Source organism: Chenopodium album, chromosome 1 (assembly GCF_948465745.1).
Source record: "Chenopodium album chromosome 1, dcCheAlbu1.1, whole genome shotgun sequence".
Classification (NCBI taxonomy): Eukaryota; Viridiplantae; Streptophyta; class Magnoliopsida; order Caryophyllales; family Amaranthaceae; genus Chenopodium; species Chenopodium album.
This window is the reverse complement of record NC_137834.1, coordinates 28,507,667-28,579,755: the sequence shown is the minus strand read 5'-3', so window position 1 is coordinate 28,579,755 and position 72,089 is coordinate 28,507,667. Positions and strand designations below refer to the sequence as shown.

Genomic DNA, 72,089 nt, shown 5'->3' with positions numbered 1-72,089 from the left:
ATAGTCTTACATCATATAATACTAAGTATAGATGTGACCGCAAGATCGTGGTTCTTTAATTTTGGGGTATGCCGGAATGAACAAAATCGTCTAATGTTATATTGTATTGTTGTTTACAAGTTGAACTTTTTTTCCCCTTCTAATTTCATGCTATAATGGACTATGAAGAGCAAATTCTTGATAATGCAAATGAGAGAGGTAATGATATAATGGTTAATTATATTTCAAATCATATTAATTAAGTGTTTTGTTTCTTTTTAATATGAATATTTGTTTTTGCATATCTCGACAATGAAGACGAAACATCTCGTTGTATTAACAATCAAGCAGAAGGTAACAAAGACTCTCAACCTTCCCTAAAAAGAAAGAAATTAGAATCTAATAAAGAAGGCAAGCGTACTTCACCAGTTTGGAATCATTACAACTTCTTTAAAACGGAAGAAGGTTTATTTGTGCAATGCAAGTATTGCAAAATACAAACATATAAGTATGAGAGTCGTGTTGGTACCTCTAATGCTAAAAGGCACTACCTTGGTTGTGAATCTTATAAAAATTACTTGAAAGAAAATAGTAATGATGTTGGTGCCAAACGAGTTTATGATCATAAAGTCTTTTGTAAATTATTTGCTGAAGCTATACTAGGCCATGGATATGCATTGAGTATTGTTGAGCATGAAAGGCATAGAAAATTGCTTTCTTATCTAAACCCTGATGTAAAGACGGTTTCTAGAAACACCATGACCAAAATTTGCGTGTCAGAGTATGGTAGCTTAAAGAAACAATTATCTGACACATTAGGAGCATTGACCTCTAGAGTTTGCTTGACTTGTGATTTGTGGCAAGCATGTACGATAAATGCATATTTTACCCTTACTGCCCATTTCGTGGATAATACTTGGAAATTGCAATCAAAAGTTCTAAATTTTCGCCATTTTCCTCTGCCTCACAATGGCTATGACATTTCTGAGCTTGTGCAATCTTTGCTTAGAGAATGGGGTATTGACAAAAATATTTTTACAATCACAATCGATAATGCCAGTAGTATGAATGCTATGGTTAATAAGCTTCGGAATGATTTAGGTGCTCTTACTTCTTTGCCAATGGATGGTAAGTACTTTCATATTAGATGTTCGGCACACATTTTGAATTTAATTGTGAAAGAAGGTTTAAGTGTTATTGATGCATCTGTGATCAAACTTCGTGAGCTTGTGAAGTATATTTCATACTCTAAAGGAAGGAAAATTAAATTTCAACAATGTGTTGTAGCATCTAATTCTTTTTTTAAGTCAAAGTTAAGAACGGATACACCTACCAGATGGAATTTTACCTATTTAATGCTTCAAAGAGCGTTGTCAGCTAAAACCCCTTTGAGTTTGTTTGCTACCAGAGAGCATAATTTTGAGTTTGATATTTCATCAAGTGATTGGCAGTCCATACAATCAATAGCGACTTTCTTGAGCCGTTTTATGAGATTACTAAACTTTTTCTAGTTCAGATTACCCTACTGCTAACCATTATTTTGCCAATATCGTTAGTATTGAGAAGCTTTTAGTTGATGCACATATTCATGACAATCTTAAGATAAGGGAAATGGCAATGAAGTTGCACAAGAAATTTGAAAAGTATTGGTTTGATTATTCCATGATTTTGTCTTTTGCTGTAATGTTGGACCCTCGTCACAAGTTTGATTTTGTGAAGACCTTGTATGGTATATTATATGTTGATGATGGTATTGATGGGTCTGGAAGTAAGGCACAAGCAGTTTATTTGGAATTTGTTGCATTGTATAATTACTATGCTAAATTTGCTACTCCATGTTCGTCATCATCATCATCCTTACAAAGTACATCAACATCGCTTCTGCCTCTTGCATTTCGTGCACCATTTAAGATCAGCAATATTTATGAGGTATTTTTTTTATATTTTAAATTTTAAATTACATTATTACATTCCTTTAAAAATTAATTTTAATTATCTATTTTTATAGCATTTTGATGAAAATGTCGCTAAGCATAGAATCGGCGGTACTGCATCTGAAATTTATTCATACATGAATTTGCCACAAGGCCTCGAGTTCCAAAAGAAGATTTTGATATACTCAATTATTGGAAAGAACAATCAGTTTCCTTTCCCATCCTTGCCCGAATGGCAAGAGATATATTAGCCATTCCCATTACCTCGGTTGCTTCCGAATCATCTTTTAGTATGGGTGGTCGAATCTTGAATAAGTGGAGAAATTGTCTTTCAGAACCGCATGTTGAGGTTTTGATTACTTCTAAAAATTGGTTAGATGGTTATGATGAAGAAGAAGAGGCTGAAGGTAATGAAGTTAGTGTCAAAACTTTTTTCTTCCTAATTATGGTAAGTAAAGATTTCTATTTGTTTTAGCTAATTTTTTTAAATAATTTTTTTTTCTACATCTTGTTTTTCTTTAAATTTTTTTCATAAATAGGATCCGATGAACGGGTGATGGCATGTTGATCGAGGATGTCGTGCTTAACATTTAACGTTATTTGGACTTCTATGTTTTGATTGGTGATGTATTTCTAATAAGAGGGTGTTTTTTGGGTTGTTATTCCATATTTTACCAACATCGTGTTGATATTCATAATTATCTTGATACTTTTCTCCTTTTTGTTTAAATTTATCATATATATTGTTATGACTTCATTTATAAGAACAAACAAAATAAATGAGTATCCATTGACTTATAATAATGTTTTAAATTTGAGCATCAACGTTCAAATTCTATTTAATCGTACTGTATTATTAGAATTAAACTCTTTATTTGTTTTCGTTCATTGAAAATTGAACTAAAATTATTTACTTGTATTAATGTACACTTGCCCTTAATTAAAGATTTAAGATGATGTAATAGCGCTTCCAATTTAAGAGCAAAACTGTAATATCTAATCAAGTAGGGGTCACTAGATAACTATGATTTAGGTAAGTAGTAGATTATGTTAGGTGTTTATTATTTAAAACTTAATCAAGTTGAGTGTTATTTCGGCTTCAGATCATTGTTAGGTTGGGTTGTCAGGTCGGGCCAAATCGATTGTCGGTCAATATCCATTTGGGTTGGTAAAAAGTTATGACAGGTTGTAATCGATTTTAGATTCTAAACAAGTCGAGTACTAATCGGGTTCAGATCATATTCAAGTCGGGTCAAATCGGTTTTCGGTTAATATCAAGTTGATTACATGTTCGGGTTCAGGTCATACAGTATCAGGTCTATTCAGTTATCAATTAATTTTGGGTTTGTTCGGTTCAGGTTCCATATCACTGTTTTCACCTATTCTTCGAGTACGGGTCGGATACAAATCATTGTCGGTTCAGGTCGGTTTTTCGGGTCGGGTCAGATTTTGACATCTACAATAATTACTAGGTTTTATCTGGGAACTTGCTTTTATTTACCATGATCTAAAAAAGTTGAATACTTTCAATGTTAATGTAGACAACAAGTCATACAAAGTACTTACAATGTTTTTTTTTTTTTTTTTTTTTTTTTTTTTTTTTTTTTTTGTGTGTGTGTGTGTGTGTGTGTGTGTGCAGATTTTACTACCCCACCCTCAATCAACATGTTCCAATAAGGGTTGATTGGAGGAAGTTTGGTCTGAAGAATAACATACAGATTGAAAGTATGGTTTAACTTTTACTATGTATAAATTTATGAATTATATATTTTGATAAATAACTATATGTTGTATGTATTTATCTTATTTGTGTTAGTTTATTTGTGAAAGTTTTATTTAAGGAAAAATTATCTCAACACCTATGAATTTCAATTTTTTTGCAAACAACCCCATAAATGATTTTTAAAAAAATAAAATTACTACCTAAGGGCTTGTTTGGCATTGTTTTTTTTATTTTTAGTTTCCAATTTTTTTGAAAACCAAAAACAGGAATCAAGACAAAAGTGTTTTCACTTTTATTTTATCAGATTTCAAAATTATCATGATTTTAATAAGTTCCACTAATTTTTTATTCATTATATGATATATATCATATGATTTTAAAAAACAAAAAACCACAGTGATATCAAACGAACCCTAAACTTTCCATTTTTCTTATAAATTTCCACCACTTAACAGTTTTCGTAATAAAAAGTCATTACGTTGGGCCCACATCTCATTATGTGCCAAATTAAACAAGTAATTAGATATAATTAGATGTAGTTAGATGTTTTAAACTCAACTAGTTAGTGACCTGGGCGATGCCCCGGTGTAGACACTCATTTGTATCTCCCCAAAACCAAACCCAGTGATGAATACCTTTCACGTCATTTGATTATCAAACATAGCGAAAGTGTGAAAAGTCTAGTGATGAGGATGTTTTTTTTAAAATATCTCTTCCTTCTGTTCTTGAAAATATTTCTTTTCTTACCCAATTTATGAAAAAACGTGCATTCCAGTTTATTTTGGTCCATAATATGGGTCCAATAATGTTTTAGTTGGATGGGGTTTGAAAAGACCTTTCCAACGATATATTATAAGCCCAATTCCGATGAATAATGAGGAAGTTATGGCCAAAATACTAAAATGGACCCGGTTTGGTTCTTACATACAGCCCAATGATCTAGAGGAGGGCCTATTCTTAATTATCATTCCTAAAGCTATTAGGATTGATTATAGTCTTTAAGAATACTCTAGAAGGTTCTTTTGAATCCTAATGAAGTTAGGATTGATAATTATGTTTCAAAGAGTTTGAAATTGAATAAAACTACTCCTTTTGAGAATCCTTGTTTTGTATGAGATGGAATATATTCATATTTTATTTTTGTGCCTCCTAATCTTTATCAAAATCTTATATTTTTTGATAGATCTTGAAATTATCTTTCCAATGGTATATTATAATATTAATTCCGAGCTATAACGAAAAAGATATTAATGAGATACGAAACTCTATCCAAAACTGACACCCTTCCACTATTTCGGCCATATATTTTTATATACAAAAGATTTTAATCTGATTCTAATTGGGTTGTAAATTATACTTCAAGATCTTTCCAACAACATATTATATGCCTTATTTGGACTTCTGGATCAAAAGATATGATAAAAACAAAATCCGCAAAAACTGTCTAACAACGCCGGACGACAGGCTTGTCGCGCGGCGACAAAGGCTGTTGTGGCGACATCGACGTGTTTTATTCCTTTTCAAACTCCGATTCTTTTTTAATCAAATCCGGACTGTTTTCATTGTAAATAGCGTCCTTAGACCTTCACCAATTCTCATCAACTCTCAACTAGAATTCTCTAATTCTCTTCTCTCTCTCTAAGCTAAAGCTTATTCTTTCTCTCTCTCTCTAGCTTAGCCTTTTACAAACAAAATTTCTCATAAATTAGCATTAGACACACCTAGAAAAATTCGAAGTTTCCTTTTCCCTAGACGTGAAAGGTTTGATAATTCTGAGGGTTTGGTCCTAAATCTCTCTTTCAATTATTTAATTTTATTATTTTCCTTGAAGTTACTAACGTGTGTAAATTGTTATTAGAAAGAGATACGAGGCATCCAAGTAAGTAATTTAATTACTTTATTGATATTTTGTTATAAAATTCATGCTTTAGATTATTTTATTGATTCCTAATTGTAGACACCCATTTGTGTCTCCCCAAAACCAAACCCAGTGATGAGTACCTTTCACGTCGAATCATAATCGAATGAAGTGAAAGTGTGGAAAGTCTAGTGTTGCGGATAATTTTTATTTCTTTTCTTTCTCTTTGTTTTTGAAAACCTATTTTAAGAAAACAACCAATCCAGTTTAGTTTGGTCCATGGCAAGGGTCCAATAATGGTGTAGTTGGTTCGGGTTCGAAAAGAGCTTTCCAACGTTATATTATAAGCCCAATTTCGATGAATAATGAGGAAGTTATGGCCAAATTACTAAACTGGGCCCGGTTTGATATTTATATGCGGCCCAATGATCTAGGGGAGGGCCTAATATTGATTTATCATTCCTAATGCAATTAGAATTTATTATAGTCTTCTAGATTCTTCTAGAAGGTTCATTTGAATCCTAATTTAAGTAGCATTGATAAATTGACTTTAGTTGACTCTTTAGAGTTTTAATCAGAATAAAAGAAGTGTTTTAAGGAAAATACGATTTTCCCTCTCGTACGGCTAAATTTTATCAAATTAAGAAAATGCATGGAAATTTATTTCCAGCGCCTGGCGCCATACCTGGCGTCTGGCGCTGCACTCAGCGTTTGGTGACACGCGCGTGTTTGGCGCTGTAGTCGTGTTTTATTCTTTTTGAAACTCTGATTCGTTTTTTTTTTATCATATTCGGCTGATTTTCATCATAAATAGCGTCCTTAGACCTCCGTTTTCAATCATCAATTTCTATCATCAACAACTCTCTAATTCTCTTCTCTCTATAAGCTAAAGCTTATTCTCTCTCCCTCTTTCTAGCCTAGCCTTTTACAAACACAATTCCACATACATTAGCACTAGACACACCTAGTCAAATTCGAATTTGCCTTCTCCCTAGACGTTAAAGGTTTTAATTTTTGAGGGTTTGGTCCCAAATCTAGTCTAAATTTTCTTTAGAATCTCTCTTTCAATTAACTAATTTAATTGTTTGTTTATTATTTTCCTTGAATTTACTAACGTGTGTATTTTGTTATTAGAAAGAGATACGAGGCATCCAAGTAAGTGCTTTAATTGATTTATTGATATTATGATATAGTAATTTTGATTAACATTATTGTAATATGCATAAAAAAGGTTCTCATTGGAAAGACCATCATTAATGAGTCAAAAACATAGGATTTTTACACGTAGGAAATTTGAGAAATATCTTTCACAACTAGAATCGAAATAATACTGCAAAAACTGAAAAATTCTAAGAACATAGAAAGTTGTTTAGGCATGTAGGAACTAGCGTCTAGAAAAATTAGTCCGTCGTCTGAAAAATGGCTGTAACACCCTAGAAATTCCTTTATTTTAAAATACCTGTTTTGCGCTGTATAAAACTTTAAATAGGAATATCTAATACATTAGCGCCCCCGTGAAAACGGTTAAGGCAAATACCAAAGATACACAGCGGAAGACTTAAAAACCAAAGCTATTTAAATAACACAATTTAAAAACCAAACCAACGAAAATAAAGTTGAAAATCAACAAAACCAAAGTCAAATAAAACCCACCACAACTTGGAACCATTTAAGGCCCTTATTCAAAACCGAAACAACCAAACTTTTTGTGTTAGTCCACAAAGTAATATAATAAAATATTCAATGCATAAAACAAATCATATCCTAATGGAAATTAGCATGATGACTTTACGTTATTTACATATTATTAGACTTGGTGATGACTCTCAAAGCATAATAAATCAATCAACCATAATTATTCAATCTAGCAAACATACCAATTTAATTCTTGAATAATTAGTGACCACATATTATTTAATGTTGAACCCCTTTTTAATTCTACCTCAGTGTCAAAGACACCTTAAACACATAATGCGCCATAAATCCTATCCCTCGGTGTTAAACACACCTTAAGTGCACAAAGGCACCGATATACAATTTATTCCTTGTGTACATAGACACTTATATAGCTCCTTCCTCATGCTTAAAGCATCAATAAAAATTATATGAACCATAATAAAATTTCTTTTCAATATTCCAAACATAATTAAACAATTAGTTTAATTAAACATGCTCTCTATCATGCCATAAATAAATATGTAGTCCATATAATCATGCCAAAAATATAATTTTTCAATCCATAATCCATCACAAATAATTCATGCTTCACAATTCAATCACCAACACCAATAATTCACGATTCAATACATAAACCTTAGCATGATACTACTTGTAATTGATTGAAATTAAACCTAGCATGATTCTACATCATCAAAATATGCTAAGTACGCGAACGTACCTTGAATACGATCTTAAAATCGTCACGACTAGTAAAAATTGCTCACTTCGAAGTCTCCTACACATTAAAATTATAATAGAACATTAAAACCCACTCTAAACAAATTTCCAGCAATATATACTATCCTAAAACCCCTCTTAAAATAATTAGAATAAGCTGAAATTATATTTAAAACACTCTAATTAAGTCCCACTTAATGGGTAATTTAAATTTCCTTCAAAAACATAATATTAAGTGCTCTACATAAAATTCTAGCACTTTATTTCTAATTAAAACTTGCTGTAATTTAGTCTTAAAACACTTAAATTGAAGATCTAAACATTAATACCTCATATGCTTTCATAATTTTCATAAATCAAGGACCAAGGGTTTCAAAAATTGGGGCTTTTTAATTAAAAACCAAATCTGAAAATTAATTCATACAATTACAATTATCAAACATCAAAATTAAACCCCCAAACTCATAATTTATATTTAGATCCAAGAATAGATTCAATTAAAACAAGAAAGCTTCAATTTTTTTTTTTATATATAAGGTTCGAAAAAGAGAAGGGGAAAAAGAGGAAGGAGGGCGGCAACCACCACCAGCTGCCGGCTGCTGGCGGCGGCGGCTGCCTGCTGGCAGCGGTGGTGAGGGAGGGCAGCCGAAAATTTAAGGGGAAGGGGGAAAAAGAAAAAGGAAAAAAAATTAAGGAAGAGAGAGAGAGAAGTTTACCTTGGGTTTTCTCCACTCTGGGCAAAGTTTGATTTGCCTCATAACTGGGATATTTATACCCCTTCTCTACTAACCCTCTCCCAGGTTTTCCTAATCCCTTTCCTACTAAACTTGTTGAAAAATCAAACTTTCCTAAAATAAAACCCCAACCTTTAAATAAAATAATTAAATAAACTTTCCTTTAATAATATTAATAAAAATACTTTAATTAAAATAATTACAACTATTTAAATACTTTATAAAATACATACTTTAAATAAAATACGTATAAAAATACGGGGTATTACAGTCTATCCCCCTTAAAAAAAGTTTCGTCCCGAAACTTGGGGAACGGAATTCAAACCTTTTTCCTTAATATGTATAGTATTGCTGTACTTTTTGTCACTTCGTTACTGTTTTATGTCTCTTTGAGAGCATAAATACTCGAAATACTTGCTTAAATTCGTGCAAAAGCACAAAAGTAATTGAAATATAGGGAAAACGCGCGAAATTCTACCGCATTCTACCCCCCTTAAAGAAAACGAGTTACGCCCCCGTAACTCTATATACCTGAAACAACTCTGGGTATTTCTTTTTCATTTCATCCTCTGCTTCCCAAGTGGCTTCCTCATAATCTTGGTTAGACCAAAGTACCTTTACAATCTTAACGTTCTTGTTGCGTGTACTACGCACTTTACTGTCTAGAATCTTGACAGGTCTCTCTTCATAGGTTAAACTTTGATCTAACTTGATGGTTTCTGGTTGTAGCACATGGGATTTATCGGGGATGTACCTTCTCAATTGGGACACATGAAATACGTCATGTACTTTACTAAGCTCCATAGGTAAGGCTAACCTATAAGCTACTTTGCCTATTCTTTGTAGTATTTCATATGGACCGATGAACTTTGGACTGAGCTTTCCTTTCTTCCCAAATCTCATCACTCCTTTCATCGGTGAAACTTTTAGTAACACCTTATCGCCAATTTCAAATTCTTCTTCTCTTCGCTTTAAGTCTGCATAACTCTTTTGGCGATCTTGAGCTGCTTGGATTTTAGATTGGATTTCCCTTACTTGCTTGACTGTGTCCTCAATCAATTGAGGCCCAAGAATCATAGTTTCACTAATGTCGTTCCAAAAAATTGGACTTCTACATTTTCTCCCATATAAAGCCTCGAATGGTGCCATTCTTATGCTTGCGTGGTAACTATTATTATAGGAAAACTCAATTAAATCCAAACTGTCTTCCCAACTTCCCTGGAAGTCTATTACACAAGCTCTCAACATGTCCTCCAAGGTTTGAATGGTTCTTTCGGTTTTCCCATCTGTGGCAGGGTGAAATGTTGTACTCATCTTAAGTATGGTACCAAAATTTTCCTGAACACTTTTCCAGAATTTTGAGAGAAACCTGGAATCCCTGTCAGAAACAATATCTTTTGGAACTCCATGTAACCTTACTACATTCTTGATGTAAGCCTTTGCAAGTTGCTCCATCTTCCAAGTTTCTTTCATTGGTATAAACACTGCCGATTTCGTAAGTCTGTCCACCACTACCCAAATGGTGTCATTTCCACTCCTTGACTTAGGTAAGCCAGTCACGAAATCCATTGAAATGCAATCCCACTTCCATCCTGGGATTTCTAATGACTGTACAGTCCCTTAAGGCCTCTTGTGCTCTATTTTCACCTTCTGACATGTTAAACACTTTGCCACAAATTCAGCAACCTCCTTTTTCATTCTAGGCCACCAAAACATCTTCTTCAAATCCTTATATAACTTGTCTCTTCCCGGGTGTACTGAGTAAGGTGTGTTGTGTCCTTCTTCCATCAACTTTTTCTTCACTTCCTCACATTTCTGTGGTACACACCATCGACCTTTATACCTCAAGCTCCCATCTTCATGAAGTTTGAAGTCTATAGCTTTTCCTTGCTTAATTTTCTCACAAATCCTATCCAACTTTACATACCCTTCTTGGTTCTGTCGAATCACGTCGAATATTGTTGGTTGGATACTCAGATTCGCAAAAATACCTGCTGGTACTCCCCATTCCACGACTTCTAAATTCAATTTCACCATTTCTCTACATAACTCATTAGCTACTACTAACGAGTTTAGTCCATGACTAGTTTTACGACTTAGAGCATCCGCAACCACATTTGCCTTCCCTTCGTGGTATTGTATGTCTAGATCGTAATCCTTCGTATACTCTAGCCATCTCCTTTAACGAGAGTTCAAATCCTTTTGGGTGAAAATGTACTTTAAGCTCTTGTGGTCTGTGTAAATTCTACATTTCACTCCATACAAATAATGGCGCCAAATTTTCAGTGCAAAAATGATGGCGGCTAATTCCAAATCATGAGTTGGATAGTTTATCTCGTGTGTTTTTAGCTGCCTTGATGCGTATGCAATCACCTTTCCATTTTGCATAAGCACACACCCCAAGCCATTCTTTGATGCATCACTATATACATCATACAGTCCACTATCATCTGGAAGTGTAAGCACTGGTGCTGTAACTAATTTGTGTTTTAAGAGTTGGAACGCCTCTTCACACTTTTCATCCCATTCAAATTTCTTGTCCTTCTTCATTAGAGTACTCATAGGTTTAGCAATCTTGGAAAAATCCTTAACAAAACGCCTATAATACCCTGCTAAACCTAAGAAACTTCTCACATCAGATACTGTTTTGGGTGTCGGCCAGCTCTTAACAGCTTCTATTTTGGCTGGGTCTACCTCTACCCCGTCCTTGGACACAAAGTGTCCTAAGAATGCTACCTTCTCCAACCAAAACTCACACTTAGAGAACTTTGCATAAAGATGGTTTTCTCTCAATGTTTGCATAATTGTCCTTAGATGTTCTGCATGCTCTTCTTTGTTCTTTGAGTATACAAAAATGTCATCTATGAACACCACTACAAACTTATCCATAAATTTATGAAACACTATATTCATCAAATCCATAAAGATTGCTGGAGCATTCGTCAATCCGAAAGGCATAACTGTAAATTCGTAGTGTCCATATCTTGTCCTAAATGTCGTCTTAGGAATGTCCTCATCGGCAATTCTCAATTGGTGATATCCATACCTTAAGTCAACTTTCGAAAACACTGTGGCACCCTTTAGTTGGTCAAACAGATCATCTATCCTTGGTAAGGGGTACTTATTCTTTATGGTCACTTTATTTAATTCCCTGTAATCAATGCACAGTCTCATGCTTCCATCCTTTTTCTTCACAAATAGAACAGGTGCTCCCCAAGGGGAAGCACTTGGTCTAATGTACCCTTTGTCCATTAAATCTTGTAACTGATCCTTTAGTTCACTCATTTCTGCAGGTGCCATTCTATATGGTGCCTTGGATATTAGGGCTGTTCCGGGTACCAAGTCTATGGTAAAATCGATCGCCCTTTTAGGTGGCATCCCAGGGATCTCTTCCGGAAACACATCCAGAAATTCGTTGACCACTTCTATGTTTTCTGGATTTGCCACCTGTTCATGGTTCATATCCCTTACGCTGCAGAAATATACTGGATGTCCCTTCTTCATGTACTTTGCTAGTTTTAACACTGATATTACCCTTGGACACTTTGTTTTACCATCCATCCAGTAAGTCACTGATTCATTTCTATTTGTGATCATCTTCACTTTCTGTGATCTACAACTAATCTCAGCATTATACTTACTTAGCCAGTCCATCCCTAAGATAAGGTCAAAGTCGCTCAGCCCAAACTCAATAAGATCAGACGGAAATATCTTTCCCTCTATTTCTAAAGGCACGTTTCTAAAAGTTTTGGTACAATTCACTACCCCACCTGTCGGGATGGTTATAGGTAAATCTACTGCCTCTACTATTTTTAAGCAGTCCCTAAGTTTTGAAACAATACCCTTAGAAACAAAAGAAAAAGTTGCACCAGAATCAAACAATACTTTAACAGGAATAGAGTTAATAGAAAAAGTACTAGTGATAACATCTTTCGTGGCCTCTGCCTCGTGCCTACTCAAAACATTCAGTTTCCCTGCAGTTCCTCCCTTTTGTTGGCTGTTACCATTGTTGGTGTTACTGTTTCTCACCCCATTCTGTTGCACTCCCTTATTCCCAGAAAAATTGTTGTTGTTCCCCTGGAAATTCTTCTGGTTTCCTCCTGAGTTATAGTTGTTCTGTTTATTCCCATTAGCATTCTTGGAGTAACACTTGTACTCCCTATGCCCCAATTTGTTGCAAGCGCGACAAGCAACCAAATTGCCTTCACAATCCTTCCCAGGGTGATTGTTCCTACACCTCTTGCAGTAGTAAGACCTTCCATTCTTATTATTCCCCTGGTTATTGTTTCTAGTACCTCCATTGTTGCTACGTCCCCCTTGGCGATTATTATTCTGGAAATTATTATTGGGGAAATTATTGTTATGGTGGTACTTTTGCTTCTTAAAACCATTCTGGTTTCCCTGTTGGTTTCCAGAAACTTGTCCTACTTCCTTCCTTTTCTCTCTTCCTTCTATTTCAGCTAACTCTTTCTTCTTTTTTTCCTCCAGAGCATAAAGGTGTGCGGCCCTTCCATAGACTTCATCTAGGGTCTCAAATACCTGCCCGCACAGCTTCAACTACAGATCAGTAGTTAACCCACTCTCAAACTTCCTAGCTTTTGCTTTCTCCGTGGAGACGGATCCTTCAGCAAAACGGGACAACTCAATAAACTTGGTGTAATATTCCGTAACTGTCATCTTATCCATCCTAAGGTTTGAAAATTCCTCAGCCTTCTGCTTCTGCAAAAATCTAGGATAGAACTTGTCTCTCACTTTTTCTTGGAATTTGGTCCAGTTGAACCCAGGTAACGCTCTAATGGTAGCCTCGTTTTGTTGCCACCAAAGGTCAGCTTCACCCCTCAGATAGTAGGTAGCACAACCTACTTTGGAGTTTTCAGGGCACCCCACAGCTCCAAACAGTTTCTCAAATTCCCTTAACCAGTTTTCCAACACCACAGGATCAGGCTCGCCCTGATAGGTTGGTGGCTTGCTTTGCGCCACCTTTTTAAAGAGCTCCCCTTGAGCATCCCAGTTACCAGTTGACTTCCTTGCCAATTGTTGGGCAACCGCTGCCAATTGTCTCACTACATCATTCAAATCATTTCCATCACTACCTGAACTTCATCCCCCTGCCATTTGGTTTCTCCTGAATATAGGACAAGGATAACTATTAGAATTGGCTAGGTTTAGCTCTCAATACGAACACCCTTATATATTTTAACAACTCTTTTGAACATTTACAGTAAAATGTGAAGCTAACAATTTGGGATAGCGATTGCTAAAATTTCCCTTAATGTAGCTTTATCAATTAATATTGATTGCTAACCAACCATCAATTAATAAAGCATCACAATAAATATAAAAATAATTCCCATGGACGTTTGCGGTTTATAAATGTTTGTTGGAGATAAGTTGCTTGGAATGGTGATTAGCATTTCAATAATTGCCTGGAATCAAAAACTGCTCAAAAATCGTATTTAGAGGCTGAATTTGGCCACGAGAGGGTAGTGCTCACTACCAAAGGTAATGAATCTTTTTTAAAACGTTGTTTCCACTCGAAAAACACTACTTTTTCATCAAAATCGGAGGAGTTTAGAACCTGATCGGGATTAAAACGAGATTAATATTAACGAACGGAAACCTAATTATTTGCGTGTTCAAATAGTGGTGTGAAATGGAATATTTGTAAAACAAAAGAATTTATAAATAAAAATTTATCAAGAAATAAATAAGGTTTATTAATTAAAATAGACTGAAGACATTAAAATAAAAAGTGTGTTCCAAAAACGGATGTGGTCATGCCACTTATTTGCTAAAATTGAAATAACAAATAAAATTTTTTTAAAATAAAGAATATGAACTCTTTGCGAGGAAAGTCATAAGATTTAATCGTTTCGAACGTTGTCCCTTTTGTCGGTGGATTTCTTGTAGCTTGAAGGATCGAAGTTAGAATCATTTGACTCCTCCATTGGTTCAGGTGATTCAGGTTCAGGTTCTACTGGAATAAACTCCCCTTCTTCTTCCTCATCCGATGAGATATCTATAATTATTGGAGTTGGAGGTGGGTTTGGATGAGAAATGTCCATAAGTGAACTATTACCCTCTTGTTGTTCTCCATTCTCTGCTGGATTTCCCCCCGACGAAGAAGAAGAAGAAGCGGAATTTTCTGGTTGTTGATTTGGAGGAGGATTGTTCTCTGCTGGATTATCAAAGTAGTAGTCAGGGTAGGGAAGGTTTAAGCGCTGGCAATAAACTTTCTCCACCCTTACGAGATATTTGGTTAAGAAAATATAGTCTGGATACCACTGGCCATAATAGTCTCTGTATTTATGGTAATTTGGGATGTCTCCTAGAAGATAAAAATCAGAGAATCTTTGTTTGACAGCAAGGTAAGGGGGCTCCTCTGGAAGACAATGTACAATCATTGCCGAAATACGATCAGGGGTGTCATAAACTCTCTCCCGTAGGACATTGCTCATGTAGGAACAAAAGTATCTGATCTTTTCTACAAAGTCATAGGGGTGTTCATTATTTTTCTTTACGAGAGATCCCATTTGGGTAAACTTGCTAGGAAAAATTGGCATCCTGTAGAGAAAAGGTTTAGAAAAGATTTCCCTCCCCTAAAGGAATAATTAAAATTAAATAAATAATACAAGTTCAGTGTTCAATCATACAATCTGAAGAATCACATAAAATAATCCATATATTGCATGCTTTCATCACAACATTTAGTCATACAACATGCTTGAATATTCTAAAATGAAATTTATGCACACATGGAAGAAATTAAATTCTAGCCTATATGCCCTTTTCTTTCCTACCCAAGCTCACCAATATATTAATAAAAGCTTTTAACACATAATTCTTACCTCAATCCTTGCTCCCTGCAAAATTAACAAACTAAAAATATTTTACCCTGCTAAAAAATTTTTTTTTTTTTGAAATTATATGGAAGGGGCCAAATTTTCGCCCTTCACAAAAAAAAAATAAAAAAATAATAATTTTCGGACAATAAAAATTTTTTTCGAGTGTCCCCCTAAAAAAAAATTTCGGACCAAACTAAAATAAAATGACATAAAAAAAAAATTTCGGCCTTCTTAATAAAATAAATTAAAATAAAATAAAATCGGAATGAAATTGACATTGCAAAATTAAATTAGCACTTGGCCAAGTTTAAATCATAATAAAAACGTTTTCGTGTTAGTGGTAATTTAAAATCTCAACCTAAGCTCCCAGATACCACTTTGTAACACCCTAGAAATTCCTTTATTTTAAAATACCTGTTTTGCTCTGTATAAAACTTTAAATAGGAATATCTAAGACATTACCGCCACCGTGAAAACGGTTAAGGTAAATACCAAAGATACACAGCGGAAGACTTAAAAACCAAAGCTATTTAAATAACACAATTTAAAAACCAAACCAACGAAAATAAAGTTGAAAATCAACAAAACAAAAGTCAAATAAAACCCACCACAACTTGGAACCATTTAAGGCCCTTATTCAAAACCGAAACAACCAAACTTTTTGTGTTAGTCCACAAAGTAATATAATAAAATATTCAATGCATAAAACAAATCATATCCTAATGGAAATTAGCATGATTCCCTCTTCACTCATGCCCCGTCATGAACATGCTTCAATACCTGAAAGAGTATCTCTACTTGCCCCCACTACTCTCCATTAAAATGGATCATCGTAGGGCCAAGATAAAGACATGGCCAGACACAAACAACACACACAATCAGCAAAGCTGAGTACATAAGCGTAACTAACACACTAACATGCATTCTCCTATCATCACACACACTTACCTCATTGTACCTGTTTACAAGCACACCCAACAATCAACAAGACACAAAGATTAGACAACAATTAATTCATTTTGCATTGATTTCGCATCGAACGGGTTTCCACCTATTAACCTCCCCCAAATAAATTTGAGGTTAACTGGCACGGGAGCTAACCGTGCCAGCGACAAACCACACAAAGGTGGCGGAATTCCTGCGCATAATAAATAATAAAAAGGAATATACAGCGTCCTGTACTCCATTGGAAGTTATGGTTAAATATAAAACCCCATAACCCCCCCCATTGTTCATACTCAAGGTATATACGTTCCAAGAGTTTTGGTGCGTAATCTCTTTCACTTTACGTTATTTACATATTATTAGACTTGGTGATGACTCTCAAAGCATAATAAATCAATCAACCATAATTATTCAATCCAGCAAACATACCAATTTAATTCTTGAATAATTGGTGACCACATATTATTTAATGTTGAACCCCTTTTTAATTCTACCTCAGTGTCAAAGACACCTTAAACGCATAATGCGCCACAAATCCTATATCTCGGTGTTAAACACACCTTAAGTGCACAAAGGCACCGACATACAATTTATTTCTTGTGTACATAGACACTTATATAGCTCCTTCCTCATGCTTAAAGCATCAATAAAAATTATATGAACCATAATAAAATTTCTTTTCAATATTCCAAACATAATTAAACAATTAGTTTAATTAAACATGCTCTCTATCATGCCATAAATAAATATGTAGTCCATATAATCATGCCAAAAATATAATTTTTCAATCCATAAACCATCACAAATAATTCATGCTTCACAATTCAATCACCAACACCAATAATTCACGATTCAATACATAAACCTTAGCATGATACTACTTGTAATGGATTGAAATTAAACCTAGCATGATTCTACATCATCAAAATATGCTAAGTACGCGAACGTACCTTGAATACGATCTTAAAATCGCCACGACTAGTAAAAATTGCTCACTTCGAAGTCTCCTACACATTAAAATTATAATAGAGCATTAAAACCCACTCTAAACAAATTTCCAGCAATATATACTATCCTAAAACCCCTCTTAAAATAATTAGAATAAGCTGAAATTATATTTAAAACACTCTAATTAAGTCCCACTTAATGGGTAATTTAAATTTCCTTCAAAAACATAATATTAAGTGCTCTACATAAAATTCTAGCACTTTATTTCTAATTAAAACTTGCTGTAATTTAGTCTTAAAACACTTAAATTGAAGATCTAAACATTAATACCTCATATGCTTTCATAATTTTCATAAATCAAGGACCTAGGGTTTCAAAAATTGGGGCTTTTTAATTAAAAACCAAATCTGAAAATTAATTCATACAATTACAATTATCAAACATCAAAATTAAACCTCCAAACTCATAATTTATATTTAGATCCAAGAATAGATTCAATTAAAACAAGAAAGCTTCAATTTTTTTTTTATATATATAAGGTTCGAAAAAGAGAAGGGGAAAAAGGGGAAGGAGGGCGGCAACCACCACCGGCTGCCGGCTGCTGGCGGCGGCGGCTGCCTGCTGCCGGCGGCTTGCGCCTACTGGCAGCGGCGGCCACCAGCCTGCCGGTGGCTGGCAGCGGTGGTGAGGGAGGGCAGCCGAAAATTTAAGGGGAAGGGGGAAAAAGAAAAAGGAAAAAAATTAAGGAAGAGAGAGAGAGAAGTTTACCTTGGGTTTTCTCCACTCTGGGCAAAGTTTGATTTGCCTCATAACTGGGATATTTATACCCCTTCTCTACTAACCCTCTCCCAGGTTTTCCTAATCCCTTTCCTACTAAACTTGTTGAAAAATCAAACTTTCCTAAAATAAAACCCCAACCTTTAAATAAAATAATTAAATAAACTTTCCTTTAATAATATTAATAAAAATACTTTAATTAAAATAATTACAACTATTTAAATACTTTATAAAATACATACTTTAAATAAAATACGTATAAAAATACGGGGTATTACAATGGCCTTGTCGCATGGCGACAGAGCCATTTTCTGGCGACAGTCTTTGTTTTCTAGCGCCGTGTTCTTCCAATACCGAGCAAGATATCTTCCTTCTTGTTTCGACTAGTTCTAGCACTGTTGGCTCGATTCTACTTCTTGATTGAGTTTTTCACTCTTTTCTGAAACCCATATGTGTTCTACATATGGACATAACCCTTTGGGAATTCATGCTCCATCTACCCGATTGAACGCTCTGAGCAACAAAGGGTACATCCGAGAATGTTGAATTCACCAAACCATAGAAGCGAGTTTAACTCGCGGGGTCCCATTCACAAGCGCCAACCCTTCCAAAGGTAAGGCTTCCGCGCAATGCATTTGGACTCATAACCATGGACCCTCTTTGACTAACCCATATCCCGAACTTTAGAGAACTAGAGTCATGGTTAAGTTGCAAACTCATTGCATCATGTTGTGACTACTTGACTACTTGTGCATCTCTTACTTGTGCATACTTATTATGTGACTAAACTAACTGTAGGGAATATTTCAAGCATTATCCCAAAATTGACCCCCACTGTGATCATACACTAAAGTACGGTGGCGTCCAAAGGGAAGGAAGCTAGAGAAAAAGAGTCGCCAACAAGTTTTAGGAACTTGTAAACCGTTCACGAAGTGAAGATTACACCCCTTAATGATCCAGGAGATCGTCAACTCCAATAGGTCTAGAACCATTACTGGTAGTTCGGGGATGAAGGTACAAATCCAACCTAAAAGAGATTGAACCTACCCTAATAATAGGCCTCTACTTTATTCTGATCGTATTCATGTGCGCTTTCTGACTAACATGCAATCAATAGGTTTACCCTAAACCTGTTTAATCTATGTTGGTTGAATATTAATGCACAAATAAACTATTATTGGCAATCACTTGAATTATAATCATATTAACCCTAAACAAGATTATTAATTATTTTATTAAGCATGATTACAAGTACAAATTCCCTTTAAACATGCATAACAGGCGTGATCAAGCAATAACAATAAATATCAAGCAACATAATAATAATCATAACAATAATTATAATAAAAATAATCATAATAATAATAATCATAATAATAATAATAATAATAATAATAATAATAATAATAATAATAATAATAATAATAATAATAATAATAATAATAATAATAATAATAATAATAATAATAATAATAATCATGTTAAAGCATAATAATAGCAAGATCCTAGGCATGATACTAACAAGATTAATAACAAACCCTAGCATGTCACTAAACAATAAAAATCAAAGTTTTAGCCCTAACATGATACTATTAGGAATATTAGGAAAGAAAATAGGAAACATCGCAGGAATCACAATTGTCATATTTGATATTAGAAATTATAGTTATTACCCTAAACATGATACTAGGAAGATCAAAACGCCCTAACATGACACTAGGAATCATAATAATAACCTAAGCATGATTTCTATATCATAATATCAATAAAACCATTAAAGCACTTACTTGGATGTCTCGTACCTCTTTCTAATAACAAAATACACGCATTAGTAACTTCAAGGAAAATATAAAATCAAACAATTAAATTAAATAATTGAAATAAGGAATTAAAGAAAGTTTAGACTAGATTTGGGACCGAACCCTCATAAATCAAACTTTTCACGTCTAGGGCGAAGGCAACTTTGAATTATGCTAGGTGTGTCTAGTGCTAATGTATGAGGAATTGTGTTTGTAAAAAGCTAGGCTTAGAAAGAGAGAAAGAATAAAGAATTTCTTGATGAGAGTTGCTGATAGAGAGAATTAGAGATAATAATAATCGATGATTGAAAAAGGAGAGATAAGACCTCTATTTATTGAGAAAAAAGAGAGTCGAAAAATAAAGAAAAGAATCCGAATTCGAATTCGAATCGAAATAAAACTCGATGGATAGCAGTTTTTGCGGATTTTGTTTTTATCATATCTTTTGATCCAGAAGTCCAAATAAGACATATAATATGTATTTGGAAAGCTCTTGAAGTCTACTTTCCCACCCAATTAGAATAAAATTGAAATCTTTTGTAGATAAAAAGTTATGGCCGAAATAGTAGGACGGTGTCAGTTTTGGATAGAGTTTTGTATCTCATTCATATCTTTTTCGTTATAGCTCGGAATTAATATTATAATATATCATTGGAAAGATAATTTCAAGATCTATCCAACCATATAAAATTTGGATAAAGATTATGAGGCACGAAAATAATATCTGGCTGTCTTTGAACATCTTTAAATTCAAATAGAATTAGGATTTAAGAAAAGGAAAGTTTTTATTTAACTCAATTCTTTAATCTTATCTTTTCGAAAAGGATAATTAAGATCTTTTAGAAACTTATAGAAGCTTCTAATTAATCCTAATTAGTTTAGGAATAGGATTAAACCTTTGAAACTCCACATGATCATTGGGTCGTAGGTAAAATCAGGTTTGGGCCCAGTTTAGTATTTTGGCCATAACTTCCTCATTATTCATCGGAATTGGGCTTATAATATATCGTTGAAAAGGTCTTAATTATCCAAATTTTATTTTCATGCCTCATAATATTTGTCCAAATCTTATATGGTTGGATATATCTTGAAATTATCTTTCTAATGGTATATTATAATATTAATTCCGAGCTATAACGAAAAAGATATGAATGAGATACGAAACTCTATCCAAAACTGACACCCTTCCACTATTTTGGCCATATATTTTTATCTACAAAATATTTTAATTTGATTCCAATTGGGTTGGAAATTAGACTTCAAGAGCTTTCCAACGACATATATATGCCTTATAAGGACTTTTGGATCAAAAGATATGATAAAAACAAAATCCACAAAAACTTTCTTGCAGCGCCGGACGACAGGCTTGTTGCATGGCGATAAGCCCTGTCGCACGGCGACAAAGGCTGCTGTGGCGACAGCGACGTGTTTTATTCTTTTTCAAACTCCGATTCTTTTTTTATCAAATCTGGATTGTTTTCATTATAAATAGCGTCCTTAGACCTTCACCAATTCTCATCAACTCTCAACCAGAATTCTCTAATTCCCTTCTCTCTCTCTAAGCTAAAGGTTATTCTTTCTCTCTCTCTCTAGCCAAGCCTTTTACAAACAAAATTCCTCATACATTAGCACTAGACACACCTAGCCCTAGACATGAAAGGTTTGATAATTTTGAGGGTTTGGTCCCAAATCTCTCTTTCAATTATTTAATTTAATTGTTTAATTTTATTATTTTCCTTGAAGTTACTAACGTGTGTATTTTGTTATTAGAAAGAGAGATGAGACATCCAAGTAAGTAATTTAATTACTTTATTGATATTTTGATATAGAAATCATGCTTAGATTATTTTATTGATTCCTTATATCATGTTAGGGTGTTTTGATCTTCCTAGTATCATGTTTAGGATAATAACTAAAATTTTTAATATCAAGTATGATTAAAAGGATGTTTCCTATTTTCTTTTCTAATATCATGTTAGTATCATGTTAGGGCTAAACCTTTGATATTTAATGTTTAGTGACATGCTAGGGTTTGTTATTTACCTTGTTAGTATCATGCCTAGGATCTTGCTATTATTATGCTTTATTGTTAACATGATTATTTTTATGATTATTATTATTTTGAATATTATTATTATGTTGCTTGATAATTTCTATTGTTATTGCTTGATCACGCCTATTATGCATGTTTAAAGGGAATTGGTACTTGTAATCACGCTTAATAAGATAATTAATAATCTTGTTTAGGGTTAATATGATTATAATTCAAGTGATCGCCAATAATAGTTTTATATGTGCATTAATATTCAACAACATAGATTAAACAGGTTTAGGGTCAATCTATTGTTTGCATGTTAGTCAGAAAACGCACATGAATAGGAGAAGAATAAAGTAGATGCCTATTATTAGGGCAGGTTCTTTCTCTTTTAGATTGAATTTGTACCTTCATCCCCAAACTTCCAGTCTTGGTTCCAGATCTATTGGATTTAACGATCTCTTAGATCGTTAAGGGGTGTAACCTTCACCCTGTGAACGGTTTACAAGTTCCTAAAAACTTGTTGGCGACTCTTTTGCTCTAGCTTCCTTCCCTTTGGACGCCACCGTACTTTAGTGTATGATCACAGTGGGGTTTAAATTTGGAGTAATGCTTGAAATATTCCCTACACCCGGGTTTAATTTAATTTTTTTTTTTATGATTTTAGATATAGTGATATTTCAAACTTATGGTACTTATTAAATTATTACTCTGCATTACACAAATTTAGTTAATCAATTCTTGTGTATGACTATTAAATTTTATTCCACGATTTTGTGTTGGTAGAATTTTCTACCTAAAATTTGCAAGATTTTTTTTTTAGAATTTTACATAGCATTTATATTGAAATCAAAGAGCAATAATTAAATCTTGTAAATGCGTAAGTAATAATTAGAGAGAGTAATTATTAATACCTTTTTTTGCTTATCCTACTACACCTTGTTTTTTTTTTCTCCCCCTTTTTTTTGCTCACGGTCTCCCTACCTTACTTAACTGCTAATTTTGATGTTCATTAGAATATATTTTTTTATCAAGTAAATTATTTAAAGACTCCTATCTATGTCTCATTTTTTTCATCTTTTATGCATCTTCATTATCAGTTGGGAGTTGTTGTTCTTTTGCATCTTCTCTTTGCATAAGGTTATTTTCAGAGTTAAGAAGCTTCTTTTGTTCGGGTTCCCTGTACAAATTTATATTATGATATTAGTACAAATCTATATTATCATATCATCACTAATTTCCTTCCCAAAAGAAAAAAAATGTAACTTCCTTTATATAAACCATCAAATCAAAGTTTCACTTGCTTTAAAAAGTTGTAATCGTTTTTTTCCTCTCATTGTGAGTCAACCATCATGTCAATACAATTACATTAAAAATAAAAGTAGCTCATTTCATCAAGTCAAATGTAATGACATAAACAAAAGGGTGGTAATTAAGCTAGAATTTCACTTGATTAAAAGTGACAGGGAGAGATCGGCCAACTATACAAAGTAAAAGCAGCTTTAATCATAATAAATGGACACCTAAAAGGAAATATATGCATTGAATTTTAAAATTTTGATTTGCATAATAAGAAGAGAGTACCTTAGGCTATTGGATGGAATGAAGTATCAAGTGTCAACCACTAAAATTAGCCTAGAACAACTCTACAAATTCCAAAAAAAAAAAAAAAAAATAGAAAACCTTCATACCAAATTACCAATATTTATAAAGGTTAATATACAGAACAACTAACAAAAATCAATGAAATATGTAGACCTTTAGAACGACGTCACAACTTTGCTGCATAATATCGTTTGTTTTATAGTGAAAGGTTAAGTGTTAGTACTAGTGGCACGCATATTAATTCCGGCATCAATTCCACAAATTTAACTAGAAAATATATAGTTGTTACAAAATGAGGCAATTCAATAGTTTAGTTTTTTTTTTTTGGGCAATTCTAATTACTCTTTTTATGATTTGAATACTTTATTGAGTTAAAAATAATATTACGGTCACAATCTTCATAACGGTTACTTATTCAACTAATTTATAATCATCTAAATTATTCTATTTAATGATTTAATTACACAATCAAGACAATTAAATGATTTTATTTCACAATCAAGACAATTAAAACACAATTTCACTTAGGATACTTCTCAAAATCATAAATCGGTTACCTCTATTTGAGGGGTTGCAAACCGGCAATTGAAACACATGGACGACGCTGGGAACCGATGACCCATCTACATACCACCATGACGGACATGACCTTCCTGTCCTTTATTACGCTGACCACCAATGTCCGAATTTGTGGTTTGTGATATTTGTTTGAGTTTTTTTTGGGGGGAAAACCATGAAGATTCCATTTTATATTGATCCAAAAATTAAAAACTTTAGGACTTAGTTTGGATTGCTATTGTTTCGTGAGAAACCATGATTTCGCACTTTCACAGATTTTGCTAGGAAGAAGACAACATTTTTTAGTTTATTTAATTTCTTTTATAATTTTATTTTGTTTTATTTTATTTTTTTGGGAAAGCATGCAATCTTTTAGTAATATAAATAAAAAAAAATGTAGGTGATGGAAAAAGAAGTCATATACGAAGTGTGAATTAATTTGCAAACTTTAAACATAATTGTAGATCTTGGTCAAATCCTATAATGTATTTTTTTATAATGGGAGGGTAATGTAATTGGATATATGATTCATGGTTTTAATTATGACTTAGTGGTATTTTTTTAATATAGTCATTGCTATTTTAATATTAATAAGGTGGAAAGGCTAGATGATGTGGCAATTTGCTAATGTGGCTAAATTAGGGGAAAACAATGACACGTGGCGTATTTAAACTCCTTGCCTTTGAGTTTTAATAATAATATTGATAAGTTACCACTTTAACTCTCCAACCCATAAACCGTTAAGTGGTAGAAACTTATAGTAAGAAAATCAGGAAGTTTAGGTGTAATTAAAAAAAAAAAAAAAAAAAACATTAAGGTGATATTTCAAATAAAAATGAAAGTAGTAGGTGGTAAGATGTAATTAATCTTTTATTAAATGACATATAAAATTTTAATGCCTCATTGGATGCCGAAAGAATGTAATAGTTTTTTTTGGTGTTCCACCCGGTTCACCCCTTTGGGCTAATCCGAATTTGAGGATCAATTCAGGGTGGTTAGGTTCCAGTCCCCTCCAAATTGTTGCTGCGGGGGATCAAACACAGGTCGTCCCTACTAAGCGTAGTCCCAATCACCACTACACCAACATTTAATTGGTAATAGTAAGACTATATTGGAAATATTATGTGCATTAGATATGATCATTTGCGGGCTTTGACCGAGATTATTATTTTAAAACATTTATCCGGCGACGTCTAGCGATCCATGACCAAGCCCCTTTTTTTTTTTGTCTTTACCCTTTATCCATACCCACCCTAATAACAGGTTAGGTTTTCCCACTGGCTTACAAGTCTCTAATGCGTTGTTAAGCTATTAATATAATACACACCTAATAAAATTTAATTAACTATATGTTAATTGAAGTGTAGAAATTTAGATATACAAAATGCCAAATTCAATTACATAAATTGAAGAAAGTGTTATAAGAGATTGTTAATTTACTTTTAAAATGTTACTCACGTATTGCTTTCTCTATTTTTATTTCTTTTTTGTTTTTGTTTTGATAGACTTTTTCTAGTGGCCTCCCGGTGTTTGACTACTAAGTAAATGACTAAATGAGTAATTTTGGTTATTAATCTAGTATTCGAGTATGCACTCTACTTTCTATAGTTTTGCCTCTCGAATTTCTTAGTTTTGCTATAGAAATTTGATCGCTTTTGTTACAAGAATTCACATTACAATTTTTTTCGAATTTGGGATTTTATTATGGAACTTTGCGATTTTGATTGTCAAATTTCAGGTTTTTATTGTCAAATTTTGGGTTTTGCAATATTGAATTGTTAGTATATTGAATGTGAAGTTTTCTTTTAATGTTATGCGTATCTTAAAACATTGGCATATGGAAATCCTTTTGTGAGGAACAAAGCATTCAAATTTCTACCATTTTCTCAAACTTCACAATATTATTCAAATTGATAGCTCTTTCAACAGACTTTTATTGTTGGAGATGTTAGCATCAATATATGTGCTAATGAAGTAGCACATGTGCTTGGAATTCCTAATGAGGCAACCAAACTAGATGTTGAGCCCCGCCATTAGGACAAACCGAAGAGGCCAAAGGTTTCTTTTCAAGATTTCAACAATAACATGAAAGAGAAAAAAAAATGAAAGGAAAATATTCCTTCAAAGTATGAGGAGGATAAGAGCGAGGAAGAGGAGACGGAATAAAGAAGAGAACAAGAAAAGGAAGCAAAAAAGAAAGAAGAAAAAATGAAAGGAGAATAAAGGAAAGTATGAGGAAGAGGAGAATGAAGAAGAAATCAAGAATGAAAAAGAGAACTTGAAAAGGAAGCAAAAAGGATAGAAGAAAAGAGAAAAAGAGAAAGAAAGAAAGCATGAGGAAGAAGAGAGTGAGGAAGAGGAGAATGAAGAAGAGAACAAGATATGAAAATAAAAGGCAAATATTTCTATTAATAGACATACATTAGTAGAGATTCCATAGAATATTGGATGTATGTGGATGATGCTGAAAGTATAAGAGATTTCAAGAAGCTTTTCTATTACTTTCTTAACAAGGGCTTCCTACTTGTTTTATTGGTCAAAACTTATAGAGTAAAAAGCTACGAATATGTTCAAAATCTAAATCACTTCGAAAAAATTAATTGTTCAGCTACTTTGGACGACATTCGCTAAGGAGCAAAGAAAGTTGCCGTCAGTAACTTTATCTTAACAGGTTGTTCACCTGTTCTCAAGGTGTATAAATTGCATTCCTTTTGGACTCTTAGAAGATTTACCTTGATTGCTCAATGTGTTTTATTAATATATTATGTGTTGGATGCCACTTATCAGTTATCATTAATTATGTTTACACACGAGTTTTGTTACATGTCTCTTTTTCGTTCTCATGTTTTGAAGTCCATAAGAGCTTAGTACTGATCCAATTTGATATGTGGGTTCTTGCCTCATCATTACACTATTTGTTTGGATTAGGAGGCCACAAGTAAATGTCTACAAGGGGTGATCTGGAAATTGAATATACCCCTCAAAAAAGTGTATTTCACATTTAGAATGATTTGTAGCCAGCAACGTGAACTTATGGACCATATTTCCCACACTGCATCAATGCTTGACAAATATGGAACCTTTTTTATGTTAAACAATGGCTAGATCGCACCTACTCAACACCTTAAACAAAGTTTTTTTTAGCCTATCACTAAAAGCCCATAAAGATGAAATAATGAAGAAAATTCACATTCATGATTTGGAGTTTATGAGTGCTACTTACATATACAAGTATTTCGTAATGAAATTCTATGCTATGATAAAATCTATCGTAAAGCACAAATGAGTGACAATATTAACTCACAGACAATCCCTTCTTTCTATCGTATCTTTGCTTATAAGACACAATCACTTCTCTTCATCCTCCATCCCATCTTGATTGTTGGGATCCCCCCTCCTACCTTTTTAAAACTCAACTAACTTTGGTAACTCAAAAGCATCACCCGTCATTTTCTTGAACAACAATGGCAAGGTTATCATCACACATATGACCATTAATCCAAGTAATAACATAAGTGTTTTAAAGACTACAAATAATGGAATAATGAATATTGTATTTGTTTGATCAAAAGGAATATGCATGGTGTGACACGAGTTCGTCATTGACTTTGAAAATGAGTTCCGACGCAACCGGGGTGTACATTGTATTGTTGGTATTAGGAATAATGTTCAAATCCGGGTATCCGGATGTGCCGGTACCCACACTTTTGGGTAGGCAAATAACCAGCCCACGACCCGAAAAACTCCAGTACCCGGTTTTCGAATACCCGAATTTAGCGGGTCGGGTCATAGGCTACCCGAATTATAATGAGATAATCGAATTGTAAAGTAGTCTATTCCTAAAATGAGAAAAAGTGATAAATTTATGATAAATAATACAATAAAATATTTTTAAAAAACAAAAAAAAAATGAATTTGATTATTGGCTGAAGTTATATAATTAAAAATTTACAATTTAAAGAAGATAATAATACCACTAACATTTAAATTTGAAATTTACAAAAAAAAAAAAAAAGTGGATGCATTACAATTGTACAAATCATGCAGTGATATAACTCATCTAAGTCTTGTACTTTTTCCTTGCAACTCAAACAAATCATTCATCCAATAACCATTTGTCAAAGAAATTTAATCTTGCATAAAAATCATAAATTCCTATCTGGAAATTGTAAAGAGGAAAGTTGGGGAAGAAAAACCTTGAAATTTGATTGAGAAAAAAAGAATTAATACTTACCCTCTTCGAGGAGCGAGGAGTGAGAAAGTACATAGTATAGTAAAATAAACAACTGGTTAATGCTAGAGAGGAGAAATAAGAAGCTTGTTAGGGATAAGAACAAGGGGTGCAAAGAAACTAAGAGCGAGAAAATCTATTGAGTGGCGGCTGTGGGATTGAAAAAGAAGAAGAAAGTATTATTTACCTAGATAAGTGCAGAAATTTCCTGAAGAAAAAAAAAATTATCACGTAGTCGTGTACCCAAAAGTTGCATAGGCTAGCCCATGACCCGACCCGTAAACCTATGATTTTACTGGTCAGGTACTTGACCTGAAACTTTAGAAAAAAATTAGAAAATACTCGGCTGATTTGCTTTGAGTTAGCGGGTCAATAGGCCGGGTCAACTGGTGAAAATAATGGTATCCTTCGAACAACTGTATTATTCTGATAGAGGGTTAGGAATTATTAGGAAGCTAATTATTCAGTGAGGTCAAGTGATCAAAATGCCTAGTTGGAGGCCGCTTCAATCAGTAATATAAATGCATAATTAATATTACAGCTTAATCTTGATTAAACCCTTCGGGTCACACCTAATCATGTACCCAAACCAAAACGACAAATTAATTCGAAGGATTAAGTGAGTCAATAGAGATTTACGAACAAAGACGTCGGATTATGAGCTTAGAGCGTCGAAACCGAGTGTCATGCGTTGGGTCGATTCAATAAATCAAGAAGACGAGAAAATAAGTCAAACGACAAGTCAAGGTATATAGTCCTAGCTGAGCGAGGGCTAGGGTCAGTTTGATGTTGCCGCAAGCCTAGCATTCACTGGAAGCCTAGCAAGCCACATACGTGGGCTGGCTGGGGCTGCTGGTCGAGTGCATGATGCGCAAGCAAAAGACCAATAGCTAGCGCAAGAGTACAAGGCAGCTTTGAGGCCTAAAGCTTGGGGTGTGTGCCATGCACATGGGGTTGGTGGGTGTATGCTTTCTCTCCAAGGATGGGTTTGTGGTCCTTACCTTCTCCCTCCCTCATGTTGACACTTGTCATTTGACTATTGCATAACTAATTTAATTTAATTTTTCTCACTTTACCAACTACCCCACACTGAAAGATGATGTGAATTCTTGAGGAGATTTCCCTATAAATACCCATCATAGGGTATTGGGGTTTTCACTTGAGTTGGTGAACTTGAAGGGATCTCCAAAAGCGAGAATACCTTTTTTTCTAATACACTAAGTAATTTTGGTCTAGCCCCGACTTAGTTTCGGGGTAGGAGCCGGCTCGGTTCGGGTCGTGAGGGTGTGAGCCGTTGGAGGTTCGCGAATTTACGGGACTCTACGCTTTCAAGTCCGAGTTCTAAGTTAGAGCAAAGCATGCTACAAGGGTAATGATTATTTGTCTCTCTTCTTGTTAATCATGTGGTAATGTTTTTAATAGATGCTTAATCAATTTAATTTGTGTGCAGATTTTGGGCAGGTTTCCTTCCGCGTGGTGTTAGACATCACGAAACCCAACAACTGGGTCAAGTATTTTTGAACACCCCTAATCGGTATGTTCCCTAAGTGTAGGCGTCATTTGAAGCGTGCCTACGTAAGCATGTTATAAATATGCTTGACACTCATAGGAAATGGGAATTGACATTCTACGATTAGGGACAAGGAAAGTAAGGACAAAGAAAAGTAGGGAGCCGCCACCAAGATTTTAATGAACTTGTAAACCGTTCACGAATCATAAAAACGCAACCAGGCCATGATTAAGGGACAACGAAGGGGAACAATATTGACCCGTGAAGGTTACACCCCATTCATAATCCATGAGATTACTAACTCCATATAGTTCGGAACCACGTAAGGAGGATCGGAGATGATGGTACAAAGTGAGTCATGAAGTCACATTCGCCCGTATTGGCCTCTACTCGATTCTTATAGTGAAAAGTGATTCCTGCGACCTCAAAGGCACACAAACAAAGATTCAATTTGCTCCAATCTAAATTAAGCTAAATTGGTTGAATATTAATGCACATATAATTCTATAATATTAGTGATCACTTGATTAAACAACAAGATTAAAAAAGAACCTAAATCAATCTTCCAAAGTATCTTATTAGGCGTGATTTTCAACTACATATTCCCTTTAACATGAAATATCGTGATAAAAAATAAACAATAGAATAAACATCAACATTGGAAGCAATTTAACAATAATATCGTTAGTCAAATTAAATTATAATAATAACGATACTAGCAATAAAGAGTAAAAAAGAGTAATTAAATGAATTAACTACTCGCGTTCCATGTTTCGTTGAATTGCTACATCATGAATAAATTGTTTGTAACTTCAATAAATAATAAATCAAATTGAAAAATTAAATAAAAAAGTAGAGTTGATTTGGTCCAAACCCTCGGTTAATTCTACCTTTCACGCCTTGGTTAAAGTATAGAATTTTGGGTCAAGTATGGACTCCTTGGAGTGCTTAGGTGAAATATTGTGAGAGAATAGGGAGGCTAGTATTTAGGCGAAAGAAAGAGAAGAGAATGATTGTCAGTGCCCTGAAACTAAGGAAATCAGCCTCGTATTTATAGAGAAAATATGTGGGGTGAAGCACGGAACCCTAGAAGTGAAAAGACACCATATGAAAACACCGTGTCACGGTATGTGTGCCGCGACATGGCGCGGAGTATTGTGACACGGTGCAACATACCGTGCCCCAAGATAGGAGGTATCGACGTATATTCATCTCATTTGCTGGATATTGGCAAGGCATGAGCCTGCGACGATGGCCTTGAGTGAAGATGAACTGTGCCCCAAGATAGCAAGGTTGGTAAGAGACATCAGCAAAGCCACTACAACTTGCAGAGCTTTTCAGCCAATCCCAGGGGAATATGAGATTCATGAGGGTAAATCACAGTGCTCGCTTAGACCCTGTTTGGTTTAATGTAACACATTTTCAATTGAAAATTAAGTTTTATGGAAAATATATTTTCAAGGAAAAGCACAATTGCAAATTAGTTTTCCTTTGTTTGGTTGCATACAAGAAAAGTTCAAGAAAAATAAAAAATAGGAGTGGAAATGTAAGGATGAATGAGAGGGAAGTGAAAAAGGAGGTAAGGAGGAGAGAGGAAAATGTGGCTTCCCTTGTTTTTGGAAGGAAAATATTTTCCATCATTAAGGATGGAATTTTTCACCCTTAGGCCCCGCCTAGATTGAAGAGAATAGGTAGGGGGTTAATGATTAGGAGGGGATTTGTTAAGGGGTAGTAAGTTTAGAGGGGAAACTATTAAGGGGACTAGTTTACAGCAGGTTTGACATAAGGTATTCTATTACTAGGGAAGTTTATTCTTGTGTTCGGTATTATTCCTAATTTCACAATCATTTTTTTTCTTAAAAATTATTAAAATATGATTAATCCTAATAAAATCTCGAAAGCTAAATCTAATTACCAAACATGAAATTTATCCCAAATTATAAACTCAGTCAACACAAACATCCAACATTTTTATTTTCACCCATTTATCAACAAATCACATGAAAATACTTTTTGAAAACTTAGATGATTGAATATATACTACATTATAATCTTAAAATTCACCGTATAATTCTAGTCAAAAGAAAAGAGAGAGAGAGAGAGAACGCATTAATCGGGGGCCATGGATATATATATAAAAAAAAAAAAAAAAAAAAAAAAAAAAAAAAAAAAGAAGAAGAAGAAGAAGAGAAAGTTGAAATTCGAAATTGAAAAAAAATAGAAAAAACGAAAGGTAAAAATTGCAATAAAAAAATTAAATAATTTATAACCGTAAATTAACATAAAAATTGCAATAAATATATAATAACAGAAATCGAAATCAACAAATTATTGAAGAAAAAAAATATCATAATTCATACCAGATCTAAAAGCAAATTCGAATTTAGGTCGCAATTTCATGGCCATGGATGGAACTATGGAAGAAGAAAAAAAATCTGGGAAGAAGAGAGAGACAACATTTTTCTACAGGGTAATTGATAGTCTAGGAGGGGCCTGGGTAATATATTACCCTCATTGGAGGGGTAGTTTTCTCGGGCCCAATATAATAAACTTAATCCAGGCAAAGAATAAAAGCCCATAATTACTTACCCTTTAATTTTTACACTCCATTTCCCTCAATCCAGGCGGGGCCTTAGAAAATTTGTTTTCCACCCCATAACAAACCAAACAAAGGAAAATGGGAAAAAAAAATGGAAAATCATTTTTCATGAAAACCTTTTACATCAGATCAAACAAGGCCTTAGCCTAAATAATAAGATTTGCTCATATGGAGCTTGACAATTGTCCTAGCATACCTTGCAGACATGCTATTTGGGCAATGACTCATGCTAAAGTTGACCTTCACAAATATGACAGTTCTTGGTATTATGCATAAACCTACAAAAAAGTATATAGTAATTGTAACACACATATCCCTGATCTTAGTCAATGGGCTGAATCTGCTGCTGAGAACGCTCATCATGTTCACCCACCAAAGATGAAAAGGGGGGTTGGTAGACCTAGCAAAAACAGGAAAAGGGAAGAAGGAGAGGACTAGCTAGGCAAAAGATCAAGAATTGTGAGATGCTCTAGCTGTGGTGGTTTTGGACACAACAAAAAAACTTGCAAAGGAAGGCTGGCTGGAAAAGAGCTAAGGGCTAGACAAGCACTTGTGATACAAAACCCAAGAGTGAGAGATCAGACAAATGATGCAAAAGAAGCAAGAGCAAAATCAAAGGGTGAAGGGTCTGGTGCAATAGAGCTCACAACCTTAACACTATCAAGTTAGCCTCAAGATCTGTCACAATCCCAGAGCTGAGACAAAGATGTAATTCTGATAGATGCAGAAGTTTTTTAGTCATTTTTGAACAACATAAACCTAAGTTTAATGCTGTTGTAGGGAATATTTCAAGCATTATCCCAAACTTGAACCCCACTGTGATCATACACTTAAGTATGGTGGCGTCCAAATGGAAGGAATCTAGAGAAAAAGAGACGCCAACAAGTTTTAGGAACTTGTAACCCGTTCACAAGGTGAAGGTTACACCCCTTAACGATCCAGGAGATCGTTAACTCCAATAGGTCTGGAACCAAGATTGGAAGTTCGAGGATGAAGGTACAAATTCAATCTAAAAGAGAAAGAACCTGCCCTAATAATAGGCCTCTACTTTATTCTACTCGTATTCATGTGCGCTTTCTGACTAACATGCAATTAATAGGTTTACCCTAAACCTGTTTATCTATGTTGGTTGAATATTAATGCACAAATAAATCAATTATTGGCGATTGCTTGAATTATAATCAAATTAACCTAAAAAGGATTATTAATTATCTTATTAAGCGTGATTACAAGTACAAATTCCCTTTAAACATGCATAAAAGGCATGATCAAGCAATAACAATAAATATATATCAACATAATAATCATCATAATAACAATCATAATCAATAGTGGAAAAAAGGCCATCTGTAACGGGCAAAAACTGCCCATCCGTAACGGGCAGTGGCCGTTACGGATGGCTTATCTTATTCGTAACGGGCACCGTCCGTTAGGAATAATAGGTTATTTGTAACGGGCACCTGAAAAGCCCATTACGAATAACCCATTATTCGTAACGGGCAACATAAATGCCCGTTACGAATAACCCCGTTATTTGTAATGGCTTTTCAGGTGCCCGTTACAAATAATAAGGTTATTTGTAACGGACAACTTCTGCCCGTTACGAATACTGTGAGATCTAATTAAAAAAAAAACAGCTCATGCTGGAAAGCTAGCTGGCACAATTATTTTATCAATTAATATATATATATATATATATATATATATATATATATATATATATATATATATATATATATATATATATATTATACAAGTATAGTATACAGTAAATAGTTAACGAATAATTTTTTCAAAAAAAAAAACGAATAATATACAATCAGCAAAAGCTGCTTTAATTATTTCCTAATAACTAAAACTAAAACAAAGATTACATAATAACGGGAAAAAGGTTCTTGTGGCTTCCTCCGTCGCCACCAATCAAGGGAAATTGCAGGAGCTGCAAATAGTAAAGCGGCACCTGCAGCACCATCTCCAACAATAGCTCTAGTGGCACTATTGGCAACTGAAAAGGCATTTGGAAGATGCATCAAACACTGAATCATATACTGGACAACATATTCTAACAATAAATATAATCTAAAACATATTCTAAGTAGACTCGCAAAAAAAAGAACAATAGAAAACAAATTAACATACTCTAAGTAGACTCACAAAAAAAGAACAACAGAAAACAAATTAACATATATGCAAAATTAACCCAACAGGATCCATCAGTAATCTAAGTAACCCAACATAGCAGCACTCTTGTAATTACATAGAAAAAGGTGGGAAGATCATAAGAAATGCTCAAATGATAGTTAGTGCACCTTAGCCACCGATAGTGGAAGCAAAGCAGATCCACCCTCAAATATACAAGCAATTGGAACCTAATGTCTGCATAAGAAAGAGGCAAATTTTATAAACTACCATACAATTGTTCAAGATGGAGCTTCTCAATCATCAAAAAAGAATAAGTAGAGGAATTAATTATTACAATATTGCTTATATCTGTGAAAGGGATATCAAGAAGAGACAAAGAGCTCTGAGCATCGTCAAGGACTCCAATATATGATCTACCTTTCAACCTAAAACACAATACCAAGAACTAAAAGCATTATTTTTCAAAAAGACAAGATAGTCAAACCCAAAGACAATCATACAATTCTTGGTAAAAAGTGAAACACAACAATCAAACAAAGTTACAAAGGTTTAAAGAGTTTATTGCTTTTTACATTTGTTGCAAGAAAGTATACTCTAAATTTCCAACAGAACAATGTTGTTATAGAGGATAGACATGAATTAATGAGCATAGTCAAGCTACCACCGAGAGTTATAGCCTAAGCCCTTATTTATTTATCTTTGTAACCCTTTTGCTAGTTCAATAAAAAAGACTCAAGCTTCCTTATTTATTTTACAATCAGTTTACAAAATTCACAGCAGCAACATCAGTCTCACATCCAATTCTATCAATTAAATTAAGCTAACAATCAAGGAAAAAGACTTGTCATACTGTAACTCAAACAATATACAGATAGATCAATGGCTGAAAATCAATCTATAGACTTACTGCACTACATGGAATAGCAGCAACACTAACTCCATACTCACACATATAGCCACAAATAATCTTATATGTAAACACCAAACCTCATTCTAACAATCACTTCTAGCTGATTACTATGACTTGAGCAAGCAGACCTCGAAAGGATAAGAGAATGCATATAAAAAAATTGTTTAAACCCATTAACAGAAAAACTAAACAATAACAGGACAACATTAATTAATTGATAAAAAAATCAGCTAAAAAGTCACAGATTCAAGAAACTAGCAACTAAATTACCAAATTATAGAAAACAGCAAGTCCGCAAGAAAGTAAGTAATGAATTCAGAATATGAAATGAATAGAAAGAGAGAGAACCTTCCAGATTGTAGAGCGGATGGCGGGAGTATCAGGAAGACCCATGGATGCTAACCTTACTCAAATCATTGGTTACATACGAGCTTTAGATAACACCCTACACAGAAATGAGATAACACCCTTTAATCACACGAAAATTAATTGATAAAATTAGAAATAATAAATCTGAAGCAATCTTGATGAAGGTGTTTTGTTTATGTAACCTTGCTCAAATCATTGGTTACATACGAGCTTTAGATTCATTGCAATGGGTGAACCAGAGTATGTATTACCCAATATACAAAGCACTAGCATGATACCATATATATTCTCCCCTTCTATTTTCTTTTTCTGTCTTCACCTTCTCCTGTCACCTACTCTGACATAAACCTTATGGTGGCCTCCTCTCATTGATCTTGAAAGCACCACCATTACAACCAAGCAGTAAATGCAATTTTCTATCTTCCTGCACATTTGTTCAAGCCATAAATCTTAATATATGTAATGTCATTACTAATAAACACATGAGACAGACATATATAAAGCAATAAACATACATATATAAAGCAACAACAGTCACTGACCCAATGTAATATTTCAGCAGAATTTATATGCACAAACTGAAATTCAATCACTTTACATATTCCTAAAATTAATATTCGTTCAAAAATAAATTGATTGAATATTGTATCAGATAAAGAAGGTTTATAATTATTTGTGTATATTATGCATCAGATAAGACATTACCAAGGGTTTCAAAAAAAAGAAGACATCACTAAGGAATAAAGAATCTAATATTTAGATCCATATGACTCCAAAATCACGCAAGATTGAAGTGTAAGTTGAACCATTTGACAATTCAGCCATGAAACAATAGTATAGTATAATGAAACCAAGCCAATTCTTCTAATTTGTAATAAAATCCAGAAACGTGTAGTAGTAAAGTAATTAAAAGTAAATCATCCGACAAAAATAGTTGACAAATTGTAGTACAATTACACAAAATCTGTAAGCGAAAAAATCAAAACCACAATTAAGTAGATGCGATCTTGAGATAATAATAATAATGTATGATAAAATAACAATGAATTAATGGAACATAAAATGAAAAAATAAATTACATGGATCGGTGCAGCAAAAAAAATTACATAAGAAATTCTAGCAGCAAAATTGATTGTTATCATCTATAATAAATTGAGCAATATTCAATAATTCACCTCAAAATAACCCGAATTCGACCATAATGACTTGAAAAATTGATATTCAACGGTTAATATATGAAAAGAAAAAAGAATTTACCTCTGATTTTGTTTCAATAACGAGTTAAAGCTCAAAAGCTTCTACAATGGAGCTTCGACGGAGGTGAATTACTCAAGATTCAGCATCATGGATTTGAATCGGATTTCAGAGATTACCAAAGAAATCATACTCGAAACGTCGATTTTCGAACAATTGGTCCGAATAAGTTGACAGAAATTCACAATTTAGATCTAAATAACGAAGATCTGCAATTTAAAGTTGTAGATTTAGGAGATAGAGAGACCGAAAGAGAGATATGAGAGAGAGAGAGAGAGAGAGAGAGAGGGGGGGGGGGGAAGAAAAACGGCTGACTAATTTCTCAAAACCCTAATGTAGTGCTAACACGTGATGGAATTGTAACGGACTTGATTTGGCCGTTACGACTAGAGCAATAATTGTAACGGACAAATTTCTGCCCGTTACGAATACTGTTTATTTGTAACGGCCAAATTTTCGCCCGTTACAAATATTATTTATTTGTATCAGACCTTTATATTGTCCGTTACGAATCATCTATTTGTAACGGATTTAATTATGCCCGTTACAAATGAGGCGTTACAAATGAACTTTTTTCCACTAGTGAATCATAATTAAAATAATCATGTTAAAGCATAATATTGATAGCAAGATCCTAGGCATGATACTAACAAGATTATTAACAAACCCTAGCATGTCACTAAACATCAAAGATTAAAGCTTTAGCCCTAACATGATACTAACATGCTATTAAGAAAGAAAATAGGAAGCATCATAGAAATCATAATTGATATAAAAAACTTAATTGTTACCCTAAACATGATACTAGGAAGCAAAATAACAATATAAACATGATTTCTATATCAAAATATCAGTTAAACAATTAGAGTACTTACTTCGATGCCTCGTACCTCTTTCTAATAACAAAATACACGCGTTAGTAACTTCAAGGAAAATAATAAAATTAAAGAATTAAATTAAATAATTGAAATAGAGATTTGGAATCAAACCCTCAGAAATATCAAACCTTTCACGTTTAGGGCGAAAGCAACTTCGAACTTGGCTAGGTGTGTCTAGTGCTAATGTATGAGGAATTGTGTTTGTAAAAGGCTAGGCTAGAAAGAGGGCGAGAGAGAATAAGCTTTAGCTTAGAGAGAGAAGAATTAGAGAATTCTGGTTATCGAAAAACGGAGGTCCAGGGACCCTATTTATAAGAAAATAGTCCGGAATTGATAGAAAAGAATTAGGGTTCGAAAAGGAATAAAACACCTCTCTGTCGCCAACAACAGGGCTTGTCGCTAGGCGCTGCACTACAGTGCTAGGCGACGAACCTGTCGTTTGGCGATGCAGGAGGTTCTCAACACGTTTTCAACGCGGAATCCACTTCTTGATGAAATCGAGTCGTAAAATCCGTGTTAGGGGTAAAATTGTATTTTCATATAAAACACTTCCTTTGTTCCAAATAAAACTCATATAACATAATTATCAATCCTAATCCTATTAGGATTTAAAAGAACCTTTTAGAAGATTAAAGAAGACTATAATCAATCCTAATAGCTTTAGGAATGATAATTAATAATACACCCTCCTCTAGATCATTGGGCCGCATATAAGAACCAAACCGGGCCCAGTTTAGTATTTTGGTCATAACTTCCTCATTATTCATCGGAATTGGGCTTATAATATATCTTTGGAAATTAAGCTCTGTTCGAGCCCCATCCAACTACACCATTTTTGGACCCTTGTCATGGACCAAACTAAACCGGATTGGCTATTTTCATAAAATAGAGCAGGTTTTTGAAAACAGAAAGAAAGTTTTTTAGTAAAAACTAACCACAACATTAGACTTTCCACACTTTCACTCCATTCGATAATTATTCGACACAAAAGGTATTCATCATTGGGTTTGATTTTGGGGAGACACAAATGGGTGTCTACAACTGTTTATACAATAAACTTGTTAAGATTTGCTTTGTTGAAACAATTACTCTTGTTGGGAACTTGGTTCAGGTTTTTTATTCGGTTTGTCTTACTTTTGATGTAACCCATGATACAATATGCTTTGGCTGCAGTGATATGCTATATATGCCTTTTGCCTATGTCACTTCATCTTATCCTTATTTTTTTTGTTAGTAAGTGTTCATAATTAAAGAAATAGGGGAGTATAACATAAAGCAAACACTTTTATTTATATCATTTCAAATTACATCTGAAGACTGAGTTCTCATTGCCACACACCCACACTTAGCTTGAAATGCATCGATTTCAAAACTACAACCAATAACACCAAATACATAACAACAACAATCTTAACAACCATATGAACATAATAAGCAAAATCATCTGTCTTCTTCATGAACTCATTGAATTCTGCCCTTAATAGTTGAACATATGCTGCTTTTGACAGATCACCAGGTCTGCCACCAACCTCCCTTACAATGTGTTCATTAGTAAACCAAAAGAACAAATCACTGAGCCTGCACTTATAATAGGGCCTTCCAAGATTAGCTGCTGAGTTTGAGAACCTTATGTCTGCAGATCTTGGAGGATTACAGTTGCAGTTAATGGTTTTACCCACACACCTCTAGTATTTCTGTTGCTTAAAATTGATCTTGTGCCAAGAGAGGAAGCCATTGCAAATTTGAACTTAAAAGTGAGAAAGCAAAAACAAAAAACAAAAAACAAAAAAAAAACAAAAAAAAAAAAAAAAAACAAAACAAAACAAAACGAAAGAGAAAGAGAAAGAGATTGTAAAACAAAGTATGGAGAAGAGCATGTATTTATAAGGATTAATGTAGTGGGAATTGAATTTTTTTATTTTATTTTTTGTTCAGAAAATAAGGAGGGAAATGTTGGAGGGAAAGGTTGGAGGGAGATTAAATGGGAGGGCATTGAGGTCTTTTCCTTTTTTTTTAATTGAAACGTTTTAGATTAACTAACTAAATGTTTATTGAACGTTTTAGTTATTGTAGTAATTAGGTGCTAATTATGAGTGTACCGCTGATAATGCAAATTTAATTAGATGTATCAAAGATAAAAGCCAGGAGTTGGAGTGTACTAGTGATAATTACTGTAGACACCTAAAAATGTCTCCCCAAAACCAAACCCGATGATGAACAACCTTTCACCGCCACTATTGGTCGGGTTCAGTATTTAATCCCGAGAGTGCTTAAAAAAGTCGTATTTGATTAAATTCATATTTTTGAACGGTCCATGGATTAGTCTTGATGTTTGGTAAAAGCATAGTTTTAATTTCAGCCCAAATTTATTATTTAATTTTAGCCCAAACCTTTTTTTTATTTATTGTTTTATTATTTATTTTTGGCCCAAACCTTTTATTTATTTTATTTAATTATTTTCTTATTTTAGCTCAAATAATAATAAATCAGAAAAAGGCCCGAAGTTATCAATCGGCACTTAAAATGCTGAACGAAATTAGGGTTAAAAACGTATTTAGACGGAAAAACGGGCTGGGAATTCCCGCGCCACGGCAGGTACCCACCGTGTCACGGGAATCATTCCCGTCTGACGGTGGGATTTCCCGTGACACGGGAGATCTGCCGTGACACGGGAATTTCCGTGTCTTTTCCGCGTAAACCCTTAACGCATTTTCTTCCCCGTTTACTGAAAATTTCCCGCGTCACACTAAAAATGCACCGTGTCACGGAAATGTTTCCCATCTGACGGTGGGATTTCCCGTGTCACGATACAGTTTTCTGTGTCGCGGGATACTTTTTTAGGGTTTTTATCATTTTAGGGTTCCGTGTGCTCCCTCAGCACATTTTCTCTATAAATACCCCCTCATTTTTGATGTACGGGGCATCAATTAATTCTCTAGTTGATTTTTCTCTCTTCTATGCTTTAGCCTAAACACTAGTCTACCCTTCTTATTTAAAAATTCCTTCTTCAAGTACTCCAAGGAGTCCATACTTTACTCGTGGTTCTGTCCTTAAGCCAAGGCGTGAAAGGTAGAACTGTTTGAGGGTTTGGCCCCAAATCAACTCTACTTTATTTAATTTAATTTAATTGTTGTTTTATTATTATTTCCTTGAAGTTACTAACTCGTTTATTATTTTGTAGTTGCAAACAAACAGAATCAAATTAAGGATTATGTTCCTTTTATTTCTATTATTTTTCTAACGATTTTATATTGTTGGAATTATGGCTAAATTGCTTCCAATATTAATGTTTATTCTATTATTGTTATTATGATCACCATATTGCATGTTTAAAGGGAATATGTAATTGAAAATCACGCCTAATAAGATAATTTGGACAACCGGTTTAGGTTCCTTTTTAATCTTGTTATTAAATCAAGTGATTACAATATTTTATAATTATGTGTTGCATTAATATTCAACCAATTTAGCTTAATAATAGTTTGGAGCAAATTGAATATTTTGTTTGTATGCCTTTGAGATCGCAGGAATCACTTTTCACTATAAGAATCGAGTAGAGGCCAATACGGGCGAATGTGACTCCATGACTCACTTTGTACCATCATCCCCGATCCTCCTTTCGTGGTTCCGAACCATATGGAGTTAGTAATCTCATGGATTATGAATGGGGTGTAACCTTCACGGGTCAATCGTTGTTGCCTTTCGTTGTCCCTTATCGTGGTTGCCTTTTATGATCCGTGAACGGTTTACAAGTTCCTTAAAAACTTGTTGGCGGCTCCCTACTTTCCTTGTCCCTAATCGTATACATCAATTCCCACTTCCTAAGAGTGCCAAGCATATTCACAACATGCTTTAACGTAGGCGCACTTCGAGCGACGCCTACAATTTGGCGACTCCACTAGGGAGGATTCTTGGTTATTTATCGATTTGAGTGATGGGTATTTAATTAAGATGAGTGGATGAGACTTGAAAGATTCTTGAAAAAAATATTCTAGTGATTAATTTGGCATTTTTGCATATGCATAGACGTTTTAACGTCGCATTTAGGCCTGTCCCTTAGGAAAAATTGAATAACTTGGTTACGTACGAAGGAAAACAGGGCACTTGTCAGATCTTCTGACTGTCGTGCCACGGCAAAATCTGCCGTGTCACGGTACAGTGCACCGTCTGACGGTGCACAGTACCGTGGCGCGGGAATTTTTGCCGTGTCACGGCAGTCCTAAAATCAGTCCGGTGGCTTATTTTCTCTTCTCACAGTCAACTTCCTTCGATTTTTCTGAAAAAACGTATGTGTTCTACATGCGTCTTAGCCCCGGGGATTTAAGCTCTATCAACCCAAAAACGCTCATGGCAATAAGGGTTCATCCGAGTTATTAAATCCACCCAAACCATGGAGTCGAGTTCGATTTCATCACGAACTCGTGGAGCCGCCCGTTGGCATACACCCTCAAGGAAGGCTGCCTTGCTAACGCGTCCAAACTCTTAACCATGGTACCCTTTGGACACCCAAAGCTTGACCAATAGTTGAACATAGATCTTGACTCTAGGTTGCGAACTTTTTTACATCATCATGCCTAAATGCTACATGGTTGTTTGGTGCTAACCCTGATGTGTTTACTCTTTTGTTTAACCCATGACCGAGGGTTTTAATTCTCACATAGTAATTAGTACGGACCTAAAATCGATTAAAATCTGGAAAAATCACAAAACTGACCTGGAATTGCGCACTGTGTCACGACATGTTCTGTCGCGCCACGGTGAACAGTGCCGTGACACGGGTCTTTCTACCGTCTGACGGTAGACTGCACCGTGTCACGACAGTCAGCACTGTGACACGGTGCCCAGGAAAAGTGTCCTGTCAGTATTTTTTCGGTTTTTGTGCGTACGTATGTGGTAGATGTGTCCAGTTTGGTGTCATGTCTAGCTGTACGGTCAAAACACGCGTCCATAACCCCACTTAATCACTCACATATCGCGTTCACACACTTTTTTTTTCCTTAGTCGTACACCACTTTTTGACCGTATTTTAGGGTAGTCTTGTTTTTTGTGTCGTTTTTTTCGGAGTAAGTCGGATAGTATCCTCCCATTTTTTTAAAAAAATAAACAAATAGAATTTCAAAATTATAAATTTTTTTAAAAATTCATTTTTTTTTTATTCGAATGGGTTAAGGTTAAATTTGGTCATTAAAGGTGTGTTTGTTTCGGTGTCACAGCACTTGGTCAAGAAGCAGGGGTAGATTGTTACGGTTCGAGTCAATACCTCAAAAACCTCTTATACCAAAGAGGCGTACAAGGAAACCACCACAATCATCTCCATAAGATCCATCTCCAGTCTACTTTCAACCAATGGCTACTAAGGAAGACATCGAGAACATCAACAAGACAATTGAAATGTTGTCTAACATGATGCAGACTCTCACCACTAGAGTCAACACAGTAGAGCAAGACAATCAAAACAATGTCACTACCGCTGCAATGGACAAGATTAAGGAACAAATGAGCAAGATTTCTGAAGAATTCACTTATGTAGAACAGCCTGTCACCTCTTCGTCCATAAGGGACAAGCTTCCTGAGAAGTTTTCCACTGCTGACATCCCCAAATTCAAGCCTACTGATAATCCGCTTTTCCATTTGAAGGCTTTTTCTGCAACTATGGCTCTTAAGGGAGTAGATGTGACACTCTTCCCTACAGTGTTCCCTCTTTCCTTGGAGCATGCCTGTCAACAATGGTTCTACTCTTTGGAATCCAAACATGTCGCGACCTGGGAGGATGTTGCTAAAAGCTTTATGAATCGTTACAAGTGTAACATTCAGGACAAGTCTTCTGAACGTGAACTCTCCATTCTCAAACAGAAAGAGAATGAAGGCTTCACCACTTACTTAAGCAGGTGGAGGGAAACAGCCACGCTCTTGGTGGATCCCCCCAAGGAAAAAGAGATGGTTCGCTTGTTCATTGCCAATATGACTCATAAGTACAAGCAACACTTGAAGTTTCTGCCTCTGAGTACCTTTGAAGCTGTATACGATATTAGAATCAATATCGAGGATGAACTAATGAAGATTGCTGGTAGCAACAGTAATAACAGCACTTGGAAAAACAAGAAGAACGACACTCCTTCTTCTTCGTCTTCTAAGCCCAATAATGCTACCAACAATATCAATATCAATGGTGTGTTGGCCCTTAATGCTCCTCCTCAAAGATTCCAAAGGCAAAGGAGGGTTTACACGCCTTTGGGAATGACTTATGATGCTACTTTTGACCGTTTGCATGGTCAAGGATTGATTATGCCAATTGGACCATTTCCAGAACCTCGACCAGAGAATAGGACCGCTAGCTATGACCCCAATGCTTATTGCAAGTTTCATCAAGGCAAGGGTCATAATACTGCGAAGTGTTGGAGGTTGAAGGATGCAATCCAAGACCTAATTGATGCTAATCAACTTCTTGTCCCTCCATGGGGCAAGAAGCCTAACATTCAAACAGGTCCTCTTTCTGATGCTTTGGCTATCATGGGAGATGAAGTCTCCTTTGATCCGTCAATACTCATTCAACCAGTGAATGAACCTCTGCCGGAAGTTGTATTTGTCTCGAGTTCTGAATAAGTGAATGGAATTTGGGATAGTGACGATGAAGACGTCTATCTCAAGGATATAGCCTGTTCATCTCTTGGCACAAGTGAAGATGTTTGGGGGGACTTTGAGGTCAAGGTTCTCACCAGAAGTGGACGGTTGCAACAACCTAGTCCACCTCCACCTCCACCACAATCACATCCGATAGTTGATCCCATCGACCCTGTGAACAACAATGTGGTCAAACAATTGCAAAAGACCAAGGTGGAGATGAATGCATGGAAGCTTTTGGCCACCTCCCACGAGCATCGAAAGGCTGTGATGAATGCTCTGGTGAAAATAGGAGTTGATGATGACATGACTCCTCAAGGACTGGTCAACTTTCTCACTACTGAATTGCCAAGTACTAGCAATCTGATTTCGTTTTCTGACAAGGATCTGCCCCCGGAAGGGGATCAACATAATAAGGCCTTACACCTCACTGTGGTGTGTAGGCAGATGAACGTTCCTATGATCCTGGTTGATAACGGCTCTGCAATCAATGTATGCCACTCCGCACTACAAAGAAGTTGGGCATAAAGAATGAAGAACTGACTCCCTCTACTCAAGGAATTCGAGCTTATGATAATACTCGCCGTCAAGCCGTGGGTACTATCATACTCAACATAGCTACTGGGGCCATTGAACGTCGCACCAAATTTCAGGTGGTGGACATTAAGGCCTCTTTCAATCTGTTGTTAGGACGCCCTTAGCTTCACGATCTAAAGGCGATTCCATCATCGTTGCACCAGAAGGTGAAAGCCATGGTTGGAGGGGTTCCAATTACCATTGATGCCTCTCCTATGCGCATTCAAGTTATCGACACTCCTATCGTCCATGTCGAACACGACGAAGAAGACGAAGATCTTTGGGGGTTTTCACTCGATGATGTTCTCGTGATTGAAGAGGAGGAAAAGTGCCATCTTGACTTCGATCCCTATTCAAACACCAACATTAATGCCATTCTGAAGAAGCAAGGGCATTTCCCTGGAATGACCCTCGGACTCAAAAAGAAAATGGCTGAATTTTGGGGCCATCCTGGTGCACTCAAGAAGTATACTTTTGGCTTGGGATTCAAGCCAACGAAAGAAGATGTGAAACAAGCTCTATTGAAGATGAAGGCTCACAATAACGCTCGAATCATAAAGAAGGAAATGACCATGGAATGGAGAAGAATGAGTCTAAGCCCGTCTGCAATGATAATTCCGAGCTCGTTCAAGTTGTTATAGCAAACAAGGATTTTGACCCCTCCGAGTTAATCGTCCAAGCTGATAATATTTCAAAGGGGTGGCACAAGACATTGAGGATCACTACACCAAGCGGAGAGAAGTTGGAAATAACCGCTGGCGAAGGTCCTATGTTTGATGAGTCTGAGTCGTCTGGGTCCGAGTCCGAGTCTGAGTCTAAGTCTGTAGACGAGTCCTTAGAGTCTGAGGCCGACCCTCTTTCTTTTATAGAACCCAATCCTGAGTCTCTTGTTGAGTCTTCTCTTTCCGGTGAGGTCACAGCTGACCTTGCCCCTCTTGATGTATTAGTCAATGAATTCAATAAAATGAGTACCTTTGCTTACGATGCGTGTCATTCCCCTAACCCTGATCAATATTGCTTTGCTAATGATAAAAATGACAAAGAAATAATAAAAGCAATGGAAGAACACGAAAATAAAACGGCAGTTATCGAAGATACAGAAACATTTAATATTTCCAATGATACGACTATTAAAGAAGTAAAAATTGGATTAACACTAAGTCAAGATGAATGCAAAGAGCTATTTAACTTGCTTAGTGAATTTGTTGATGTATTTGCTTGGTCATACCAAGATATGCCAGGAATTGATAGGGATATAGCTCAGCATACGATACCACTCATTCCAGGTATGAAGCCTGTCAAACAAAAGTTGTGCCGTATGAAACCGGATGTGGCCCTCAAAATCAAAGAAGAAATCAGAAAACAGTTGGCCGCAGGTTTCATCAAAGTATCCAAGTATCTAGAATGGATAGCAAATGTGGTTATAGTTCCAAAGAAGGATGGAAGGGTCAGAATGTGTGTTGATTACAGGGACCTCAATAAAGCAAGCCCGAAAGATGGGTTCCCTCTACCTCACATTGACATTCTGGTCGATAACACAGCAAACCATGCACTCCTATCATTCATGGACGGTTAAGCCGGATATAATCAAGTACTGATGGCTGAAGAAGATATGGAGAAAACCACATTCATCACACAATGGGGTACATATTGCTATACGGTAATGCCATTCGGGTTGAAAAACGCGGGTGCCACCTACCAAAGAGCAGCTACGACATTGTTACATGACATGATGCACAAAGAGGTGGAGGTCTATGTTGATGATATGATCGTTAAGTCTAAAGATCGCCCAGGCCATATCATTGCACTTTGCAAGTTCTTTGAAAGACTCCGCAAGTACAACATGAGATTGAATCCTGCAAAGTGTGCATTCGGAGTCACGTCAGGAAAATTACTTGGATATGTGATCAGTTCTCGAGGGATTGAAATAGATCCCACAAAAGTAAAGGCGATCATGGCCATGCCACCGCCCAAGAATGAGAAGGAGATTCGAGGTTTCATTTGAAGGTTGTAGTACATAAGTAGGTTCATATCAAGGCTCACAGCGATATGTGAACCTATATTCAAGAAGCTCAAGAAAAATGTCCCAGTCACATGGGACGACGATTGCCAAAAAGCTTTCGACAAAATCAAAGAGTACCTGGCAAACCCACCCGTGCTAGCGCCAGCAATACCTGACTTTCCTCTTCGACTCTACCTTACGGTCACAAGAGAAACGATGGGGGCAATGCTAGCACAAGAGATTGAAAGCAAGGAGAATGCAATCTACTACTTGAGTAAGAAGCTTCAAGGATACTAGACGCGATACACACCACTTGAAAAGTTGTGTCTCGCACTTATGTAGGCCGCACAGAAACTAATACATTACATGCTCACTCATACGGTGCATGTTGTGTCCAAGATGGATCCTCTCAAATACTTGTTCGAAAAAGCAACACTCAATGGCAGATTATCAAGGTGGATAGTACATCTTGCTCAGTTTGACTTGAAATTTGTACCACAAAAAGCCATCAAAGGTTCTGCGGTTTCTGACTTCTTAGCAGATTTTCCGCTAGAAGAAGTTGAGAAAGAAGAAGATGAGTACGATTTCCCTAACGAAGATTTACTCATGACCGAAGATGATGGCTGGACGCTCTATTTCGATGGAGCTTCAAACCAAAAAGGATGTGGTGTAGGAGTCTTGCTTGTATCACCCAATGAAGAGCACATCCCAATTTCCATGAAGCTCGATTTTGATGTCACCAACGATGCCGCAGAGTATGAAGCATGTATTTTGGGGTTAGAAACAGTTGTCGCCTTGGGAATTAAGAAGCTCATAATCTACGGTGATTCTTCACTAATCATTAACAAAATTTCCAAGAGATGGAAGGTGAGAAGTGAAAGTCTCGCTACGTATCAAGCTCATTTAGAAACTCTCACGGAGCAACTAGATGAAGTGGAATATACGTATTTGCCAAGAGAAGAAAACCAATTCGCCGACGCACTAGCCAAATTAGCATCAATGGTGCGAATTCCAACGGATACAATCAGAATGCCGCTGACCATAGAAAGAAGATATGAACCGGCTTATGTTCACGCACTCGACGATGAACAAGAACCATAAGAAGAAGATGAAGAGCTATGGTATACAGATATCCTTAACTATGTGACAAGAGGAGAATACCCTCCTAATACTGATAAAAGGGCACGCCGTGCTTTGAGGCTCTTGGCCTCACAGTATGTGCTCATCAGGGGAGAACTCCATAAGAGAACTGCAATGGGGAGAAATCTCTTATGCATAGCCAAGAAAGAAGCACACAGAACCATGGAAAACCTTCATGCCGGTATATGTGGAACGCACATGAATGCAAAGATGTTAGTCCAAAAGATTCAACGCCAAGGTTATTATTGGACTACTATGGAGAGAGATTGTCATGAATACGTCAAGAAATGTATGAAGTGCCAAGTTTACGCAAATTTACAACATGTTCCACCTTCGCTTCTCTACACATATACTTCTCCGTGGCCTTTCTCCACTTGGGGCATCGACATCATTGAAAAAATAACACCACCAGGACAAGGGGGGGCATGAATTCATCCTCGTAATGATCGACTATTTCACCTAATGGGTCGAAGCTGCCTCATATGCTAAGCTGACGGCGAAACACGTAGCTCAATTCATTGAGAAAAATATCATATGCCGCTATGGGGTACCACATGAGATAATGGAACACATTTCCAAGCCGAATGCGCGGAATTATTACAGAAATATCATATCAAGCATCACAGAGCATCACCTTACAGACCACAAACAAATGGTGCGGTCGAATCGGCCAACAAAAATGTGAAAACTATCACCGAAAAGATGACAAAAAATTACAAGGATTGGCCAAGTAAGCTACATTTCGCCCTTTGGGGTTATCGAACCTCTGTTCGTACATCAACGGGGGCTACCCCTTTCTCTTTGGTTTATGGAGTTGAAGCCGTACAACCAATAGAACTCGAAATCCCGTCTCTTCGAATCGCATTGGAAAGCCAACTAGATGAAGTCGACTGGATTAGAGCAAGATATGATGAACTAGTCTTACTTGATGAAAAACGCTTGGCAGCTTTGCATCATGTCCAAACCTACCAATAGCGTATGGCGCGACATTTTAATAAAAAAGTCAAGACTAGGAACATCAAAGAGGGTGACCTGGTGCTTAAGGCACTTCGTAAAAATGTGTTAGATCCAAGAGGGAAACTCAGACCGAATTGGTGAGGCCCGTACATTGTTAAAGCCATCTTGTCTGGCCGAGCGGCACAATTGGTAGACATGGACGGTAACGGTTTCCACAATTTAACCAACTTGGATCAACTCAAGAAATTCTATGCCTAGTCGCATGGGTTCATGACCCAATAGAGCTACGTTTGGCCTGATTCCTTTTTAAGGATACGTAGGCAACCCCTCAAGGGGGCCCAGCCACTTTAAAAAAATAAAATCCTCCCTCTGTCGATCAAGTATATGCATCAGTTCAGCATTGCGTCACGACAAAAAAAGGGGGGGGGGGGTTTGCCGCGACACGGGACATTCCACCGTGTCACGGTACAGTCCACCGTGACACGGTTGACCTGAGCAAAAAAAAAGGGGTGGGGGGGGGTTCTGCCGCGACACGGGACATTCCACCGTGTCACGGTACAGTCCACCGTGGCACGGTTGACCTGGCGCAAAAAAAAAAAAAAAAAAAAAAAAAAAAAAAAACACCGTGACACGGGAATTTCCAACGTGTCACGGGATTTTTCACTGTGGCACGGTGGAATTTCAGTTTTCCGATTTTTTTTAGTGACGCATTCTTTGCGAATTCATTATTTCTTCGAGGTTTTTATTTTCATTCTTCCATTGCATCCGACTCTTTGACTCAGATAAATAAATAAAAAAAAAGTCATTGTAATTTTTTATTTAAGGCTAAAATAAATATGCTATTATTATTGAAATAGATGTGACTACAATTATTGGCATCATACGCCTTATTTTAAATAAAAAAAATTATAAATCATAAAAGCAAAGCAATACTGATCTAATCCCTCTTCACTTTAGGAACCTCATTCTCTTTTTCAATTAGGTCGGCCTTCACCATTAATGTGTCTTTTGTAGCCCGAACCGTCACACCCCTAGTCGAACTTTCACCCCTGTCACCTTTCTTAAAATTCTTCAGTTGTTTCTCTCTATAGACCATCTTCTCTTTACCCTTCCCTTTCACATAATTCTTCCTTTTCGGCATTATAGGAGTCTTAAACTCAATCCCTTGTGTTCTTGGACCTAGACGATCTTTAGGAGGTGCTTTCTTATTTCCAAGACGACTCTTCACATCAGATTTGCGTGATCCGAATTGTTCCCTCCAACTTCTAGGGTTCAACCATGCCTTGTATGCACTAGATAAAGGAGGAGGAGCTTGGTTACTTGCAGAAACGGTCCACAAAGGTCTTCCAATCCAATAAGTCTCGTATTTGTGAACGTTACTTTCATGCAACGATACTTCACGAGGTCTATCATTATAGCGTGGAACTACTTGTTCAAGTCCATACTGCCGCATCAGTCGAGAAGGACAATAAAAAGTCAGTTTTGAGATACTAGGAACACGGCAATACGGAGTATCATTCGTACCAACCATCCTAGTAAGCCTCCACCAAGGCACCACCCAACGAATGGAAAATTCTCTCTTTGCAAAGAAATTTTTCCAGTCTTCATACGACATGTTCACAGAGTAATTCTTCTTCCTGCGGACTAGATCGTTAGGGCCATATTTTTCAACATCGCCGGGGGCTTCAAATAGTTCTAAACGCTCCATCAACCAAATCTGCAAAAAAAAAAAAAAAAAAAAAAAAAAAAAAAAAAAAAAAATCAGTCGTTGATAAAAAAAATTAAAAAAAATTAAAATAAAATAAAAAAGGCAGATTCCCGTGACACGGCAGATTTCACCGTGTCACGGCAGAGAGCCACCGTGACACGGTGCCTGTTTTGTGTCACGGGGGCTACTCGGAGCGTATTTTTACCTACAACAGTACCAGAGAGCCCTTCCTGATGGCTTTCCGGTCAGCTTTTGCTTCGTCAAGGCCACGAAATGTTTCTCCAAGGCACGTAGGCATAGGAGATCTCCCAGATTCGACATGTTCAAGCACAGATGCTAGAAAAGCATGTCTTACCCTACCGTTTGCAAATAAAAGCTTGCTAAACATGCAAAAAATATATGCCCTTCTCCGATATACATGATAAGACTCAGAGGTAGGGCAATTAAAATATAAATTTGCAAGTTTTTCTAAGTCTACCTCATTACCACATACAATTCTATTTAAATATGGATCTGTTAGATTCAGATGGCGTTCAAAATCTTGGTAATAATATTCACGCAGGGTAGGCATGGCAATAAGATTTCTAGCAGGAAATCCAAATATGGCACCGAATTCCTCCGGTAGGGGACAGATTTCATCGTAATCAAATTTAAAACAATGTGTTTCTGGACTCCAATAGTCTAATGCTGCCCTAAGAAAATCATGTTCAATCGCCACATGCCTCAGGGCTATTAAACTCCTGACATGAAACAATTCTAACTCTCTTTTGTCAGCATTGGTCAAAGAATAAGACCAGTCGCGCAATGTATTATCAAAATTCTGAGACATTATTATTGAAATATGAAATTCTAATTATTTTGTGTTCCGTAATTATGCATATCATGAATATACTGGTCCTATTTTATAGCCAAAGCGCTCGGAACTACTCAGAAATTATCTTTTCGTACGCGTAAACCACACCGTTGTAGAATATGCGCACCGTGACACAGGAAGTCCCACCGTGTCACGGGAATTTTTGCCGCGACACGGCAAATTTTGCCGTGACACGGTGTAGTACCGTGTCGCGGCACCCCACGCGTTTTCTTTTTTTATCTTTTCCCTTATCTATTCGGATTTTTTTTTAGTATTTTATCTTCACCGTTTATTTTTCAATTTTCTGAGAGTTTCATTCCTAATAAAATTCTCAACTTTTTTTCATTTTTATTTTTTATTTTTTATTTATTTTTTATTTTTATCATTTCATTTTTATTATTTATTTTTATTTATTTATTTATTCATTACTTTAGTATTTCATTCTTTTTATTTCTATTTTCTCTTTATCATAATTTATATATTTACTTATTTATTCTATTTATTTTTTCTTGTCTTTTTATGTCTTTTTCTTTTGGGGAAGGTCGGTACCCTCCACTTACTCCACTTACGTTTTTTGTCACGTCATTAATAAATACACGATCACACACAATGAGTCTCAAGCGCACACTAACACACACTAATAAATACATAAACTGTGAATAATGTACAAAATGAGTCAAAATAAATAAACAGCGTCAAGTGTCATCACAGTATGTACAAATAAAGACCCTCGGTCAAAAGTCTGCAGAACTAGAAGAGTTAGGATCAGTATCATCTCCAGCCTGTGAATACGGGAACGGTGAGCCAAAGAGTCCCGCCATCATCCGAGTACGGGGAGTAGTGTCCCTACTAGTCCCTGTGACTCCAGCAGCAGTCAAACTCAAAGCAAAACCCATCCAACTAGCAAACGGTGTAGACTGACTCAAAGACACGGGAATCGTCGGCTGAGGCATCGTCCCATACATCGGAACTAAGAACAAGCCCGGCACCGGTGGAGGAATCCCATACGATGGAGCTGAAAATAAACCAGGATCCACGGGAGTCAAAACAAGCCTAAACTCAGGCTGTGAAGGCTGTGAAAACGACTGCCGCTGCCCCTGACCCTGACTCTGAAGGTGCTGGGAAGACTGAGGCTGCTGCCATTAAGCCTCCTGAAACGGCTGAGTAATCTGAGGCTCTCGCTGAGACTGAGAATGCCGATGAACCGCAGGAGATCGTCTACCACGACCAAGCTCCTCCTCGTCCGAGCCTCTATGCCTCGAGCGCGAGCGGGACCTCCGTTGCTCCTAAAAGATACAAAATCAAAAGGCGTCAACAATGCAAAATAAAACAAATGGTAGAAGTGGAAAAAATGAGCATACCTCAAGAACATCGCTAGAACTGCTCCGACAACTCGCACCACGCCGAAGCTTAATGATGCAGTACTTCAGAGCGTCAACTAGCTTCATGAATCCCATCATCTCCGAGCGGTTAGGCTGAGAAAAAAAAAAGAAAAATCAGTAACAAGCGATGTTAAAAGGATGAATAATGCATCAAAAACTTACCGGCTCAAAAACCTCGGGCAGAGACTCCTGCGCCTGTCTGTAACCCTCTGGCGCGTCAGCAATATGGTCCTCGGTAATACCAATCGACCCTGGGTAGCGGACAGACTGAGGCGGAATCTCGATCCTCCCCACAGGGCGAACAGTCGTCTGAAAATACGATCGAATAATCAAGTTATTCGACTATTTAAACAGAGACTAGTGACAAAAATCCTCAAAAGAAATCATACCTCAGAAAGGCGGGGTGGAGGAGCCAGAGAGGGAAGCAAGTCCTGCGCGTAATCACCCTCCATGTGCACAAGCTCCTGCCAAGTAAAAGTGTAGCGCTCTCCTCTGTTTATCAACTCCCTAAGCAAGCGCGAGTCCAGCATCGACTCTGGTGGAGATGAGGGCACCACAAAGCGATCACCACTGTGCTGACGGACGACACGCTCCCCCAAATACCAGACAAAGCGTCCGGTACCAACCAAAATGGTGCGGTGCGCTGAAAGATGCAAGGCCTCGGGAAGATTAGCCATCCCGGCCCAAGGACGATACTGGACATCAATGGCAACCTGAAAACCATAAAAAGTTGGCCTGAAACACCGGAAATAACGTCAGAGAGAAAATAACAGGCAACAAAACTAATTCTTACGCCAACAGAAGAGGTGCCTCGGCGTAGCAACCCGCGCAGCGCGGATACAGACTCCACCTAATTTTGTTGTTTTCGTTATTTGTTTTGTTTGTCTTTTGGGGAACAGGAGGAGAAGGAGTAGGGGCTAGCTTTCATTGAAGTAGGGCTTGAACCTAATTCCAAAACACAACAATAGACCTTGACTCTCCTCGGTCACGCCAGCTGGCCCCGACAGGGAAATCATGAACCGCTCCACGACGCCGTCGAGGAGCCAATCCTAGGAAGTACTCGTAGAACCATAGCTGCAATGAAAAGTAATCTTTGAGAACATGAGTCGAACAAATTAAAATAAAACAAGAAGAGGAAAGGATCATCACCTCTACGACTCTCCATAGACCGTAGACAGTGACGGGAGACTCGTCGTTTAGCTGCCTACATCCATGACGTAACGACAAGAGAAGGTCAGCGTATCCGAGGCTGGCCCGGCTAAAGGATCCTATCTCACTGATCCTGACTAAAGAAGGGAGGTAGCAAAGGAGTGCACGTGAACTCCTATCAGGAGAAAGAGTCATGGAGATCAGAATCAGAATGAAGATCCGCACTCGCTGCTCAACCGATGTCTCCTCCATGTCAAAGCCACGAGCTAGAACTGAAGCCAGCTCCGATCGCCCGCTCCTAGGACCACCTCGAGACACTGGCCGGGTCCTGATATGCTGAACGATTGGACCTAACAAATCGGCTGCCTCAGCCGCTCCCCAAGAAAGATCAGACATCTGAGCTACGGCCCGGTCAGTGAAGCGCAGCCCGCTAATCATGCTAAAGTCCAGAGGGGTCACTATCATCTCCCCCCAAGCAAAATGAAAGGTGTTGGTAGTATCCCAAAAATACTCCAACAATGCGCGAACGACTGTCGCACCGCAACCCCGGGGGCTGCGAAACCCTACGACCGCCGAATAAAAATCCACTAAGCCAGCCGATTCCCATAAGGCGTTCGTAGCAGGATCCCTCGAATAATCTGGTGAAGTCGAGGAATCAAATCTCCGGCTCCTGAACCGTGGTGGCGAAGCGTGCCGTCAACTATGCCAGAGAGTGGGTGACAGGGGAATAAACGCGTCGTCAATTGTCTATCCCTAGATCAAATACAATTTATACAACCTAAACAAACCTAATACGAGTATAAGGCAAGCATAGGGGTCGAACCACAGAGAACGGTAAACACCACCAAATGTTATCAACAATTAAGCTAGTCCGGAATAGGGGATAAATGAACTAAAGTCTAAAAATGCTAAAACAAGAAATAAAACATTAAGGGAAATGGTTTAGGTATAGCATTCACTTGAACATAAACAAAGGCATAGAAATTGAATTAATTATGAACTAAACATGCTCGAATATCGAAATTAAGAATCCAATCTAGCCGCCTTCCGGGGTCAATTGGCTTCTCCTAACATAGCCTCTATGCTTCCACATTAGAACCATATACTAGGAGGTACTATTAAATAACAATCGATAGTAATGAACCTTAACTAAGTCAACTTCCGTTTCTTGTTAGCAAAGATTCACCTTTAATCAACCAACAATGTGCACTTGCAAGAAGATTAAAGAATATCAAGCATATAAAGACTTTAATCACAAATAAATCAATTCTAAGCCCTAGAACATGCTCAAGGTCCAACTACACCACAACCATCCCCTTAATGGGGAAATTACTCACTAATCATGATAATAACAAGATTGATCAACAAATAATCAAGAATCAACATGATCAACAAGCAATACCAACAACTAAAATAATAATCAAAATAAACAAATAAAAATAGAGGAGAGAGAGTAAGAAATTGCTCATTAATTGAAGATGAAGGTCTACAAAGGATTGAACAAGCTCCTTCTTCAAAATCCAAGTTCATTAATGAAGAAAACCTCACTTTCTCTCTCTACCAAAGAAGACTAATCCTAACCTAACCTAAAACTAATTAGAGAGTAGAATAGATAGTTATTCCATCCCCCCCAAAACGTTCTAAAAAAAGGGACTTATATAGTCCGTATAGAGTCAGCTGAGAAAAGGAGAGGTCCGACCGAACAAATGGGAAGGTTCGGCCGGACTACAGGGTAGGTTCGGCCGAACCACAGGGTAGGTTCGGCCGAACCATGGGTAGGTTCGGTCGAACCTCCCTGATCCTGGTCTGGTCGAACTCCTGTGGTTCGGCCACTCCTGCAAAACTGCCAATTTTCATCTTGCCCCTGCCTCGAAGTTCGGCCGAACCACTGAACAGGTTCGGCCACACCTTGGTTCGGCCACACCATCAGGAGGTTCGGCCGAACCTCTTCTGAATCATGCTTCCTCTAGCTTCCTTTGAGCTTCCTTTGAGCTTAGCTTCCTCCTCTTGAAAATCTCGATGGTTCCTACAAAGCATAAGCATGAAAAGCACAATAAGAACAAAGCGGGAAGACTAAGAAAAAGGAGGATAAAGGAGAAAGAAAAGAGAAAGCAAAGATAAGTAAAAATGCTTAGAAAGAGGGCCAAACAAGTGCAAACGAGGGGAGAATCCTTAGAGAAAAAGGATAAAAGAGTGGCATAAATGCCACTCATCAAAATAAATTACGAAATATAACAAATCAAAAGCAAATAAAATACGAAAATAAACTAAAAACTACGAAAAGAATTAAAACACGACAAAATTACCAAAATAAACTAGAAACTTTATTAAAGAGAAAGAAAGGAAAATAAGATAAAATAAACACGAAAATGACTCTAAAACTACTCCCTAAGAGTGACATAAATGTCACTCATCAAATTCCCCCAAGCTAGACCTTTGCTCGTCCTCGAGCAAAGCTAAGGCAAAAGAGAACAAGATGGAATTATTAAAGGCAAAAGAAACAAAATAGAAACAAAGAGAAAGAATGTACACTAACTCACTGTCGTAGGAATCACGGATGCATTTAGCGTATGCATCAAGCCCTTTAAACCCCTATGTCGCCAAAGAGGACGAGTAAGCTCTCGTGAGGGTTTCCTAAGAGGTTTAACCCACAACTCTTGGAAACACATAACATTCAAGGCAAAGGTGAAATCAAGAAAACTCGAGTTTTGATATTTTAAACCAAACACAAACAATGGGCTAAATGCACAAGAATACAAACCTTTCTAGACATTAAAGGTAGCCAAGCAAAAGAATAGTTAAGGTTGGTACACACATAAAGCATGCAAAGGGTAGAGAACTTAGAGGGACTTACACTCCTCCTTATCTCCAACCAAACTCCCGCATCCTCACTAGTTTTGCATCCACTTTTAAGGTGATATCTCGAGATTCCTCGAACGAATCGGAAGAAATAATCAATGAAAAACATTTAGGCTACCCGACATCTTGGCATTGATAGCTCGCTCAATAGGCTTGGCTTGATTACCCTCCATCGGTAGTAACTAAACCTCACTAAGGTCAAAAGGTCTTAAAAGGGTTGAAACGTTTAGGCTAGGGTAAAGGGTGTGGAAATAAATTTGGAAAATTGGTGGTAAACTTAGAAGTGAAGCAAGGTTGATCATTCCTCAATTCAAACTCAATAAACTACCAACTTTCAAATCAAAAATTCTAGCAACTCTTCCCCCAAGCTTATTCTTTTTCAACCAAACAACAAATATTTTTGTATTTTCTCGATATTTTCTTCCTTTTTTTTTTTTCATTTCTTTTTATTCTTTGCTCTCGCCTCTTTTAACTTTGAGCGGCTTTTTCTTTCATTTCCTTTATTTTCTTTTCATTTACTCAAACCATTCAACATAACAAAAATAATCTCAAGTACCAAAATTTGAGTTTTTTCACTTCTTTTTCATTCTTTTTCTCACTTTCATTAACCAAAAATACAAATCAAGTCCCAAGAATGCTTCACAAGAACTAATAAAGGTGAAAATAAAGCAAAGGTCCATTGGTTTGTAATGTGGTTATGCCAAAGAAGGGAAAATGGCTCAAATTGGGTTACTAAATGAGCAAATGCAAAAGAAAAATAAAAGAAAAGAAAATAATAAAACAAAACAAAAATCCTAATTGCCTTCGTCTTCCCCTAGGTTGGTTCGGTCTCGATCTTGGGTAGATTAAGCCAAATTCTCGATATAAGCTAGCAATGCCAAGGATCCAAACGCCACACATGCAAGAAATGTAGAAGGCTAGAACAAAATAGACACATCCTCACAAAAATGACGGTAGTGGAGTAGCAAAAATCACCTTTAAAGCTTCAACTAGCTAGAGAGCGACAACCATCTTACCACAAACCAAGTGAGCTAAGGTCTCATAGCCCTTAAGTTCTACTACCTTGGCAATGTTATATGTGTGAACCAACCTCGACATTCAAGTGCATGAAAACCTCTAACAACTAGCAAAGAGGGTATTCTAGGTGCTAAAGCCCAATTATGTCCAAGTTTAAAACAAAACATTTTGAAACTTGCCTTGAATGCCACGGAAAGACACTATACACACAAATATTCACAAAACCAACAATACTCAAGAATGCATATGCAATAGTGCAATATGAAAGCATGATCAATCAAAACTACATATACCAAAAGTCAACTCAATAAGGCGCTCATGGCCATCCAAACATAGAAAACCAATCTCAATAATAGACTTTGGCAAGTATGAGAGAAATAAACCAAGCAATCATGAGACTATGGATTAAGAAACCACCAAGAGATATAGATAACCCCCCCAAGCTAGCGAATAGCTACTCCCCCAAGCTAGAATGGAGCATTGTCCTCAATGCTCAAAATAAAGGCACAAAGGGTGGGTGGGAGGGGAAGGAAGAAAACTCATTCACACAACAATTCATAATCATACAATCCAAATGCAATTAAGAAAGCAAATCCAAGATGAGGGAAGAAGGAAAGAGTAAACCAAATTTGAGGTGGGTGTTGAAACCCGCAATTGAGCACATTGTCCACAATTTCATCTAATTCCTCGTCTTTGTTGCTTTTCCAAATGCAAGCAATCATTGGTGTGCTTCGTCTCAAGGAGCTCAATCCAAAATCTTTGCACATGAGTATATGCATCGAGTACCTATACACATAGACAAGAGAGTAAACAAAAATGAGAAACACAAAAGAAAGAAAAAGAAAGTAATAAAACACGGGTTACTTCCCGCAAAGGCTTGCTTAACGTCCAAGCATGACCAATCTAGTAAATAACCCGACAAAGAACGCAATAACTTGTCATATGCACCGGCAAACATATCAAGAAATAGAGCATACGCGATGCTCATATGACAAGCAAACATAAAGTACAAGGAGACTTTATGCTTGAGAGAAGGGAGAAAAGAAAAAGTAAAAGAATCAAAAGAAAAATCAAGAAAATAAGAAGAAAAAGTAGAAGAAGAAAAAGAAAAATCCTCACAAATATCTTTTTGGTTGGCATTATAACTCTTTTCCTCATCAACAATGAAAGGGTTAGGGGCTTTGGAAGCTTGAAAAGGAAGAGGATCCCTAAGAGGTTCTTTGAGAAAAGAAGGGAGGAACATAGGATAGTAGGAGATATGGTTAAACCTTTGGGAAAAAGGTGTATAAGAAAGGCAAAAAGGGGTAGCTAATCCCTCATCACAAGATCTCACATCACTAATGAGGGAATGAAAATCAATCATGGAATCCTCAAATGAAGAACCCTCATGTTCTACATCTCCCTCAAGCTCAAAAAATCCAAGGTAATCAACCTTATCCTCCTTTTCACCACAATAAACAACCTTTCCTTCTACTATCTCAACATCAAGAGTGAATGGGGTCAAATTTCTCTCAAACTCATCTCTTTCTAATGAAGCCTTATCAATGAACTCACTCATAAGGTTATGGGCTACCGTTTGAAACTCAAGAAATATTTGGGCCATAATCTCAAATGAGTCCAAATCATCATGGATAGACGAGTCAAAAGCTTGCTCATTGGAATCATCTAGGGGACTATGGGGCACACCTTTAGAATTCATGCAAAAATCGGATGCAAAATGAGAAAGAACATGCACTTCATCATCATTAGAATGTACCTCATTACATTGAGCTATAGAGGGAGGGGAGTTGAAATCATGCATTACATGGTCACTATGGGGAGCATCAAGCACATCATGGGAATTCATATTAGACAAATCATGACAATTAGCATCAACATTAAAAGCATGAGAATCCCGAACATAAGTCTCATGATTGGCCCTCTCCCAATCATAATTATCCCTAGCTAACCATGAATAGAAATCCCAAGCTTCATCCGAAGACATGTCTTGAAATTTACCATTTAACATATTATCAACTACTCCTCTAAAATTCTCATTTAATCCCAAATTGATGATTTCACAATAATCACCCTTGGTTAAACCTTTAACACCATCTAGGAAATCCTCAAGTCTATTGAAATACACCCAAAACGGTTCATTATCAAATTGAGGAATAGAAATATAAGCCATTTTTTCTCAAACAAAACAAAGAGAACAAAAACAAATCAAAAGAAAATATAAACAATGGACTAGTCTCAATAAGATAACATGACGGTAATGGAAGCCGTTCCCCGGCAACGGCGCCAATTTGACAGGGGAATAAACGCGTCGTCAATTGTCTATCCCTAGATCAAATACAATTTATACAACCTAAACAAACCTAATACGAGTATAAGGCAAGCATAGGGGTCGAACCACAGAGAACGGTAAACACCACCAAATGTTATCAACAATTAAGCTAGTCCGGAATAGGGGATAAATGAACTAAAGTCTAAAAATGCTAAAACAAGAAATAAAACATTAAGGGAAATGGTTTAGGTATAGCATTCACTTGAACATAAACAAAGGCATAGAAATTGAATTAATTATGAACTAAACATGCTCGAATATCGAAATTAAGAATCCAATCTAGCCGCCTTCCGGGGTCAATTGGCTTCTCCTAACATAGCCTCTATGCTTCCACATTAGAACCATATACTAGGAGGTACTATTAAATAACAATCGATAGTAATGAACTTTAACTAAGTCAACTTCCGTTTCTTGTTAGCAAAGATTCACCTTTAATCAACCAACAATGTGCACTTGCAAGAAGATTAAAGAATATCAAGCATATAAAGACTTTAATCACAAATAAATCAATTCTAAGCCCTAGAACATGCTCAAGGTCCAACTACACCACAACCATCCCCTTAATGGGGAAATTACTCACTAATCATGATAATAACAAGATTGATCAACAAATAATCAAGAATCAACATGATCAACAAGCAATACCAACAACTAAAATAATAATCAAAATAAACAAATAAAAATAGAGGAGAGAGAGTAAGAAATTGCTCATTAATTGAAGATGAAGGTCTACAAAGGATTGAACAAGCTCCTTCTTCAAAATCCAAGTTCATTAATGAAGAAAACCTCACTTTCTCTCTCTACCAAAGAAGACTAATCCTAACCTAACCTAAAACTAATTAGAGAGTAGAATAGATAGTTATTCCATCCCCCCCAAAACGTTCTAAAAAAAAGGACTTATATAGTCCGTATAGAGTCAGCTGAGAAAAGGAGAGGTCCGACCGAACAAATGGGAAGGTTCGGCCGGACTACAGGGTAGGTTCGGCCGAACCACAGGGTAGGTTCGGCCGAACCATGGGTAGGTTCGGTCGAACCTCCCTGATCCTGGTCTGGTCGAACTCCTGTGGTTCGGCCACTCCTGCAAAACTGCCAATTTTCATCTTGCCCCTGCCTCGAAGTTCGGCCGAACCACTGAACAGGTTCGGCCACACCTTGGTTCGGCCACACCATCAGGAGGTTCGGCCGAACCTCTTCTGAATCATGCTTCCTCTAGCTTCCTTTGAGCTTCCTTTGAGCTTAGCTTCCTCCTCTTGAAAATCTCGATGGTTCCTACAAAGCATAAGCATGAAAAGCACAATAAGAACAAAGCGGGAAGACTAAGAAAAAGGAGGATAAAGGAGAAAGAAAAGAGAAAGCAAAGATAAGTAAAAATGCTTAGAAAGAGGGCCAAACAAGTGCAAACGAGGGGAGAATCCTTAGAGAAAAAGGATAAAAGAGTGGCATAAATGCCACTCATCAAAATAAATTACGAAATATAACAAATCAAAAGCAAATAAAATACGAAAATAAACTAAAAACTACGAAAAGAATTAAAACACGACAAAATTACCAAAATAAACTAGAAACTTTATTAAAGAGAAAGAAAGGAAAATAAGATAAAATAAACACGAAAATGACTCTAAAACTACTCCCTAAGAGTGACATAAATGTCACTCATCAGTGGGCGATGAGAAATGTGGTTCTCACAACAGAAAACCAACTGGTCTGGAGTCCACAGAGGTGGAACCCACCTACCTCTACTCGTACAAGCCCGAGGTTCAGGCTCTAAGACGTCGTCGTCCATACCCTCGAGAATCGTAGGAGTGTCCTCCCGAAAAGCCTGACGCCGGCCATGGGTAGAAAGATCGCGATCCCGTCGCCTAGGCATGCTATTATAAAAATAAAAATCTAAATGCTTAGCATCATTTCCTAAGACATTTAGTTCGAGTTGCATTTTAATAAAAAAAAAAAAAATCTAAATTTTAGCCTTGAGGTAAAAATTGGCAAAATAATAGAATTATTTATAGTATTTAGTTTCTCCATGACGAACTAATACTATGTTCTCCTAATTACATGATACTATGTTCTCCATGACAATGTAGTACATACACAATACAAAACATGTCTCAAAGTTGCACAAAAACAATAGATCGACGCATCATAGCATATTTTACAAGATCTACAACCAACATGTCATCAATCCAAGTGCAAAAGAACAACATGAACAACAAGGAACACCATTTACCACAAGTAGTACCAAAAATGGTGATTTTGCTCAATTCTTCACCAAATCATGCAATTTTTATCTTAAATCGCTCACAAACACGCATATATACATGTGCAAGAAAATTCATAGCAAGAATTTCAACATAAACCACAAAATCAAAAAATCCCCAAATTGATTTTTAAGGGTTTTTTCATGAAATTACTCATTTGAAGCAAATTCGAGGCAAAATCAAGGGAAACTTACATAGATCCTTGTAGAGAATCGAAAATGAGGAAAGTAGCAAAAAATTAGAGCAGAGTTGATGAAGATTTGAGCTCCAAAAGCTCGAAAAAAAAAACCGTGAAGAGCAGCCGCCGCGACACGGTCAGGCAGCGCCGCGACGCGGTGAGCAGAAACGTGTCACGGGGAAAAGATCCCGTGTCACGGTAATATCAGGGGACGCCGAAGCTCCGATAAACAGCAACGCGGCAGTGAACAACAGCAAGCAGTAGCAAAAAATTAAAAAAAAAAGGGGGAGGAAGAAAAAGCGCAGAACCGCCGTGACACGGGAGATGCTTCCGGCTGACGGGAGAAAACTTCGAGCGCCGGTGAGCCACCGCCGAGACACGGGAATCCGAGCAGTTGAAAAGAAAAATTTCGGGTGAAAACAGGACAAGAAAGAGAAATGGTGAATGAGCAAAATGGGAGAAATGGTTGATATTTAAAGCCAAAAGTAGCCGTTGCATGACCCCGTTACCGTTCCACATTTTCCGTTATAAAGCAATGGTGTACAGGCGCGTGAAAAGAAGCGCGTGGAATTTTTTTTTTCCAAAAATTCCCGCGACACGGGAAATATTCCTGTCAGACGGCGAAATACCACCGTGTCGCGGGATGAGTCCACGTGGCACGGGGTTCAGGAGTTTATTTTGCACTTTTTTCAAAGCTAGCAGCGAATATTTCTGGTATTTTTTACCAAAGCTGCACGATTTTCCGCGCAAATTGGACAGTTAATTTTTCGGTAAAATTACGCGGAAAATTCTAACTGACGGTTGGAGGGTACCAAAATTACTATTTTGCCCCTAGAAGCATTAAAGTCATTTTTGTCGATATTTTAAGCACCTAATATGGTCGGATAATCGACTTGAAGGTGTGAATCATCTGCGGCCCATGTTCGGGGATAATCGAACCATCGTACACTTGCAAATTTCAGCGATTATAGTAGTCGTCGGCTTTCCTCAAGCTTGGAAAGCGTTATCGGTGGATTTTTCTTCAAGTATAGAAAACCGCCAAGTCGGCTTTCCTCAAGCTTGGAAAGAGTTATCGGTGGATTTTTCTTCAAGTATAGAAAACCGCCAAGTTGGCTTTCCTCAAGCTTGGAAAGCGTTATCGGTGGATTTTTCTTCAAGTATAGAAAACCGCCAAGTCGGCTTTCCTCAAGCATGAAAAGCGTTATCGGTGGATTTTTCTTCAAGTATAGAAAACCGCTAAATTCCTTTGTCAGCTTTCCTCAAGCATGGAAAGTGTTTTGGGTGTTTTTGTCCCTCGGGAGAGTTACAACACGAAGTCTGATCCGGCCGAGCTGTACCTGCAAAATAACGGAGACTCCGGGTGGTTGGAGCTCCGCCTCCGACGGTCAAGTTTGTAGCTTGAAAAGGAATAAAGAGGACGGAAATTTAGGTGGGTATCTGCTCGGATTCCAAGCTCAGGTGTTTCTCTGATGTGAGAGAATGCAAGTGTAATAAATGGTAAAACGTGCCCTCAAAAAGAGGGACATATCCCTATTTATAGGGTCTTTAGGAATTGTGCCCCTGATTAGGTCACTGAACCCTAATCATTGGTGGGTCGCGCCGCTTTGCGGCTTTCTCGGGATTTGGGCCTGAAGGCCGCCTTTTTCCCTTAATTTCTGGAGTGACACGTGTCAAGCGGGGATTGGTCCACTTTGGGCCATCCCGAGGCTGACACGTGTCATCCTCTGATTGGACCACGTGGCGGGGTGAAATTACCCTAAACATTTGCCCCTCACAAATGTGACGTGGCACGCCACGTGGCATCTGTGACACATGTCACGCTCCGGTTGGTGGTAATTTTACCATTAAAGAGTAACCGTTCACCTTCCGAGTAAATTACGGAAATTCCCCCGTATTTACCCTCTATATATAGCCGTTTTACCCTCATAATTTGTACGTTTACAAAAAATCTTCTAAAGAGAAAACTTTGAGAGCAGAAGTCATCCGCTTGAGTCAGACGCGAGTAAGAAAGTTTGTTCTCCATCAACCCAGCCGGACCCGCCTACCTTCAGATATCACATCCAAAGGTACCGTCTCTGTCTCTCTCAGCTCTTTTTCTTTTTTCACCGCTTGTACATATTTCTTGCAATAAATGGATGCATCACCAACACACACGGCACAGCCTAGGTTAGAGTCCAGCCGGCCACCAGGGACGGCTGAGTCTAGGACTGGGAGTGCCGTCTCGGGGTGTTGGGACCACCCTTTGCCTTGGATTCCGACCAGTTATGTGTCTGTGCAAGACACCATGGCTCGGACAATGCAGACGGCAACTGATCCAAATTACAAGAGCAAAGGCTTAGGCGGCCAAACGCCTGAGGGAGAAACGTCTGGTCAGGGAGACCAGACGGCTCTAGAGAGATCCCCTCCGCGCGCCCCTTCAACTCCTGCTGATTCCTTCTTGGAGGAATGTGACCAAGGCGGCGACGAGGCCGTCTCTGCCCCCTTGAATCAAAGTGAGGAGGAGACGGAGAGCGACAGCTCCGCCTCTACCTCTGAGAGCAGTGATGATTTACCCCCGCTTCCGGATAGCGAGGAGGAAGAAAGGAAAAAGTGGAACGAGAAGGATGATCCCTTCAACATCCACATCTCCTCCAAGGACCGGATCCAAATGGAGGAAAACTTGAAGAATTTTACTAAAATGCACCCGCTAGGAGACGGGTATAGGATCCGGGTGCCGCCTGAGAATGGCACCGTCGCCTGGGAGGACGATGAAAAGAACGCCAACATCTATTTTGGCTGTTATGAGGCGGCGTTCAAGGCTGGTCTCCGCTTTCCCCTTCACCAGGCGGTGAAGGCAATTTTGAGAGGCTACGGCCTCGGAGTCTGGCAACTTACCCCCAACTCTTGGACAAACATTATGGGGTATGATGCCGCCTGCGAGTTCCAGGGGCTTAACCCCGGCTGGGAGGCTTTTGCTAGTATGCATTATCTTAGCAGAAGCCCAGGCGGCTGGAGGGCGTGGTACACTCTAACCACACAGCCCCAATGTATGATGACCTTGGACAAGGTCTCGAAATTCGACGGCTGGAAGCACAGGTTCTACCTGATGTCAACTCCAACCAGACGGGAGAATTACGAATTCCGTCTGTACAATAAGAAGCCCGACTTGTTGGGCCGGAAGTGCGCTCTTCCCCGGATCCCAGAGGAAGATTTTGACAAGATCATTGAGGCAAACTTTTTTGGCCTCACAGACGCAACTTTGTCAACCGGGGAAACAATAAAAGTTCCCAAGAACTGGATCCCCAAGAGCGTTTGGTTTAGGGACGAGTGTTTCCTAGCCGCCTGCGGGCTAGGACACATGTTTACCAAACGTATGCGCCTGAGTTTATATCCGCCTGTAGTAGCTTTTTATTAGAATTGATTTATGATATTGACCAATTTCTCTTTTTGCAGAAGAAGCATTAAAAATGTTGCAGACGGAGAAGACTCCCAAGCGATCCTCTGCAGTCATCCGCAAAGAGCTTGCGGAGAAAGCTGCGGCTGAGGTCAAAGCTAAGGTAATAAACGCCTGACCCTTTCGTAAATTGATCTTAGCAATTATTTTTCCCCGGATGCTAACTGTAACTTGGTTATCTTCGCAAGAAGGAGAGGTTGGAAAGACGTTTGAGAAACAACTCAAACGGGCTAGGGAGGAGACCCCCGCCGTTCTCAACAAAATAAAAAAATCCACCTCTGCGTCAACTCTTGGCGCCTCAGCCGGGCATCAGCGGATGCGGATAGCGGGGCGGAACGAGAAGGTAGGCGGCAGCCTAGGCCTCAGCCTCGTTAACCCCGTAACCGCAACCGGGGGGTTCTCCACGCCTGCAAGCGGTTCCCGCTTGGTTGGCTCTGAAGGTAAGAACCCTTTCGAATCCCCGCTTGAGCTGGGGTGGCCTTTGCGGGTGAAATCCCACTCTCAACAGACGTCATCTTCAGACGGCCGGCAACAAATAGGTGCTGCCTTAGTTTCGCACTCATCACGTATTGATTGTGGTGCATATCAATCTCCCCGCTGGCCAGACGTCCAGAAGCATGTTAAGGCCATGCTGGAAGCCATCCGGAAGAGGGATAAAGACAGTATCCCTGGGATAGAGACGTTCAATCTTGAACGCATTCTATCCCTTCTGGCTGAGGTAAGAAACTTAACTTGCCAATTCAATTTTATTTTTTCCAAGTGTTTTATCCCGCCTGCAATACTTATACCGCCTGCTTTTTTGCAGGCCATGCTGCGGGTGGACGGGCTCAAACGTCCTTATTCCCGCAAACGAGAAGAGGTAAAAAGGGCCAAGAAGTCCGCCATAGACGCTGACAATATTGCTTTACACTCAACTATCGTAAATGAACTTGAAACTAAATCAATCATTATGACACAGGCGTCTAGAATCCAGCAGCTGGAGACAGATCTGGAGACGGCCAAACAGCGGGCGACTGATGCTGAGACGGCCCGGAAGGAGGCGGAGGAGGCCAAGAAGGCTACTGAGATTGCCAAAAAGGCTGATGAGGCGCTCAAGAAGGCCCAGACGAACCTTGGCAATCTTCAGGGTGTTTCTTAAGAGAACACCAACCTGAAGACCAAGGTTCAAAAACTGGAGAAGGAGGCTGCTCAGGCTCAGAAGAACTTTGCAGCAACCCTGGAGGCGGAGCAAAACCACCTTGTTGCTGAGAGTGACGCTGATAATGACGCCCGGATGAAGATCGCCTGGGCTGCCCTGTACCCGGACGCGGATTATGGTGTTTGGGCACTGGCTCACAGGTACGCCGAGGACGTGGTGTACCTGAGAGAGAAGGGTGATCCAGAGCCTGAGTCCTTCGACGCCTGGGTTAATGCCAACAATGTGCCCCTCGTGCCTAAGCTACCTGGTCCGGGTGAAGCGCAAGAAATTCCCTCAGACGGTGAGGAAGAGGACCAAGAGGAGCCGCCTGCAGGCCCGAAGTGACTTTTCAGCGGCAATATGCCAATCTCTGTTTTTTGTCTTTTTTTATTCAGCGGCAATATGCCAAAACTTGTTTTTCCGGCCTGCGTGCCGAGTATATTTGTATTTACCGGCTGAGGAAACGGGTTAATTAACAATTTCTCTTTCTCCCGGACGGGGTCCGGTTAACACTTTAATCCACTTCAACCGTTTGGTTGGGTGGACTTTATGAAATGCACCGACTGAGTCGGTTCTGATCATTTTGCATTTGAATTTTAATTTCGCAAATTTTAATTTTTCATTTTTGCCTAACTTATCAAAAGCATGCGGCGATTTTTGCCTAACTAATCAATAGTCGGGCTGTCCTTGCCCCTGGACGGCTGTGTGATTGGTTTCAAATGGAGTTGGTTGATTGACTTGAAAACGTCTGGTGCTGTAAAGAGCATGATATGTTTGCAAGTCAATCAATCACAGTAGTGATTTCCCCAAACCAAGTGCACAGTCGTACACCAACAGGCGTTCCAGTCACTACCCAGACGGTGTTTATCCGTCTTGGTAGAGATTTCATAGCCATTGAACGACTCCTTTGCCCCAATTGAGGTAGGAATTGCAATTTTGGAATAAATAACCAAGTGAGACCTTCAGCCGGTTACCGACTGATGCCCCAGGGCATCCGGTATTCGGCAGCTTGATCATTCTTCACAGGTCATTTTGGTCAGACGGCTATGAGTTGACCAATTTGGTCGTTCAATTTTTGCCGTCTGCATGGGTACATAGAACCGACAAATAGTCTGTTCTCTGCGACGATTGCACCCGGAGGGGTGTCGCCGGACGCCTTTGTCCATGTTGGGACAGGCGATTTAATAAAATGAGCAACCATCCAGCTATTTTAGCCTCTGGTCTTGTTTGAGACCGGTTGTATAGCCACTAAACGTTTTTATGCTTAGTTTTTAGTCGGAGTATTGAATTTACACTAAGTATCGAACTTAGTTGTTTAAACAAACGAGTTTGTCTGGGTATTACCCAGACGGACAGGCAATTATTTAATCTTACCAGGTATCAAACTTAGTTAGGTAAATGAAAAATCTGTCTGAGTATTACCCAGGCGGATAATCAAACTTAGTTAAATGAACAAAGTATCAAACTTAAATAAATAAGAGATCCGAGTATCCGAATATTACCCAGGCGGTCGAACAAATGTAACCTTTACTAAGTATCGAACTTAGTTAGGTAGATGAAGAATCCGTCTGGATATTACCCGGATGGATAATCAAACAATAACTCAATTTTGCAAACAAAGTCTGAATCTTCATTAATTGACTCACTGTTTACAAAAAGTTTACATTCTCAGAAGTAGTACTTCTTTAGATTGTCTACATTCCAAGTTCTAGGCAGACGCCTGCCGTCTGGAGTTTCCAGGCGGTAGGTGCCATCCCTTACTTCTTCATAGATCCGGTAGGGGCCTTCCCAATTTGGGGTTAGCTTCCCCAGCTCATTGGCCCTACCGGTTGCCTCCATTTTTCGTAACACTAAGTCGTCAACTTTCAAAGGACGCTTGTGTACTTTTTTGTTGTAGGCTCTAGTCATTCTCAGACGGTAAATCTCATGACGCAAGGCGGCATTGCCCCTGCGTTCTGGGAGTGAATCCAATGCCAGGCGCATTGCTTCCCAGTTTTCCTCTTCATCATATAGCATGACTCTGAGAGTCGGCTCGTAATGTTCGATGGGCAAGACGGCTTCAGCACCGTAAACCATGAGAAATGGGGTTTCACCGGTTGCCCCCTTTGCTGTTGTCCGGATGGCCCATAGGACATGGATTAACTCTTCTGCCCATAAGCCACCGGCTCTTTCTATTTTCTTCTTAATGCCGTTTGAGATGAGTTTATTGAAGGCTTCAACTTGGCCGTTTGCTTGGGGCCGGCCAACAGATGCAAAATAGCTTGAGATCCCCTGATCTCCCAACCAAGTTTTTAGCTGAGGCGTCTCAAACTGAGGACCATTATCAAATACCATAGACATAGGCACTCCATATCGGGTGACAATGTTTTTCCAGATGAAGGAAATCACGTCTGAGGTTTTGATGTTTTTAACCGCCTCAGCTTCTACCCACTTGGTGAAATAATCCACAGCCACCAAGATGTAGCGCTTTCCGCCTGGAGCAGGCGTGTAAGGACCTAGAATGTCCATGCCCCATTTTGCAAACGGGATTGGGCTGTGGATGGCCGTCAGATCAGTAGCCGGACGGTGAATGAGTTTGCCAAATTTTTGGCACTTGTCACATTTCTTCACCAACTCCTTGGCGTCTGCCTCAAGAGTGGGCCAAAAATAATGTCGTCTGGCTCTAACAGCTAGGGACTTGCCGCCTATGTGGGAGGCGCAGAATCCCGAGTGCAGGTCTTCGAGAACTTCCTTCCCCTTTTCAGGGGTGACACACTTCAACAGAGGTTTAAGAAAACCCGCCTTGAAGAGTTCCCCATTTTTCAACTCGAATCTTGCAGCTCGCTTTTTCAGGACGGCTGCTTACTGTGGCGAATCAGGAAGTGTACCGTCTGAGAGGCAGGCCCGGATGCCATCCATCTAGGTAGAGCTTCGGTCCAGAATTCCAATGGGATCCTCATAGATGCTTCTCTTTTCAAGAACTTCCCAAAAGACTGACCGAGGCGTATCATGGCAGGCGGAAGACGCCAGCTTTGACAATGCATCCGCCTGGTTGTTTTCCGACCTAGGCACTTGACTCAGCCGGAATTCCTCAAGTGCCTTGGTCTCTTCTTTGACTGCCTGAAGGTATTTAATCATAGCCGGATGAGTAGCCTCGTAGCTTCCCTCATACTGGCTAACAACCAATTGAGAATCAGAGTAGGCGTCAATTTTCATGGCCCCTGCCGCCTTACACATGCGAATGCCGGCTAGCAGGGCTTCATATTCCGCCTCATTGTTAGAGGCTTGAAATTTGAAGCGTAGTGCATACTCAAATTTGTCCCCTTCAAGGGACTCGTAAATTACGCCTGCACCACAGCCGTTTTTAGTAGAGCTCCCGTCTACATACACTTTCCAAACCTGATCAAGATTATCCAGGGCCACCGGACGGGTCATTTCAACAATGAAGTCGGCAAACGCCTGACCTTTCACTGCCTTTCTTGGTTCGTAAGTGATTTCAAGACTTTGCATTTCAATAGCCCATTTCAACATTCTCCCGGATGAGTCCAAGGTAGACATTGGCCGCTTGAGTGGCTGGTCGGTGTAAATCACCACCGGGTGTGCCAGAAAGTAGGGCTTCAATTTTTTTAAAGCCATATACAGAGCAAGGCCAAAATTTTCAACCATGGAATACCGGAGTTCAGCATTTTTAAGAACATGGCAAATGAAGTAAACTGGGAGCTGCACGCCGTCTCGTTCAGCAAGGAGAACGGCATTGAGGGCATGATCTGAGACGGCTAAGTACATGTACAACGTCTCCCTGGGTAAAGGACTGACCAACCTAGGTAGAGAATGTAAATGCTCTTTCAACCTCTGGAATGCCGCCTCAGCATCCTCCCCCCATTCAAATCTGGTCTTCTTCCTGATTGCTTGGAAGAAGTAGAGGCACTTGTCGCCTAACCGACTGAGGAACCTCCCCAAGGCAGCCAGACAGCCGGTGAGCCTCTCCACTTCCTTGACAGAACGGGGTGACTTCATGTCTATCACCGCCTGTATCTTTTCAAGGTTAGCCTCTATCCCCCTTTGATCAATCAGGAATCCGAGAAACTTCCCAGACTCAACACCAAAGACGCATTTCTTAGGATTTAACATAACCTTATGCCGCCTGAGGGTAGTGAATATTTCTCGGAGATCAGCAAGGTGATCCGTCTGTAGCTTGGATTTGACTATCATGTCATCAATGTACGCCTCCACATTCCTCCCAATCTGATTAATGAAGACCGTATTAATCATCCGTTGAAAAGTGGCAGGCACATTTTTCAAGCCAAACGGCATCCATAAAGCTCCTCAAGGCGTGACCGGCTGTAGAGTCGACCAGACTGTCGATCTTTGAAAGCGGGTAATTGTCCTTTGGACACGCCTTGTTGAGGTCTGTGTAATCAACACACATGCGCCAGGTCCCATT

The 72,089-nt window shown here is 37.8% G+C and overlaps 1 long non-coding RNA gene across 2 annotated transcripts; it reads right to left on the bottom strand.

Annotated features, from left to right (window-relative positions):
* Window positions 1–34,286: 34,286 nt before the first annotated feature.
* Window positions 34,287–37,434, bottom strand: LOC145577954 (uncharacterized). Of its 2 annotated transcripts, XR_014098843.1 has the most exons (6): window positions 37,156–37,434; window positions 36,081–36,322; window positions 35,878–35,974; window positions 34,954–35,044; window positions 34,787–34,853; window positions 34,287–34,482 (listed from the first exon to the last, which is right to left on the bottom strand). It is a non-coding gene; the product is annotated as an uncharacterized LOC145577954 (long non-coding RNA). The 2 variants fall into 2 exon arrangements; XR_014098842.1 differs by lacking the exon at window positions 34,954–35,044.
* Between the last annotated feature and the right edge of the window lie 34,655 nt (window positions 37,435–72,089).